Here is a 72,089-nt window from a genome sequence, read left to right on the forward strand (position 1 = left end):
TCACTTGTTGCCATTCCGCCCAACACAAAGTCGCATCTTATGACGGGTCACTGGCGCGTTTGGATTTAGACGTTCTCCCAGCAGACAAAGGGCAACAGTGTTACAGGGACGCAAACGTGGAACACATGCTCATAATCAACAGCCACAGCCCAAAACTTTGCAAACTTTTTTTTTGTGTGCTCATGATTCATCCTTGTTGGCAGTGGACGGATCGAGGAATGTAACACGGAATCAGTTTTGTGTTTGTGGCAGAATTGTTTGGGTTCACAGGTCAGCTCCTGTGGTTGTGCCAGATCCATTCAGTGGGCACAGTGACCGCTCCGTATGCTGACGTTCCTAAAATAATCCTAATTATAGGTCTGCTGACGGATTCTGATGGGAAATGGACAATTTTGGTCCAAGAGGCCCTCACAAAAGCGCAGTTATTATGGCTCGGCCAAGTTTAGCTCATTCTTTCTGCATGAAAAATGTCCAGCTTATAAATTCTGCGCAGGCCTGCAGCGGCGGGAACTCATTCTTTGGCCTTCACGTTGATAGAGAACCATCAAGATGAGGTTACAAAGAAAGTTGTGCTTGCCCTGCTGCTTTCGGATGCCAAGAAGAGCTATTTTGGTGCCGCCGGTGAGCAGGTCTGAGAAGCATCAGGTATTTGACAGGACTCAGAGCAAATGGAGAGACAAACGCTAGCTCTGGTCGTAAATTAAGCCGATCACAGAGAGTGTGGGTGTTTGCCAGGTGGCACAGTAGCCCCTTTGACAGTAATCAGTCTGGCTTGCATCGAGCTTTTTAAAGGTGGCTGGACTCCTGACTTTGGGACTGCTACTGTTGCAGCTAATTACCTGCAGAGCTATTTAAAGCCACTGTAGCAAGCCTTGCTCCACATGCTGCCTTTGATATGAGCGCAGCTGACTAACACAGTGACCCCCGCTCACTGATTGGAGATAATAACAGGGACATTCAGACTGAAATTATGGGCATGACATGCGATGTTCCTCAACTAAATTTGATAGCGTCAGATGTTCTACGTACCCAAATCTACAGTATGTACTGCAAAAGTATTTCAGTGGGATTTAAAGGGACAGTATTATGTGTTTTCCAGGCACATAGGGTCAAGAAATTGTGTTATCTTAAGTTGTTATAAAAATGTGCTATAAATCAAATATTACTTAGAAGAAATCTGACTTTGTAACTTAACACCTTCAAATTGGGCCTTTTTCTCTTTAGAAACTCCTGCTCATTTTGAAACTCCACCTTCAGGAAGTCATCACAACATGGTTCCTCTGTTAACCCGTTAATGTTTTTACCAGCTTTTCACTGAGGAGTAGCTTCTATAATGAGCTCAGCAGATGCGCGGTTCCTCTGGGTGTTTGTTAATTGCTGCTGGCTAGTCTGAAGGAGCTGAGTGGGGGGGCTGCTGGGAAGGGATGCTCTGTGAGATGGTAGTTTTCAAGGATCCAAAGAGGAGCGGCATCTTGAAGGCGGTACTGAGTCTACCCAGATGTTTTGCACACCTGAATGGTTGCCATGGAGATTAAAGTATTTCTCAAACATGCATGAAAGAATGACGGCAACACTTTAGGGCATGTTTTTGATAAGGGAATAACATTATAACATAACGCGAAGCTAAAATAAAGTAGACTGTACATACTGTTCCTTTAATATGACAAACCAACAAAAACCTGAAAAGTAGCATGTATTTGTATTCAGGCAATATTATTGCACGTGGAGGAACTGACATTTTGACCCTTCATTCATAATGTTTGATAATCAGGGTCAACTTTTCAGGTTGCAGCACTTATTGTCAATTACATTTGGGTCTGGACTGTGTGCCATTCTAAAACATGAGCATGCTTTTAAAGTGTGGTAAGAGATGATTTTTAATCAAGTTAGTTTGTTAATCAAAGCCTGTATGAACAAAATAAGCAACATTATCAATTTAGAAACCCTTTTTGCAACTAACTCACTGAATAAATAAACATATGAGCTCAAAATAAATATATTTATTGGTTTTTAATCTGTTATTTAGGTTATTCAACCATCAGATTGGTGAACTCTGCAGCTCCTCCCTATATTACCGTGGACCTCTTTTCTTCATCTTTGTGACTGACTGGACAAGGAGATCATAAGTCATAAACCATGTGTTTGTATGTTTCTGGTTTTAAAGGTAGATAAATGTTTGTCAATGTCTGACAAAAATCCATCTGGGGTCAAAATGCTGTAATAAATGGTTTGTAAATCAAGTATATCTGCGATGCAAGTTTGGGCCCTGGATTATCACCTACTGACATGTCTGTAACGTCTTTCATTCAGGTGTAAAGTTTTACCATACTTTTCTCGTTTTGACATGATGACTTAAACTAGGAGAAATTCAAAACTTGACATGTTGTTCAATAGCCCAACCCTACTTCAAACTCCTCCACAAGTTTCTCCCTGACCTGTTTGATGTTTTCCTTGGTGTTCTTGACGCTGTTTACTCAACAATGTTCTCCAACAAAACTCAGAGACCTTCCCAGAGCAGCTGGCCTTATGCTGTTCATGTTCATGTACACGTGAAGACGTTTGCAAGTTCGGTGACTTACAAATACATACCAACCTCGCCAGATTTTAATTTGTACAACTCCAGGAAAACCAACTATCCTTTTCCTTCCACTTCACAATTTGAGTTGGTCTATCGCATACAAACAGATTAAAATATATTGAAGCTTGTGGATGTAATGTGATAAACTGTACTAAAGTTCAAGGAATGTGAATATGTTTGCACTAGCATCTCCCTTGTGCAACATGGACAATAAAAAGCAGAAAGGACAAAGCGGCGCAGCGTGCCTCGCTGTGATTTGCAGCCGACTGTGAAGCAGCAGCATCAGCTCTCCAGCCGCAGCTCCGTGAAATGCTTCCTTTGATTTAGAGGTCGGTTATGCCCAAAGAGAAGAAGTCTGAAGACCTCTGATTCGTAAACAAACGACAGATGCAGTCGGCCATACAGCTATTCTTCAATAAGTTCGGCCTTTCCATCTCTGCTGTAAAAGAGATTGGTGTCGGGTGTCAAACCGCAGTGCTCCTAGGCGGACGTCCTGCAACTTCTAGAGGGTGTCCAGGGACCAACACCTCTGGATCAAATGGATTCAGCATGTAGTCAAGCTCTTCAGAGTCTAAGGATCTAATGAAATGATTCAGATTTGTTGGAGCAGAGAAAAATCTAAAGTTGTAAATCCTCGAGGACTTGAGATGATACCTGGGAAAGGACTCAATACTTATTTTTGTTAAGTTTTCTTACTGCAACAGTAGCTGCTTCTCCTTTGACTGTATAACTGCACAATTTGACATCTCAAAAATAAATGTGCTTAATGAAAACATGTCAATTAAAAAAAAAAGAAAATCTAATTATTTTAATAAAAAGCTTTGGCGCTAGAATGAGGTGGTTCTTCGGTCTTATTGAAATGGGTACATTTTGCAAAACTGCAATGGAAACAGTCGGATGTTACTACTGGCGAAAACGACAAAGAAGATGACGACAGGAAGTAGTAGGAGGATGATGGTTTGTTTTTGCTTTTTATGGGCAATGTGTAGCTGGTTCCACCAGAGCTCTCACATCATAACATAGTTCATAAAAAGTTGCGTGTTATTTGAACGTGTTGGATGCATAACCCTTCTGTAAAATCACCAACTGCAATTTCCACAATACGCTGCATACATATGCCCCCCACAACCCACTGCCAACTAGGCGGGGCTTGTTGCTCCAACGCTTGAATAATATTTGGTCAATAACACGGCAACATTTTCTTACATGGCTGATAGATGAATAGCGCTAGCGCATTGCATGAATTATGAATATATCTCTATTCACATCCATCACCACCATGATTTTTAATGACTTATAGTGTGAACAAGCTTGTTGACGTGTGATTTTCATTTTATTTCTTATTCAATGGAAATACCACAATTATGAAATTGTGTCTTTTCAACATCAGCAGTACATTTACAAAGATTTGCGCACATTAGGAATGTAAACGCAGCTACTGTTTAGCTTCATAAATTCATTTAAAGCGCTGCTGGATGACCGGAGGAGTAGGGTGATATCTATTTAAGCCCCTCCTCCCACATAACATGGAGTCAAGATGTTAGACCGGGAGTTCCAGGGACCTGGGGAGAGGCAACAGCCTGCTGTGGGCAAAGTTGCTCCCAGAGCCCAGAAATGCTCAACCTCAAAAGCCACAGCTGGCTAAAAGAGCGATGACATCAGCGTCTCTCTGCGCTGCACATGAGCTGCATATGTGTGGCACAATAGAAAACAGACATGGCTTGTGGTGTTGGGGCGTCGGGTGCCGGGCGGGAAAGGCCTCTACTGTACGAACGAGTGCAGAGAGCCACACCCCTGCGACTGACTCCAATAAAACCCCCTTTCCAAAACAGAGCTAATAAAGCAATTAGAGCTTCTATTTTAAGAAATTACCAATGTGCTGCTCTTTATTTCTATGAGGTAATTATGGATGTTTTTCTTCCTCTATTACAAGACATGTAAAAGCCAGCAACGGCAACAATGGATCGCTTTAGAGGAAGCGATATAATCAAGTAGCAGGCGATTCAAAGCGAACCACCGCTTATGTAAACACGACTCTTATTGTTAAGAACAAGCCCAGTAACAGCTGCGATCAGTCCAAACGGGAGGTCAAAGCAAACCCCGGCGGTCAGCCGGGGACGACTGAAGCCCACCCTCCTACATTTGGAGGAATTCAGTGATATGGAGCACCTGTGTCAATATTATAGGGGGGTGAGGGGTGGTTACAGGTCCTCTGGGTCTCCAGCTCTGAAGAGCTCGGGGCCAGATGGGCGTGAAGTAGGTTTTGGCAAAGTTGTGCGGAGAACCAAACTTTTTCCTTTCTCCTTGATTAACCTTGCAGTTAATCAAGATTTGATTAACTGCAAATAACTTTTTGTAATAACAGTGGAGCACAAGAACACTTCTTGCTTAATATGAAAAGGACACAAGGTAATGTTAGAACTCGTGATTTTTTTTAAAATCAATAAAACAGATGATAATCAGTAGTAATGAGATTTGAAAAATGAAAAACCCCACTGAAAAATGAAAACCCCCAGATTGTTGCTGTTTTTCTCATAAATTAAGCTAATGCTATGTAAGCTAATTAGCTTATTAGCTAAGCTATGCTCAAACAGTGCTTAAACTATGCTAGTTTTAACTATGGAGTGCTTTAGCTCTTTATCTACATTGCTAAAGTGCTTAAACAATTTAGCAATTAGCTAATTAGCATTAACTAATTGTTTAAGCATTCCTGTGCTAGCTTAAGTAAGCTAGCATAGGAGTGAAAATCAGTCATTGCATTATTACATTAAACAGCAGCTGTCATGTCTATCTTTTTTTTGTTTTCTGTTTATTCTGCTATTCTGTTCTAAATGAAGAGTTAAAGTGATCACATTTACTTTTATAACAAATCAGTTTTATGCATGTTAGCTTGATACGTCATATTAGCCATTGCATGGTTAATTATGGCCAAAGCACTGAAACCACAACTGTTTGTAGTTTCACGTTGAGGGCCCCACTGAAATTGGCTAACTTTAAGTTCAAGTACCAAATATTTCCCTTCCAGGCAGCTGTAGAAAAACTGCATTATCCATGAATGATCAGCAGATAGACTGACGGCTCGCTCAGTGGTACCAGCTTCCTCTGCAATCATTATCCAAGGTGAGTTTTAATCTACAGCGTGAACATTTCTGTTGTGGATAATGGTTTTTATTGCGGTTTGCTGGAATCCCAAAACTTTCCAACTATCTTTGCAACTGTTTCCAGACTGATAGATGTTAATGACTTTGTTTCTAAATTGGTTTTTGAATGTCTTTCACTCTGAGATATACTAGACTGCTTCAAGTTGTCAGATACGTCCAATTTAAGTGATCTATTCTACACTTAAATTGGACGTATTTAAGTGTACGTTTTCCTCCAAAGAAGAGGAAAACGATTAGTTTAAATAAGATTTAGATAAGATTTTCCCTAACAAAATAATTATTTGGAGAGGGGTGTTTTTGCAATCACACCGACTATAATTTGTTTAATAATGAAATTTGTTTGATTATGTGAAACATTTAAGTGTGACAAAAAAAAACTATAGAAGAAATCTGTAAGGAGAGAAATATGTAGCTATTGTCAAAAGAAGCATAAAAAATACATCAAATAATCAACCAGAAACATAAATTAAGGTTTCAAGACTCAACATAATTTGATTAAATGAACGTTCCACACGATGTAATGTTTCCTATGACAGCAATAAGTCATGTAACTTTGGTCTGTGCATATTCCGTACCACAAAGGCACATAGTTCGCCAAGTAGGATGTTTCTTTAGAACTCTGGCCCAATCAATGCCAAGTCTCCAACAGACAACTAAACATTTATTTAAATAGTTAAAGATATGACAAATGATTTGCTTGTAATCATACACTGACTTGAGGTTTTTTAGTTAGATAATCATTGCAAGAGTGGGCCAGGTGGGGTCCCACTAATACTCTTGTGGTGCCACAACACAACCAAAACTGACAACAGAATATCAGGTTTTTATTTATTTGGTTTGTTGCCATGACAGAAGTTGAAATTTAGGACCCTTCTTAGGATTTTTAAAAACATATTAAAACATTTTCAAAGTATCTAAATTCATGCTTTCAAGTACCAACATGCCAAAAACCTTCTCATGTAACATGTTACAACCTACCTGTTTATTTTTACCTTTCTAATTCTGACTTCAGGAAATGCCACGGTGAAACAAAACGCACCTTTAACTAAAGGTGGCCTCTAGTAAAATTCTCCCAGGTCCCACACAATCTTAGATCGCCCCTGCTGATAAACATTCAGTGAAGGTGACTTTTTTTATTTTTATTTTTTTATATCAAGCAATTCCGACCTCAGTATGGGCCAACATCAATCAATGTCATGTCAGATATGCAAATTGTGCAAGATTTGATTTTCCACGCTGTGCGTGCGTTGAAATACACTTAAGGTTTTGTCCTGAAGTGCGGGAAGTAAAGTGACCTTATTGCTGGGCAGAATCCAGCTGCCTACCGGTTTAGAGAAGAGGGATGTTTCCACAGAGCTGTGCTGTAGTAAAGAGGGGCTGTTCCCTCAGCAGATCCCAGCTCAGCTCAGTCCGTCCAGACCAGCGGCTGGGTTGAAAGCTGGGGACTAGGCGGCGACGCAGCGACGCATTTCACAGGTAAAAGTAGCTCCAAGTCGAGCTACGCTCTATATTCTGACATTTATTTCTGGTGGGGGGTTGCGCGCGCGCGTGTATGTGTGTTATGGTTTTTTTTTTTCTCCTCGTGTCACGACACATGCAGCGACTGAAGAGGGAAGCTGCTGCTGCTGCTGCTGCTGCTGTGTGGAAGCAGATACTCGCTCTGCTTTCAACAATCTTCCAGAGGTTTCCCCACAAGTTAAAGCCAGCTCCTCGGACTGAGCGCGTGCCCCGACTCGCTGTCCTTTCCTAGTCCTCCGGAGAATGAAACCGTGTCTCTTCCCCGGACACACGCGGCGTCAGGAGGCGACGCCAGCTGGAGAGGATGGCGGTCTCTTCCCCCGCGTCTCTCTCTCTCGCTCTGTTTCTCTCTCAGCTGAAACTTGCAGCTGCTGTTTGCGGACGCGCTCCCATCAGCTGAAGGTTAAAGATTGCCGATGGAGCTAACCGGGCTAGCCTTAGCCCGAATATGTCGAAGAAACACTTAATTTCTTCAAAAATTACGCGGTTTTATTTCCCCTTGCTCACGCTTAAAGACTTAAATCAAACTGAACACTGATTGGAGAGTGGAATTAAAACACCACTTCATTGGGTTTAATGTTTAATTACTCCGAACAACAGTTAGTGATATCCAGGTTTAACTTGTGGAACAGCTCTGCCGTGTATCCTGCTCTCTCATCAGTGTTTCTGTGATGGAGGCAGAGTTCTAAAAAAAACACCGCTGTCATCAAAACACAGCATGTGTGCTGGAGGACCAACACGCCGAATTCAACCAGGGACCCTCTCCGATACGCTGATGCACTCATGACTTTGGTCGATCTGATCGGGATGTCGTTTACTCGGTGAAACCTTATTCAGACGGATATTCAGAGGGACTTTCGCCATCTCTCCACATCTGCTCACAGCGCTCTTCTTCGGGGGGGGGCGCAGTCAGATACCGACCTGCCACGGAACCAGAGAGCGAGGTTAGCATCTCTCCCTCTCTCGAACCCATCAATCATTCCCGTAATGACGCGGCGACAACCCCCTTCGGCCCCGGCTGCGCGTGCGGTTCTGGCCGGATGCGGGGGAGCGACCAAATGGCGATGGAAATGAGCTGCTGAATAGCCGCCTCTGGCAAACGGTGTGCCAAGTTTAGGCTGCTTTGATGTTTGCATGTTGTCACTTTGTCACACCTGCAGCATGTTTGCGTGATAATGATGCTTGACCTCTCCTCTCCTTCCTCCACATGCACTCGCTTGCATGCGGGCTGAGTTAAAGCAGCCATCCTGCTGTCAAGTGTGGAGAAACGGCTAAAAGATGTGATTGGTTCTCCGGAATTCGGCCCTGAATTTAGCTGCTGATTTAAATATCACTCAAGGGTGGATGACCTAAAACACTTGGCTCTGATCTTCCTTCAGTGGCTATCTGTGTTTACAATGGCTCAGTAACTCAGGAGCCAGGCGTTAAAGAAGTCAATTAAAAGTTGAGAGTGTTATTCAGATATTTTTAGGTGGGGATAAGGGTAGAATAAGAAAAATGGAGTGAGGAAAAGTATCTATTTTTAGACTTTGATCCTTGTATTGTCATCATTGAGTATAATGTTAGCTTCTATCTATATCTACAACAGTAGGACTTGAGGAAAGCATCTTGAGTTTCTAAGGTTGTTACTGAAAACTCACCTTTATGCACTCAAACACCTGAAGGTTAGAAGAACAGTTGATAACAGGCGTTCATTTTTAGAGAAAACGCATGGATTCTTGGAAGTGTCATATCTCTCCATATGTGCATCTGTCAATGTGACCTTTGTTTCTCCTTCTATACACCCATCCACTCATCCATCTGCATCTCTCCATCTGTTCATATATCCATCAGTTCAGCCATCTGTATGTTTCCTTATATCTGTTCATCGATTTATCTATCGATGCGTCTGTCCATCCATTCAAGTGTCAGCTCATTTCTACATCCGTTCATCCGTCCTTCTCTCTGTCCATCCATCAAACTGTTTATATCCATCTGTACATCCAACCATCCATTCATCCATCAGTCCTTCCATTCTTCCAACATCCAGTCGTCTGTTTATCCATCCATCCATCCATCTGTCCATCTATCAACAAACTGATTATTTCATCCATCCGTCTTTCCATCCTTTCATTCGTCTGTCCATTTAACTGTTTATAGCTGTCTGTCTATCTATCCGTCCATCCATCCTTAGTCTGTGGTTTCACAATCAAAGCCTGATCAACTAAAAGTGTTAACAAACCTTTTTTTTGTTTTATTTTTAGCGTACACTCTTTAAGTGGACATAAAGGTGATTGCGGCGTCTTGTCAATTTAAATCTGAAAAAGTGTGACATTTTTAAATGGAAGGTGTGTAGGAACCTTGGGGACCTCTAGAGGCCATATTTTCATAATTTTAGTCTGTTCCATGACTTGGTTATTCCAGTACTGCTCCTGTAACTGGGAACCTTCTTCACATCCTCTCACTTGATCCCTCGTACATGTGCTTTCATAAAAGAGCCGATACTTACAGGAGGCTTTTTCGTTCTGTATTTACAGTATGACTCTTAACATCGGCCAGAAGTGATCCGTTCCTGCTCACTGGGACTTTTCACAGCTCAGTGAGCCAACATCAAAAGCTGTTAAGAAATGTCGGCACAGACATTATTTTCTGATCTCCAGAGTGCGCTGTAGAAGGTGGGGAGTAAAACAGCCAAACCGGTACAGAAATGTAGCCCACGTCAGCACTCCTGGGTTGGCATCTTGAATATTAAATTGTGATTGAAATATGGGCTTGTTCAGAGGTGCTGTTGGAGGGATGTTTTGCACATCTTTTAAACCTGGGATCTGGTGGGAACAAGAGACCCTGCGAGTTGCCCTGAGGAAGGAGGGTGTGTAGCCTGCTGGGATGGGGAGCGTATTAGGAGGGGAAGAAGCTCATTAATTCCTTCCAGCAGTGAGAGGAAAAGGCCTGGTCAGCAAAAACTGGAGGGGCCCTCCATGACTATGAAATGAATGGCATGGGTTCAGTTTTCACTAATGCTCCTAGTAGCCAGATAAGTTCTTTAATGATAAGTGTGCATGGTTTCTACAGCGACAAACAGCGTTGTCCTTTCTTTTCCAATCGCTAGTGTCACAACGGTAGAACAAGTGTGTCTGCCACCGGGTTGCCGTAGCCTTTGAAAGTCATGCAATGTTTTGCCCGGCTACAGGAATCCCCCCTCCGAGGTCTTGCCTGATGTCACATGGTGATGTCAGAGCAGAGGTGACGCAGCCGGGAAGGAGGACGCTGGCGGATGAAGCCAGCCAGAAACGTGTGAAAGCTCCTGACGTTCGGCTGTGGGAGGAGGTGGAATCAGTGGCATGAAATTACCGCTCGGCGTAAATTCTGTTGGATCCTGGCTGCTGGTTGAAGGGGGGGAACCCAAGGCGGTGTTTGTTTTTGATTCCTGCTCGTCCGTGCCGTTCCAACGTTGGAACAGTGTTCCACGACATGGTCCAACCTGTTTGTGGCCTTTTTTTCTCGTTTCCTCCTCAGGTGTAACATGCTTGTTTTTGCAGCATGTCGGCTCCCGATTTGTGAAAGTTGCTGCTGATGAGGCATGAGTGCGGTTCTGTGTTTGATGAGGACATATTTTGCCGGATTGTTTGCTGCCTTCCCCTTCGTGGTGCTGAGCAGGAGGCATGCCGAGTCCACATCTGATTAGCAGAAAGGCAGAGCATGCTGCCCCTTTGATCACACTGTTTCTGGCTGATAAACCATGCCACTGTCATCTCTAGCAAAGCCCCAGACCTTGACAGACACTAATTACCATGAAGCCCATTTGGCAGGCTCTGGAACAGGCGCAGGGCTCGGAGTGGTTCAGGGCAGGTGGAGCCTATGGGCCATGTGTGGTGGTGGAGATTAGCATGCTTAATAATCAGTACTTAAGAGTACTTAAAGCAGCTCTCAAAAAGTTTATGCTGAAAAAAAACAACATGTTTTTCTTATTTAACCCTAAATCATTTTAGAACTTTGACCGGTTTTCCTGATCATCCAACACATCAAAACTGAATGAGCCAAGCGCTGGTTGTGTTCTACAGGTGACGGCAATCTTTTGCTCTTTGCCATTTTGAAATTTCTGGACCAAAATACCACTGGACTTCATTAAAGACATTCAATGCCCACTGTAAATCATGGGTGTGTACAGAATCAAACACATAATCAGAGTACCACTTTCACTGATTTATGTTTGAGGAATTCTTGAATCTTCCGTGGCAGCCATTATGGGATGCCTTAGCCGATTTCCGAAAAGCAGCCAAACTCCTGCCCCACAATGCACCCCTTTGTCAGGCCTCTCTCATATAGCTCCTCTAAACTAGCAGCAGCCATCGGCAAACACCTGGAGGAACTGAGCTTATGCAAACTACCACGCTCCTAAAAGCAGTTGAAAACATCATTGGATGGCATGGAGAAGCGTTATTGTGATTGTGTTCTAAATGCAGGAGTGTTGGAAGGTTCTTAAAGAGACAGAAGTCAATTTTAAGGCATCAGATGCAAAGTGAAATTTCTTTTGAGTTTCTTTTGATAGTATTTTCATAACTGAAGGTAATATTCACACTACTTGATTATAGTATAAAATGGCACTGTGTGACTGGAAAATATGTAATTCCCCAACCTTTAATATTTTTATAGCTCAATCGAATTATGAGCAGTTATAATAATATAATTAATATCAGTCACTTTAGATACAAAACCTTCAGGTGTCTACCAGAAAGCCAAAGATGAAGGATTCTTTAGCAACAGTTTGAGTTGAATCATACAACCAAATAAAAAAAAAAAATACAATGTAAGAAAAAGTTTAAAGTTTTGGAATGTTTTAGTTGAGTCCAGAGCTAAATCTTTCAGAAAGTCTGTGGGGTTAGCTGTGGACAAGAGATGTCCTCAAAATCTATTTGACTTGGAGAACCTTTATTAGCAACTATGTATGCTGATAATTTTGTGCTTAAGAAGATCACCTGAAGAGGTGCATGAACAAAGAGTTAGTTTAAGGGTGTACATACTAATTGAGCTAGGTTATGGCAGCTTTTTTGTTCTGTTACTTTTCCCTTAGATTTGTTTTTTTTTCTGTTATTTTTATGCAAACTAGATTTCACAGTAAGAATAAGAAAAAAGTGAATTTCATACCACAGACTGCACATTTTTAAGATGCAGTATGCCTTTCACACCCCTTTAGGATGCGCACAGATGGAGAAAATCTCTTGACGTCAAATCGCTGCGTAAGAGCTGGACCGAGCTAAGCCTCGTTGCACAATGGAAGAGAATTCCACTGACACAATTCCCGTCACATCATCAGTATCCTTCTGTTTTTTACTCTGCCTTGAGCCTGGAAGACAAATCCAAGACTGGGCTGCTTCTCCAAAGCCTAAAATGAATCTTGCAGACTTGTGATCTTTTGGAATACGGTGGGATAAATCTACCCCACCCACCGCCTCGCTAAAACACACTCCGACTCCAACCCCCTTTTTTTTCTTCTCTAACCCATCTTGCCTTTGATTTCTGTGCCAGTAGAGTCTGACTGTAATAAGTTTTGGACCGAAGCGATGCAGAGGGAATATCTCAGCGGCCCACACACTATTGTCTGCCGTTCATGAAAGCAAAACAACTGGTGCCACGGAGTATGTTTAGCAAAATTATGCCGGTGGGTGTGTTTTTTTTTTTTTTGGCTAAACCTTTGTTCATTAGCTCATGGTGCCTTTAGTGCTGCTCTGTCTAGGAGGGCGTGCCTTATTGAGAAAGCACATGGGGTTGCAACGTGGTGGTGAGCTCTGCTTTATATTTAACTTCTCTTGGATTGATGTGATGGTAAATTTTCATTGCTTCAGTAGGTCATGCTGTATCTGTGCCAAACTGTAATGTCTGCCGAGATCAATAGGACTCTCTTGATGGATGGCAAGTGTCCAGAGGGCGCATGAATCTTTGGGTAAACCACACATTTTGCTGCTGAGTCACTGCCATACCTGTAGAGGGGGAACAAAAATGCAGGGTCACTCTGAGTAAAATGTGACTCGAACCACTTCAGGCGCTTTATTCCTCAGAAAACAGATAAGAAAACATGCCTCCGACCTCTTACCCTTGGGACAAACAAGTCCCTGATTGGAAACACTTGCGACAACCCTCCAGTTGAAAACAGACGCACTTCCTCAGGAAGCGAGGCGGCCCATCCGCTGGACACGGTGATGTCACGTAGATAAACAGTCTTCCAAGCTGCACTGCTCGCAGAGTGCGATGGGCTTGTCATGCCTCAGAAACGCCTGCACACTCTGAGCAGATGCAGCGCGAGAGTCCTGCCAAGTGCACACCCATTCGGGTCGCTTAGAGATCCAAGGAGACCTGGAACAATGTGCTGAAGAGGCGCGGCTCTCTGAGGTTATTTTAGAACGAGGGCTTGTTGTCTCTGTTTTTGGTTCCAGGCGACAGTGTTTAAGCACATAGTTGTTTTGTTTGTTTTTTTTTAAAAAAACGGGGCATAGATTTACAGTTTCTTGCAAAAGTTAGTTTTTCACATTTTATCACATTACAACGGTGTAAGACTCTCTGGGTTTTGATGTTACCAGTTTTACACAGGTAGATATTGAGATGTTTCTGTCTATTATAGTTCAGCCTTTTCTCGATTCATTGAATTTCCTGATTTTGAAGATTTAATTTTTGGTAAAGCAGTATTTTCTTATCACAATGCTTTGTGGCACTATTGTGAAAATGATAAAAGTGATAAGAACTATTTACTACTTGGTTTTTAGGCAACTGTATGGCTGTGACTGCATGACACAACAATAGTAGCCACACAAACACAAATGCTGCTCTTGAAAAACATTTGTAATTAGGTCACCAGTCATATAAACTGCTCACAATAACTGTAATTAATATTTTCGCATTTGTTGAACAAACAGTGGGGGAAATAGCAAAACTAACAATATAGACAGTTTTGGGAGGTTTGAAGCATTATTTGAAAATTAGCGTGTCAATGATAAAACACTTATGACAAAAAAATTATCTGTTATTGTTGACTATTCTCACTTTGAATATCACTAGACCAAGCCTTTTGTGACATTCCACAGTACAAAATAAGTGACAAAAGTATGTATGATTTGCATTGATATTGCATATGGGCCATTGCTCAAAATTGCAATATCGGTATCATATCAGAAGTGAAAAAGTTGTACTGCGACACCCTCAGTTTCAATCAATGACTTTTTAAATAATAATAATTACTATTATTATTATTTTACTGATTATTCTATCAAGAAATTGCAGATGTTTCATTTAACCACTTAAGCTTATTTTACGCAATATTAGAAATGTGTTAAAGTATGTCCTTTTAAGAAAAGAAAGTGAGAAAACAGTTCATTAAAATAAAATTTCCTAATATGCAATAACATTGAATTCTTCTGCCAATAAAAATACCTCTAACATCAACATGTGAAAAGCTCGGCCCTATCTGCTTTACTGAACGTCAGTACAGCGCAGGGCTGATCTGTTATTACTAAATGAGTAATAACTGGACAGCAAAAAGGTGCTTAATAGATTGTTTTTTTTTTTTTTTTCAGAATTTGAACCAAAAATTTTGAAACTAAATCTGTGCCACTTGAGTTCTGGGTAGACCTTATTTACAAAAAGAAAAATAAAAGAATTTTTTTCTATAAAAAATATATTTTGGAGAGTTTTGACTTAATTACAACATTAATTACAATGTTATTCTTTTAGAAATTATTTTTTAGTCTGTATACTCTAGTTATTATTATTAAATTAGTTGATGATTATTTCAACTATTGATTCATCATGATTCATCATGATCAATCCAATTAATTGTTTCAGAGATACTTTCTTCAAACATTGCTTCTGTTCTTGCCATTTTCCTATAAAGGACAGATATGTACAATCAAAAGTTATCCTGTTGACTGTCGAGAGTTTTGCCTTCTCACTTAACTGTGTGTTGGTCTATCACATGAGATTCCTTTGAGATCCATTGTTCGGCCTCGTTCAGCTTCAGTCAGGATTTCTTGACTCTTTTCATGTAGTTTATGCAATATGACAACATAAGCGTCACTGAGTTAAATCATTCAGCCATCCTTCGCCACATTATACGCGTTTTCAGTCTATTCTCGGATGTTCGCTCACACACTCCAACTCTGCTGTGTAGTTGGCTCCTCCCCCGAGGGCCTGATTTAGGCATCTGCGCTGCATTGTCCTACCCAAGCTGCCCCCCGCACCCCTCGGGCTCCTCACCATGCCCCTCGTCTCTGCCGGGGCCAGGAATAAGGAGCTGACACCAAACTGTCAACCTGCAACCTGTCATACCCCTGCAGCCTGGGCAAAACATTTCAAACGTTCAGCCAAAACCTCGCCGCTTCCCTGGTTTTTTATCAACCTAACAACCCCTGACAACCCTTCGTTTGACCCATTCCTACTGAATCCTGTAAGGACGCTGCTGCCCCACATATGGTTAGATGTATTTTTAGTTTACGTAGCTGCATGTGTTATCCATATGCTTATATCAGTCTGTCTTTGACTGAGCCGTATCATTAAAAACACAGCCGATCCGTCTCTCCCCCCTTTTTTTTTTGTCTCCCCGATGCCAAATCCGGATGGCTGTGGTGTTTTTTCACACAAGCGGGCATTGTAGAGGAACACAATGTTGTTGTGTTTTGGGGAATGAAAGCTGGCCATTGTTGCAGACTGTTTCATGAATCATGGTTTTTATTTGATATAAAACGGGTAATTCCATTGTGTAACGGCATTATCGGTATTCTGGCAGAGAGGGGAGAAGGGAAGGTGGACGGGACGTACGACAACAGCTCAACTTTTAGAGGAAGACATACTCAACCTTTCACCAATATTGGAGATAATCCTCATTTAGTGATGACTCCTGGGGTAAGTGACTCAGATTTGGGTTTCGGCTAGAGGGAAACCCAGCGGCGATGAGCTAGAACCAGGGTTATAATAGTTTTCATTGTAGATTAGATTTATTTTGTTGTGACCTTTTGTTTGCCCCTGGTTATAGCAGGTTGATATCTGGTAACATTAAGGACAGGTGACCTACAGCTCTCTTTATTTAAGCCTTTCCCTGTTTGGAACGATAGTCCTCATCTACTGCTAGCAAACCTGCGGATCATTCTGAAATTAAATTTCAACTGAAGAAAGTTTTCAACAGACAGGGATAGGAAAATACATATTGAATACGTCAACTTTTTTCAGGAAATATGATCCTAATGCAGGGGAGTCAAACTCAATTTCACCAAGGGCCACTTCAGCATATTGACCGCCCTCAGCGGGCCACATTGACGGTACAAATCAGGAGTGCCCAGGTCCAGTCCTTCAGACTGCAACTTTTAGATGCATCCTTTCTAAAACACACCCAGACAAAAGGTTGACTTCCTTCATTAGCAGCAACTCAGTTCTGTAGAGGCTTATAATGAGTCAATGATCCAGGTGTGTTAGAGAAGGAACACATCTAAAGTTGCAGATGGTAGCTCTGGAAAACTAGACTTGGGCAGCCTTAGCGTAAATGTATGAAAATACAATGTTAAAAATAAATTAAACAAAACCTCATATTGTTAAATAACGCTTTGGAGCGTCTGGTTAGGAAGCGTATTCAAGTCTCCATTACAGACCAGATAAAACTGAAGAGAATGCAACGTTGTGTTAATCCATTTGAAGAGCCGGCAGTTTATCTTTAGGAAATAAATGACGACGCAGAAGTTAATTAGACTAACATGTGCAGTCCGCTACTCAACCACTGCGGCGCAGTCCGCTACTCAACCACTGCGGCGCAGTCCGCTACTCAACCACTGCGGACGCGGCTACGCCGCTGCGAAGAATTAAAAACCGCTGGAAGTAACTCATCCAGAAGATTTAACAAATGGAGCCTTCTTGGTGCACGTTACCCAGGAGAGCGGCGTTCTGGAGGAGCGCTGCAGAAGCGTGGTTTGCAAAAAAAATTAAAAATAAAAGAATTCTGGTAAAAGCGCACGCAGGGTAAAACACTCAAAGAGTTCAATTGATCTGTTTGGATCAGACAGATCCAACTGACTGATGCATTAGCGCAGATTTATGATGTTAATATGATTGTAATTTCACGGATAAAAATAGTACATGAACGATTTTTTTTTATGTTGTCGGTCAAGATGACGGATAACAAAAAAAGTCTAGCGCGACCTGCCGCCCTGACACCAGCTCACACATCTTCATTCACAGTCTTACTTGTAAATCGATTTTTCTTGGACATTTTGATGCTAGTTTGTCGGTGTCTCAGTTTTATTCGCTGGGAAAATCAATAAGCACCTTGAGGTGACTCTGCTGCTCTCTAGTGGCGAGAAGCCATAATGTTGGCTGGTAGCAATCGGAATGCATTATGGGAGATGTAGTTTGTAGTCAATTCAAGCTCAAAATCTATTTTAAGTCAATCATGGGCCTATAAAACGCTGGGGGGGACGGACACATAAAATGATATGGCGGGCCACATGTGGCCCGCGGGCCTTGAGTTGACACATATGTCCTAATGGGACTGTTGACGTGAAAGTAGCGTCAGATTTAAGTAACAACCCAAACTGTGTTTTTAATGATGAATAATTTAAGAAATCAACTGAATTTAATCCAATATGCAATAGCAATGGAATGGTGCAAGTATTGAACAGACTTACTGAAATGTATTCAGTACTTAGGTGAAGGCTTCTTTGGCCATGAGAACCTCATGACCAGTGTTGTAGTACTCGAGATCGGTCTTGGTCTCGAGACTGGTCTCGAGACCATTTTTGATGGTCTCGGTCTTCAGAGGCGGAGCCAGAGGGGGGGCTAGTGCCCCCCTGTCATCTGATTGGCCCCCCCAGTGGCCCCCTACTGATGATTGACATGTAACAGCACCAGGTCAATCCAGTACATTATTTATAATCATTCTAAGCCAACCTAATATCTAAAGAAGAAAAACAATAATAAATATATGAAAAAAAATGTATAAAACTTTATATAAGTCCATGTGATGACATAAATAAATAGATTTATATCAGGCACGTTACCAGCCTCCTTTATACTTGTACTCATAACAACAAGCTGAAATTGATCTCCTGGATGTTTCAGTTGTGCTGCGCTGTGGTGCAACTCAAAGGCTAAAGCACTTCATACCTGGTGGTGATGGTAAAACACCAATAAGTTATTTACTGATCCTCCGCAAAAAAAAAAAAAAACGAAGAGGGGCTGACAATGTTCGTAGTTTGGAGCAGAGGTTGCGCTAGAGTTTTTTCGTTGTCCGTCAAAAAAAAAATCATTTTATTTCCAATTTGTAGTCATCAAACAAAACATTTAGTATTTCTCTGCGAGAACGTTTTTGAAATCAGGTAACATTTCACAAAATGACGTGATTAGAAGACGGCAGAACTCTGATCGTTTCCTGATCCCGCACTCACTTCTCTCGGCGGAAGAAAAACCCCGCAGAAGCGGATCAGCTGCGCTGGTCTCTCCAAAGCCTCTGGTCCGTTAAAGCGTCCAGATCAGAGATGATTCTCTGACAGATATTGTTCTTAGTATGATTAATAATGAGCTCCGCGATGTTCTCTGTGCGTAAAGTTGAAACTGCCTGCGCACCAAGTGTCACAGTCTGGACAGAAACCAGCGAACTGCTCTCTGTTCTTATCAAGATGAGGGTGAGGAGGGAATCTGACATATTAACTCAGTTAAGTTTTTACTGGTTTTGTTTTTAAAACACCATTAACGTAAGCAGTGTAACTATAAATTGTATATTTGGCATTTGTCTCTTGTGTGATTACTTGGAGCGTAACGGTGGAGCATTTATGCCCATTTATTGCCCAGCGTACTGCGCTTGTTTCTGTCTAACGGATCTGCACTTAAATTTTTTTCCTCCCTCAACAGTCAGCTGCTATTCCTCTACATAAACTACAATAAGTAGATCACATTCTCTTTAGGTTTTCTCTGTGTGCTGCAAACTCATTAAATGTAAACTAATTAGAAGCCCGAGCCACCATCAGGCAAATAATTCTGGTCCGACCAGAACAAATTTTACCTGTCAAAACATATTAACATAGACTATTTAGCTGCATTTTTATGCAGTTTAGTTAATATTCACCTAATTGAATCTAGATCCCATCACACATAAAGCAGATAAATGCATCCAACTTTTTCTCCGTAGTGACACAAACCACTGACTGAGGCTCCAATAACTTATAACAAATGAAATTAAGCGACTCCACTTAAATTACCAGCACTTCACCCGCTGCGGTCTGAACGCACAGATTCACAAATTCTTCCTGATCGCATCTGCAGAGAAATCTGCGCTGGTTCATCGACAGTTGGATCTGTCTGATCCAATCCGAACAATTGAACTCTGTGAGATTTTTTTTTTTCTTTTTTTTTTTTAACCCTGTGCGTGGTTCGGGCGTGCGTTTTTGCCAGTATATTTTTATTTTTATTTTTTTTGCATGGTCACGACATTTCCTGTTCGGAGAGATTCATTGGATGAAATGCTACTGTGTCATTTTGACCCTTTCTTCCACACAAACAGTCATTTAAATCTAAATGGTTCTGGTGCTCCTGTATATGCACTCTGATGCTGACCTTCAGGTGTTTTGAACATTTTCAGTTGTGATTTAGTCGGGAAATTGACTGGGCCATTAGCTTTATTTCCTTTCACCAAACCAGATTCGGTTTCTTCTACTTTCCATGTTGGACAAACAGTCCACACCGTGATATTTTTCTCCACTTCCAACCTTAACTGTTGCTATGGTGTTTTTGGGGGTGATGCTTCATCCTCCAAACATGTCCAAAAGAGTTCAAATTTGTCTCATTGGGACATAACTAGTTTTAGTATCTCATTTGCTTATTCACACGTTCTAAAGCAATCTTGAAACCAAGTTCTACTCAGTTTTCCTTCAGCAGTGGAGTTTTGTGCAGGGATTGAGTTGAGAAACTGTCCCTGCTAGTTTCAGATGTTTTTAAAGCTCACTGGAAGTTGTCCTTGGCTTTTCTGATCATTCTTTTGGCTCCTCTGTCAAAATTCTTGCGAGAAGAACCTGGTCATGACCTGTTAAGGTGTGATCATGATCCTTCCAGTCTCTGGAGCATTCAGAAGTTTAGAAATATTTTTAGAACCAATTAAAACGCCTTTACAATAACAAGGTTGCAAAGGTCTAGAGAGGTTTTTGCTTTTACTTGTCGTGAGGTGCTTCTTTTGGAATATCTTTGATTATAGGCCATCAGTTAGTATTGAATTTCATTTCTATAGACAAGGAGAAAGTGTCAAGTTCAGTGTTTATTTTTTCCACTATTATTATCTTTCATGATCTTTTACTGCCATTTGTAGTGTTTCCATGAGATAATGTCAGATCAAAGGCATCATGACCGTGTTTTATTTTTTATTTTTTAATTTCTTTTACCCAACACAAGTTCAGCTGAAGTTTAGGAAATAATGATGAGTAAAACGCTGCGCATCCTATGTCTGCGCACTCATCCATAAGCAAATTAATTGCAGCTCCTCCCCTTTTTTTTTCTTTAGCATTGACATTGCTTCAACAGGAAGGTCCTTGGAAACTCTGAACTGGGCTCTTCTTGAGGGGATTACTCAAATCACAAACGGGAAGAGTTAAACTCAACAAAAGTATTAACTGGCTAAGCGCCAAGAGTCAATCCTCCAAAACTAACAGGTTTAAGGTTTTAAATGAAAAAAAAAAGAAGGGATAATCGTATTAGAGAGCCAGACGCACAAAGGGAGCGGCGTTTTCACGGTGCCGGATCCCGTTAATCACCTAATCACCTAGCGGGCTGTCCCGGGGTTCAGGTACGAGGGAGCCATGCTGCCCTCTCAGATGGCTTTTTATAGCTCCGTTTCATTCTGCCTGTATCGGACTATGATGGCTAAACAAACACAGATGAGCAAAACAAATGCTAATCAGTTTGCAGCTGAATACATTTTGTCGAGGCTGCGTCAGCCGTCTGTTTTTTCAAAAGATGGGGGATGGAGGGGTGGGGGGAACAAGCGATTTGGCTCTGCCTTTTAACAATCCCAGTGTGATTGGCTTTAAAACCGTCTGCGCGGCGTTTGATTCTGGCAGCGAGTCACACGCCGCTTTTCTTTTATGCCGTTTCTTATTGAGGACAGCCAGGTTGTTTGCATGAATGAGTGGGCTGCAGCAGCATCTCTGCCTCTGACAAGGCATCAAGCATGACTTCATCAAGGGCATTACATCATGAGAGGATGCATACTGGGTATCCCTAATGCAATCATTCATTAGTCCTTCAAGATGATAGTCATTGTCATTTTTTGGGAGGGTACATAGGGGAGTATGTATAATTTATGACTTTGTAAAACATTTACTGTTTGGCTTTATTTAATGGGTAGGAAGAGATTTTTTTTGTTGAATCCTTTTCAACTTTCTCCTGTTTAATAAGGCGATTGTTTTAGTATTTGCTGTTAGCAGATGAATTAGAATTGAAAAAGAAAATGTTCCAGTAGATGTTCTTCTAACACACCCTTCAGTTTTACATATGTGGATGTATTTAATAATAATAATAATAATAATAAAAAAAGGATCTGGTCATAGCCTGACACACCAGATTCCGCACAGTTATTATTCCCTGACCAAAAATGGAACCCCAAAATGGAAAAAGATATTTGTGGAAATACGAAATAGTCCTCAGCTCTTTCTGTAGAATTTGAAAGGGAAACTAGTAGTTAATTGCTGCTAATTTATTCACTTAAGTGATCATCACCAAGCATGTGAAGAAATTTCTACCAGAGCAGCAACCTTCACATGGATGATCCCAAGCACAGCAGCAAAGCTACAATGGAAAGACTGATAAACAATCACTGGGTGCAACGTCCCTGTCAAAGTCTGGACCCGATCTAAGAGATGTCTCCAGTGATGTGAGACTGAAAGTCATTCAATTCATTTCAGTTCAATTTAATTCAATTCACTGAATCAATCCCAAAGAGAAATTCAACGTAGTCGTAACTTGTATCATCCAGGTGGATACACTATCCACTGGATAGTGATGCAGTAGCCAGCCTCTCTTACTGTATGATGGTCTCATGACATGCTGACATGCTAACATCTCAGTTTCCATCTAATCTCAGTGTGTGTATGGTCAGAAAGTCAGGCACCAAAACTTTGGAGTTGGCGATATGATTGTTGTATTTGTGTTGTCTTTTAGCAGTTCTTGGTGCTGCGTCACCTGCGAGGAGGTTCAAAGGGTTTGATTGGTTCGACGTAGTGCAGTGTGAAAGCGAACCACACCAGCTGAAAATGTAACAAATGTTGCAATTTGGGTTCCCAATCGAACCGAGTCTACCAGACTATCAAATGTGTGAACCCCTTATTGTAATAGTTCTCAATTTTTGTCCAGACAAACACTTATCCTGCTGGGAAACCCATTGGTTGAGTGCATGTCTGGAAAATCCTCCATCTATTTATTTTCTTCTACTTATCTGAGATTTGGTTCATGGGTGTTAAAAGTTCCAGTTGGGGAAACACTGACATCCCTCTCCCCCAATGACTTCCACATCGTAAGGCATTCACTAACCAGAGGAGAGAGGCAACCAGGAAGCATCCTGATGAGACATCAAAACCTGCCTTTGAATTTTTTTTGCTCCATTCTAGACAACAACATAACATGAAATCTTCCAGTGGAGGAAAAGGTTGACCTGGATGGAGCAGTTAACCTTTCTTTTTTCTGGTTGAAAACCATGATTTTACTCTACCTCAACCCTTCACATTCAGCTTCAGTGGAAGGGTGCTGAGGGTCATAGCTGGAAGGCACCAAGAGAACCATATCATCTGCAAAGGACAAAAATGAAACCCCTTAAGTCTCAAACCAGACCCCCGTCCTCTCTGTGACTACACCTTAATTTTCCACCCGTGAACCTCACAAACAGGATCAGGGACAAGGGGGCAGCCCTGACGGAGTCCAACCAGCACTTTGAACAAGCTCCACTTTGTCCCGGGAGTTGGGCACAGGCTCTTGCTTGCGGACACACTTTAGTGATGCTGAGGTGAACACAAGAGGCACACTGTCCTCCAGCAGTTTTGGTGATGCAAAACATGAGCTTGGGAATGCTGCTACCAGCTGGAAGTCTGTGGCAATCCAAACGCAAACAGTGGCCCTGCTTTTTAACGCAGCAGCACAGGCTCTGAAACTCCTCTTGCAGCCGTTGATGATGTCGCGCAGGAGAGGAGACGGGGGGACAGTTGGGGGACTGGCGGGGGTTCACTTATGTTGTGGTGCCTTCTTTTTTCCCCCCAATTGTCTCAAATTTCCATAAAGGTCTTGACAACATTCGGACACGGATAGCGAGGATAATAGTTTTACCCTCACCTTTTTTTCCCCTTCTGTCTCTCTTCAAGTGTGTTCACACTAACCTCTTTTCTGTCTGTCTCTCTCCCAGTGATGGCCTCCGCTGTGCAGCTGTGCCGGTAATCCTGCCGGTGTGTGTAAGGGAAGAAGCGGAGACGCCTTAAAAAGCGACCTTCCTAAAGGCAGAGAGGGGGTGGGGGGAAACACCAGCACCAGCAGAAACAAATGCCACCATGTACAGCGTGGAGGACCTCCTCATCTCTCATGGATACAAACTGCCCAGACATGCCGCCTCCTCCACCCCAGTCCCCGCATCGTCATCCGCCCGTCAACCACCCTCGTCCTCGCCGCCGTCCTACAGCAAACACCACGAAATCCTGGAGAACAGGTCCGGCCCCAGGACAGTGAATGGCTACGAGCGGGGGCCCGCGTCGGCCATGGGGAACAGCGGTGGAACAAGGCAGCCCCAGGTGTACGTCGGCGGCTGCCCCAACAACAACAATGAACCCAGGGAGGGGAGCCAGCCGAAACGAGACGGTGAGAACCGGGGCCAAACCGACACCCACTCCTTGGGGGAGTCACTGACGTCGGACAGCGGGTAAGATCTGATGCTGCGATGGGTTCCTGTACTGTAAAAACGTATTTCTGCATGTGATTTTCATAAACAATGAGGATTTTTTATTTACATATTTGTTAAAACTGTCCACCGTATCCTGACAGTATAACAAGATGCAGATATCTGTGAAAAATTAGAGCTCCTCTGCCTCCTCCCTGTGATCCTATTGCCATCTGCAGGAATGCACCACTCGGTTAGAAACAGCCAATCATAGCCAAGAGGAAGGTCTTGCTCAGTATGCTTATGGTGGAAAAACAACGTACTGTTTCAAGAAAACTGTTTTTACCATCGTCATCATCAGCCAAGCTAACTAGCTTTAGCATTCCTTTGTTATGGGGAACTGTAGCGTAGCAGAGAGCAAGGCGGAGATTATGATCTGAGTTTCGTAATAAGCAATTATTCAATTAATCACATAATAAATTTAAATGAGCTTGATAACTTCTATACTGATGATTAATATTTTATGAAAGGTAATTATGTTTACGGAGACACAATTAATCTATTTTATTCATGGTTTTGGTTGTGTGTGTGTGTGTTTTATTTTGGATGTTTAAAAAACGTTCCAGGTCCAGTGTGGAGTTTTTGTTACAGAATTTATTATTGATCTTGAAGAAATGTCGTCATTAGCTATAAGGTCTGTCGACATGTTACTTGAAAATGATCTCCAAATAACATTTATTGCAATAGTTATTGGGACAATAACAATACATTGTAGAATCTATTGTTGTGACAGGCTCAAGTGTAAGGATGATGACCGACTCCGATTGGTTGTTTCAGAGCCAACCAGCTCTGATTGGCTGTGTATTTCTGCAGATGGCTGTAGGACCACAGGAAGGAGGCGGAGCTTGATGTTTTTCAGATTATTTGTCTTGACATAGTGACAGTTTTTATAAATATGTAGAAAAAAATATGTTTATAAAAAATACATGTATAGTTCAGTCTCATTCTGCAATGAGACTGAACACTAATTTTGTAGGACAGACCAACACAAAGTAGTGCATAACTTTTATTTAACTTTTGCAAAAGTATTTAACTTTTTTTTATTAAAAGTTAACAATTGTGGCTTTCATTTATTGACCCACTCTGTTTTCTAGAACCACTTTCGCTGCAGTCTGTATTTGCTTCACACGTCTGAAGACTTTTTACCCATCCATCCTCCTAAATAGGTCAAGCTTGGTCCAACAGGATGCAGAGCGCCAGAATATCAATTTAAAAGCTTTGTACTGATTCTTAAGTGGATTTAGATTTACTCATGCATACATTTTGATCTAAACATTTCCACTGTAGCTCTGTATGTTCTGGGTTGCTCTCCTGGTGGAAGGTAAACCTCCACCACAGGATTAACTTTAGCCCCATGTTTAAGGATCAGAGTTCTTTATAACTTTGATCTGTTATAAAAAAAACACATCTCCACCCCATGGTGATGATTTCACATTAGGGATGCTGTGTTTCAGGTGATGTGCTTTGTCAGCTTCCCTCCATACGTAGCCAGAAAGTTTAATTTCGGTCTCATTTAACCATAACGCTTTCTTCCATTGCTTGTGGCAAAAAAATGTAATGGCTTTCTTTCCACAAATGCTTTCATCTCACCAATTTTTACATAAAAACCAAATTAGCAGAGTGCACATCTAATAATTACAGATTGCCCCAGCAGAGCTGTGGATAGCTGCTGCTCCTCCAGAATAACCTGGACCCCTTGGCTACTTCTCTAATTAGTTCTGTTTTTGCCTGGCCAGCCAGTGGAAGGCCAAGTGCAGATGTACTGTGGTTTTCCCATTTTTGAGTGATGGACTGAGCAGGGCTCTGTTGGATGTTAAAACCTTGGAAAATAGTTTTATAACCTAATCATGCTTTTAAACTTCACCACAACTGTATCTGACCTGATTGATGAGTTCCTCAGACTTCTAAGAGAGCATAAAGTGATTGGCAGCAATAGCTCAGCCTTTGGCCTTGTCTTTAACTGTGCCTCAGCTACACTTCTAAAAGAGAAACAAATCTGAGACAGAACATGAAGTAATAATGGCAGCACTCACCATCCTCTGTTGCTCTGCCGTGACAAAGATTTGACTGACAGACCCATCCACCACTTCTTCACAGCCACCCCACTGCAACTAATCAGACCAGTTCTGCAGCGATTCATTGAATGATTCGAGAGCCTCGATTATTAACATTCCTCCAGGCAAATCGTCAGCCTCGAAGCTTTGTTAAAGTATGTGCGCTATGACCGGACGATTATTTGTGTTGCGCAACGCACGTGGAAGACATTTACTAATTAGGTGGCTTCTTATGGCAATTCATTGGATGGAATTGCATTTAGGAGTATCGGAGTAAAGAGGACATGTTTTTAAAAACTTTGATTATTTATAATATTCCTTCTGTTTGGTCTGGTGGTTGTAATGTTAGGTCTCAGGAAATAGAGGTGTGTGGTAACTTCACATCATGACGCGAAACTTCTTAATACACTTGAGCCGTCGCTCCCTTCTAAAATTCGCCCTTGTGTGTAAGCTCCTCTCACTACTTCTCTCTTCTCATCCCTCCTTTTTTTTTAAGTAGGAGAGGGATAATGTATGCCCGTGTGTTAATCTCCCTCATGGGACCTTTTGGAATTGTAATCAACACAGCTTTTGGGCAAACCCATGCAGCTCCTCTCAGCCCCCCATTTCAGCACGCCCCACGTTTACACAGGTTGCCAGGTTTGTTGGGATACCTCCCCGCTTCCGTGTTTTCCACTCACATAAACCAATATGCCTAACTGGCTCCCAGTGTTTCACACGTAATACATCTGCCTCCATAATGGATACATCATGAATTAAACAGCAGTTATATAGGGAATATTTAAACATGCAGATGGAGGATTGGCTATATTTAGCCTCTCAGATAGGGAGACGCTGGAGTGTGGGATATTTTCCAGGGATGTTGCCCCACTTTAGCCAGTCTGGGACTTTTATAGCAGAGCTGTTGATTTTGTGTATTTGCATCAGTTCACTGTAAATAAGACTAAAGTCAATACAGCTGTTTTCTTGTCTACATAATTAGTCCGGGCCGCTGGATTTATCCCCCCCCAAAAAAATATTTTGTTAGGGCAAATTTGAGTTTTTCCTCTCCAAACTGTTTTAGCTACTGAGGCAGACTCCTGAAATGTGTCACGTAACCCATAATTAGCCTCGGTGGTTGTGCGTTTTCTCAGCTGTTTTGTTGTATCATGTAGCTGGGATGCCGTTGCTGTTGGGAATGTGGGAATTACAGACATATGTTCCGCAATTTCAATCTATTGTTTGTTCATCCATCTTCGGCCCCAACGCGTTTAGCCTGGCAGCTTTGGTTTAGATAAGGACCAGACCTATCTTTACACTCCCTCCAGACCAGTCCTGTTTAACCCAATTAGACTGATGATGATGGCAACTCATCGTTAAATGTCCTCAGATTTACCAGACTGTTGTGGCCCCACTCCCCACTCCCCTCACCCCAACCCCCTCCATCCTCCTCTTCCCTCCCCAATCTCTTCCAGTAAACATTCATTGGCCGGTAATGATCGTGGATGGAAATGTCAAGGACGCTCGGCAGCCGAGGCCTCTGGAGGATGTGCACATGTGCGCTTGCGTCTTGTTTACATTTCCAGTCAGTCTGCATCACCAGGAACGGTCTGAAACGACTGTGTCTCATTGTTGCCCATGCGGCCCGCGGTCGAGCGTCACCGGAGTGAAATCTGGCTCGCTGTCTGAAAAAATGAAATCGCGACAGAAAGGCCGTCAGTGAAACGGCGTCTGAAGCCCTGATGTGTTCAGGACGGCGGTGTAGGAATAACAGACACAGTGTGTCATTGTGTAATGTGTTCACTGTGCCCCGTAGGAAAGCTCAATTACCTAACATTACACGCCTATTTATAGGCATCTGTCTCCATCTAGTGGGACAGGATTTCTCTTTTTTTATTATTATTATTATTATTATTATTATTATTATTATTATTATTATTATTTTCCCATCTGTTTATGTTTCTGAGTATTTTGTCATTATGATGGTACCTGGATTGCTGTGAACATTTGTTGTTCTCTTATGGACTTTCCTTTTTTTTGTCACATTTAAATGTTTCAGATCATCAAAACAAATCTAATATCAGTCAACTTGAGTAAATACAAAAATCATATTTGGTATATACAGCATTTGTTTAACAATTGAATGCAATTGTGTTATAAAATGGCACTATGTGCCTAGAAAATACATAATACTGCTCCTTTAAAGGAAATTAGCTGTCCAAATAGGAGTGGGCGATTTGGATTTAAAGTTCTATCAAGATATTTTGTGATTCTATTGTTAAAATGACAAAAGTGATGATAAGAACTATTACTTCTTTTTTAGGTCACTGTATGACTGTGACTGCATGATAGTTATCATTATTATTTTATATTATATACTATTATTCAGTATAATTTAGGGCTGGAAGATATGGCTGAAAAAGCTTACCACGATACTAGCATTTCATATCAGTCAATATCAGTAATTATTTATACTTTTTTTTTTTAAATATCTGAATTGCCAAACTGATTTTACCTTTCCTATTTTAGCCGCAGTTCTCTCTCCACACTGTTGTTTTTTACTTTTAAGCAGTTATGAGGCACGGTGGTGAAACCCGGATCTGCTGCTGTGCAAGTAACTCAACAGGTTGTTGCTAAGTAACCAAAGAGTGAATGAATTAGCTTGCTTAGTTGGCTGTGAGAGGATCAAATTAAGTTTAAATGAAAAATACTTTATTTTTGAATTGAATTGAAGGTTGAGCGGTTTAAGCCTTTCCTAAGCCTACATCTACCAGAATTCTGTGTGGTTCTGGTTCAGAGTTCAGTGAAATCAATTCATATTCTATCAGACTATTGATGCTGATCTATTGCAATATATATTGTTATTGATTTATTGTCCAACCTAAGTATAGCTTTAATATTTCTTTTTTTCTTTTGCATTATTGTTGTTTTTTAGGTCTTAATTTCATAATGACTACCATCAGCACTGACTTAAGATTCTCACCAAAAAATCTTATAGAGTGTCTATAACTGGCATATAAAACCTCTCACATCTTGTCCACTTTTTGTTCAGTTCACAGAAGGCACTCTGACCTTTTCATTTATTTGGCTTTCCTTCAAGGTTTTGTGATGGCAACAGAGGCCAACAGCCACAATCCAAGGATGTTTCATACTGGAGGAGGAGAGGCCAGGATTTCAGCGTGCTGCTGGACTACGCTGACATCAGGGAACCCCATGGAAAGGGACAGGGAGGGTTCAGCAGGCCAGAAGGGCCTCAGCAGGCCAGAGGTCAAGAGCTCTCTGTGGAGGACCGTCAGAGAGCAGCTCAGGAAAGGCAGCGCTGGGCAGCCCACGCCCAAGCTCAAGCCCTGGCCCAGGCACAGGGTCGCTCTAGAGAAAGGGAGGCCGCCCTCCAGCAATGGAGGATGGCAACCGAGAGGAAATGCCAGAGCCTGGGGACGGAGGAGTGGCACCCAGCTGTGAGCTTCAGCCGCCAGATGTCTCAGAGCGAGGCGGAGCGTTGGGGACAGGAGCAGCAGCGACTCCATGCCAGAACGCCGGAGGGCATGGTAGTCCACCCCAGGACCAAAGCTAAGTCCCAGTCTCTGCCCAGGGTGTTGCAACCCGAGAGCCTGCAATACGTGGACATAGCATTGTCTGGTAAGGAAATGTTCAGGCGGGTCAACGGCCACCCGCTGACCCACCAAGACTTTTACCGAGCACCTCGCTGGCCAGAAAACGGGAGGCCGGCCAGTGCCAACCAACTCTCAATCACACCAAAGGCCCGCTTCACCCGACCCCCCAGACCCCCTTCTTACGAGATGCACCAGCAGATCAGGGGAAGCTGCGAGGTTCTGTCCGGCAGAGAGTCAGTGACCCCCATGGCAAGGGACAGGACTCCCATCCCCACATCGAGAAGTAAAGACCCTCAGTTGGACTATTTTGCACAGGATTCTGGGCCTCCGGGGTATATCCCTCCTCCATCTTATAAAAGAGCTCCAATAATGGGAGGGGCGTTCCGAGGATATGGAGATGTTCCTTTTGAGTACAGGTTATTATCGCCTTTTTCATAAATTAATTCAAGACATTTGCATTCTCTTATTAAACTTAAACATATAGAGCCAAGTTTAAAAGAGCAACTGTTGGATTTAGATGTCTGAAAATTATCACAAAAATAACATCAGACACTGTTTAAAATGATATTTTTTGTCAGGTTTTTGGTTAAAACTTTAGGAGCTGACTTAATTGTCTGTCATCTGTTTTATTTAAATTTGGTCTCATTCTCATGAAAATGTATTTATTAAGCAGAAACAAGGATCATAGTTTAGTATTATCATATAACATCTCAGCATAATCCTTTCTCATTCAAGATATTTGAATTAACCAAGAAATAATTTCAAACATCTGTTTTTGCCCCTTTAGTCTCAGGAAAACATGAACATCATTCATGTGTGTTAACTCCTGCCTTTCACTTACAGACAGGATGTTTTCTCTACAGTTTCACCAGTGCAGTGGTTTCTACATTGCCTTCTCAGAGAAGAACAAAAAGAAAAGATCTCAATATAAAACTTGAAGTAAACCTAAGATGAGATGTCCAGTTCAGGGTATTTTTAATAGATTGAGAGTCCCCATGAAATGCAAATCCTGATGACTGTTGTTAGTCTGCTATAAGTAATTTTGTAATCTGCTGCACCCATGGTGTTGGTTAGCAAAAGATGCTGCTAGCTAACACTGTGGTATTAGCCGCAGCAGCATCGAATGGATTTCGAAAATCCACATCTGATTTTTGAAACATTTTGGACCAGTTCCTGCCGCATTCCTCATAATACATGCATGTATCAAAGTGATGTAAGTGAATCATCAGACAATTGAAACATAAGCCAATAAAATGTCAAACTGCTAAGATTAAAAAGTAGGCAAGAAACTTGTTCTATTTGTCCAACTGAAGAAAACTGCATTAAAATATCTTATGAGCCAAATTATCAGTCATTTCAATCGACTAATTCAGATGGAAACATTGTCAGCAGTAACAAAATGTGGGTTTATTGCATAAAGATAAAAAAAAATACTGCGGTCCTATCAGGTATTTGAGCTAGAAATATTTTTTTTTATTAATAATCTTTAATTATTGATGCTTTATATGTCTAAATATGCAGCAGAATAGTGCTACATACTTATTTAAGTGCATCTATTCATAAAACCGTTGTTTTGATTTTCATGTTTTCTTTGTTCCTTTAACTTTTAGGTACAGAGGGGATATGTATCCACAGATACAAGTGGCTCCCGATGGATCTCATTGGTTCATCAGGCATCCAGCTTGTTCCTGGCCTGGTCCCCACAGAGACAGAAGTGCATCCGCCCAGAAGCAGCTTTACCCTGTGTATTCAACCCAGGAGCATTCAGGAGGAGGAGTTCAGTATATCTCCTTTGATGATCCTCGCATTCGTCACATTTCCTCAGCTCTGGGTGGTAACTCCCTGACGGACGCTGACAAAATCCGCCACATCCGTAATGAGCTTCCCAGTGTCACCGTATCGGAGCCTGCACCCGACGACAGTGCCTTTTTGCCCCCGCCACTGGGGCCTTTCATCTCTGCCAAACTGGCAGGTGAAAATAACCAGACGTCTTCTAGCAACGTGGACAATGAAAATAAAAGGTGGCGAAGTGATTTGCACAAAGACACTATAAGTAACTTCCGAGCACCTGACCAAAACTGCAACAACAGACATCTCAACACTCTACCATCTCCGTTGTCCCCCTCTTCAGCTTTTCAGCCCCCATTATCAAGGACCTTTTCTCGTCAGGGGTCCAGTTCGGACCAGGTCTTTGCAGAAACCATCACACAAGTAAAGACAATTGTTCCAGAGTCAGGACAAGAAATCCAAAGGAACACCAAGAGAAGAGTGAGTGAAACCATTTTCTGCCTCGTGTCCGTCCCCGTTCACACGCCGACAAACATTAACAAAGGTTTAGCAGCTGATCAGAACAATAATGAGGCAATGCCAAACCTGACCATTACGAACACTGACACTTTTGCTGTAGGTCTCAAAGAAAGCCCCAACATTCGTAGCAAGTCTGTGAATGAGATACCTATCAAGTCACGCTACTCTCACTACCACACTACCAGCACGTCCTCAATGAGGAATTACAAAAGAGCTCCTTTAAGAAAGGAGGTCATAGACGCCTGGGTACTCCAAGCAAATGAGGACAAAGAGTTAGGCTATGGTGGATCTTGGCCTGGAAACCAATACCGTAACCAGGAAACTCAAACAGGCTCACCCGTGACAGGTTTTAAAAGTCCAGAAAACCAAAGCCCTACCAAGAAACGGGAGGCTCTTCATTCAGCCTCAGATACAACTGTGGATCTTGATATTGGGACTGATCGTGCCTCCTCTTATGGGTACCCAATGACGGGTCAAAAAAACCTTCATCTTTCCAGTAACAGCGCCTTCTCCCGTCTTAGCCTAAGCCAAACACAAACAGAATCACTTCAGCACACACAACAGGACCCATCCTCTCCTACCAAGACACAAAATCAGGGAGAATATCAGTTATCTTCTCCTAAGAAGAGCAGTCCACCTGAAAGTGAAGAACAACTGGTCTTTGGGCAATTTCTCTTGAAGCCAGTGAACCGACGACCCTGTGACGCAATTGGTGAATTGGAGACTATTAACAAAGAGATGGAAGATACAATTAGCAAAAGACCAAATGTGAGTCATTTTAAAAATGATTGTGTGGATGAAAGACTGGCTTGTTTTAAGTCAGGAGCACATTTTGCTGGTGGTCCAGAACCAGGTCGGGAAGCAATTAGTCTCCCACCAATGCACATCGAAAGGCCCAATAATTTAAAAAAGCGATCAAAGTCTTTTGCCTCTAGTGCTGATCTAGAATCAATGGAAATGAGTGGAACTTTCTCCAAGCCACAGGCCAATAACATCCCACTAACAAGTAAGCAATCCCCGCATCCCAAACCAACCCGTAGCAACAATTTTCTCTTGTCCTTCGTCCCCCCTTGCAGTGATTCAAACCATCTCTACAGGCAGGACATCCCAGTTCCTCAAGAGTCCTTGTTGAGGGATGTGGGACTTACTGTCTACACAGAAACTCCTGGTGGTCCTGGAGAGCCAACGCAGCGCTCTCTTTCAGTCCCATCTCCACTCAGTCATAAAAATCATAGTCAATCCGTGACAGCTCTTGTGAAAACTAGTGGCAGCTTTGAGCACAATTCAAGAGAAGAACTTGACCGTAACTCGAAAGGACACTCTAAATCAGACCTCTCACCATTCGGTAGTGAGTCAAAGGTCTGTGGAATACAGAGGGAAAGTTGCATATCGCCTGAAAAAGGCAACTCGCTACATACTACAAGACGGACAATGGAGGTGTCTTATGCGTTTAGAGATGATGATAGTGATGAAAGATATGCACTCTCTGAACCTCTAACATATAAGAATGACTCAACAATAGCAGATAAGCACTTAGAGAGCCTACTTATTCAGGAAAAAGCTAACGCTTTGCCTGTGGAAGACCTCAGCAACCTGTATGAGGTGAAATTTGCAAAAGGAATTCCTGAAAATGAGTCTATAGAGGAGAGGGCTGCAAGGATCTTGGGTATTGCTGTTCCAGTTGAGGCTTTATGTGTTGAAGATAAACTGTCTGATGACGACGAGACTGAAATGGACACTGCTTTGGTTGACAAACAGCTAAGTTCAAATGAAGAAACACAGCAAGTAACAAGAGCGATTGTGCAAGTCCAAGAGGAATCCCTGATCGTCCAGGGAGCAGATATGGAGGTGATCAAGGAGACAGGGTCTAATGTGGTGCAAGAGGACGAAGATAGACTAAAGCACACAAATGACCACAATGATGGCCAGCAGAACCAGGATACAGAAACTCCATCAGTTCTAGACCTCCCCGAGTTCCCACCAAGTAAGCTTCCTCTGTCCCTACCTGTCACACCAGACGAGATCTTATCACTGAGCATATGTAGTGGGGAGAAGAAAGGGAGAGGTGGAACATGCAAATTTATTGAATCTCTGCAAGATAAGCTGAACTGTTCTGCAGCTTCATCTGCTGCTGCTTCGACTGGGTCGACTACAGAAAGAATGGCCCGTCTTAAAGAACTGGACTCTGTGTCTAGAATAAGACGCCTTAGCCTGAAAAGTCCAGAGCCTGTACAGGAACCAGGATCTAAAGAAGTAGAAGATCTAACAATGAAAGTTTGTAACGAGACAAGGGAGAATGTTGCACAGCAAGGTGTTGAGAAGGAGGAGCAGGAAGAGAATAGAAAAATAAGTCAAGAGGATGAATGTGTCAATTTAGTTAAGTGTGATGAACCAAAAGAAGCTGCTGATGAACTCTGTAGGGAAGAGCAAAGACATTTAGAGGAGGTATATGACATGACCAGTGAAACTGGACAAAAGGGAAGCAGTGAGATAAGTGAAGAGCATTTTAAACCAGAAGCTGAGGAAAGAATGATGGAATTGAGAATTGTAGAAGATGTTGAAAACACCTCGGAGAACGTACCAGAAGCATTGGTCTGTAGAGCTGAGGCTACCAAACATGCAGAGGATGGAAAGTTACCAATACCAAAGCAGCGTACCAAGCTCCAGAAGCCTCCTCTGCTTCCTAAACCTCGCAGTGTTCCCAAGAGGGAAATCACTCTACCACTGAGCTTCAGTACCGGAACCTGTGGCACCTCCGATGTGGAGGAGGAGGAAATGCTCTCTGTCTCAGGTGGGTGTGAAAATCATTAAAGGATTATCGCTTTTCATACATACATGTCCCCATCATAGTGAGTCATCCATTATATAAAACGTAAACATGTCATATTTGTTACTTTACATGTATAAGATAATACCCATTCTCTTTAAGTTATATGTCAAGAAAAATGTCAGTGCTCTTTGCCTAGCAGCTTGGGTGGATGCACTGTCATCCTGAAAAATAGCTTCATCATCACCAGACCTACTTTAGATTAATTGAGTTAGTAAAGTGTCCAAAGGTTCAATGCCCTTCCTGCAGAAGTAGTGACTGCCATCTGTCCTACTCCTTTGCCTGACATTCAGTCTCGTATTATTAGTGGCTGTGGAAATGTGCTTGTTTTTTCATGCAGTCACTGTTATACAGTGCTGCAAAAATGTTAAGAGGAAAGTTCTACCCCAACCCAACCTGGCCCTTTTATATCACTGTGGAGGATTGTTGGCCCACTCCTCTTTGCAGAATTGTTTTTATTCAATAAAATGTAAAGCGTGAACTTATTTGATTGAAGTTATCCCATAGCTTCTTAGTCATATTCAAGTCCAACCTTTGACCCAGTCCGAAAGCCTTCCCATTGTGGTAAGCTATTTAGAGGTGGTTTTGCTTGTGTACTTCAGAATATTGTCCTGCTGCCTGGCGGCTTGACAATTAGGGGTATACTAGACAGTTTAATACTGCACTAGTTAAGTGTTGATCCGTTGCTGATTTGTTATGACACACTGAGCAGCTAATGTGGTAGTGTGTAAAGTCAATCCCAGGGATTGTTTTTGAAAAGCAAATTCAGAATTTATTCTGTTCAGATGAAACCATTTGTGCACAAATCCAGTAACTCTGAGATACACGACAACAGCATTACCAATGACTGCCACAGCGGTCAAAAACTTGCATTCCCTTCCGGGTTCAACACCTGTCTACTAGACTGTAAAATAGGCAGTTCAGAGTGTTTCTAGAGGTAATCTCAAGTATTTTGTGAGTTCATGGGTGGGTGTAGTCCTTAGTCATTGCGAATACCAGAGGTCCACCATGTTTTAAAATTCAAACAAAGATGCTGAGCCTAGCTAAACCACTTCTTGGCTAATGTAGGGAAATGTGGAAAGGTAAACAGAAAAACCGGTGGGCATGTTCTATGTTGGCCCCTTTGACATTCCATCATTGAGGTCATCATAGCAAACCTTTACTTTGGAAAGCCTCTGGATCTGTATACCTAAACCCAGAAGCAAGTGGAGTAATAATATTCAGGTTAGTGTGGACAGGCCCTGAATCCTGCTAATATTTGCTACCATGAAAAGTGAATCATAGTTGGCAGTGCCTGTTTCATTTTTTCTCCAACGTTTTACCGAGTTAGCCTTGGCATGAAACGGAAACACACACATTTCTGTAGATGAAATGAAATAATAACAAATCTGATCTTTTTAGATGACTCTTGGAGCCAATCTGACCAGGTGGTGACTCCAGTTCTGTCTCTCTCTCTCTCTCTCTCTCTCTCTCTCTCTCTCTGTCTCTCTCTTTCTCTCTGTGTGACAAAGCAAATACTGTTGAACCATTTGCTGAAAGTCAGCCCTCGTTTTCAGGGACGCCGTCTCATCTCTTCTTTCTCTCCTTTTCTCATCAGACTCATACGACCCCAGTCGAGTAGAAAGGGTGTGACCTCCAACCACTGCCTTCACCACTGTGGAAATCTGTCTTTCTCCTGTTAACAGCTTTTTTACCACCGACAAAGACTTCCATCTCGCCTCGTAGCTCAGTCGGCTCTCCCTCCCGCCTCCTTCCAACATCTCCAAGAACCGACCGTCCTGGTGCTGCCAGAGCATTTTTACAGCCAATAAAAGCTACAGCTGGGTGCTGGTTCCTTAGGTCGTATCAGACTTGTCACCCCATCGTCTTTGCCTCTAAAACTAGTTCACGTTCTCAAGCAAGCGGACTTCCTCCTCTCAGAAGTCATCTTTCCGTTTCGGAAGAATGTGTCGTTGATTCCCGTCTGCACTTCCTGGGAGCTTCCGTGTCGAAACCTGAATGTAAGAGTGCTTCTGTTTATCGAGCGAGCAAAAGAAATGTAACAGAAAAAAAAAATAACCCACACACACAAGGTGACAGTATTGCATTACAATCAGTATTAACCTACACCAAATGTAAATAAAAGAGTTATAAGATTTTATTAAGATTATAAAGAAAAAAATCAATCTAAGACAATAAATTGAAATGTATATTTTCTTATCTATGTTGAGAGATTAGATTTGTTTTTCAAAGTGTAATCCTTACGTGTATGAGCAGTAATGAAACTCCTAATCGTTTTTCACCCCCTCCTAGACGTGTGTGATCGAGAATGTACTAAAAGAGTTTGGGTTGCAAAGAGAAACACTGTGGTCCTTGAATAGTTTCACTCAAGAGCAATATAGTCGTCATATACAGGGCATAATACCAGTAGTAAAGTCTATTTCAAGGAGCTAATCTCATTTGCTTTGAAGCTCTACCTTTAGGTACAAGTGTTAGATTTGCACTGCGGAGATTATTGGCTCCGTGTTATTCCCAAACACCTGGTAATCTCCTCACGTACTCGGAGATTACGCTCAGAGCGATCCCCCTTTGTTCGCTCTCAGCATCAGCAGCCTCACTGTGTTAGAAATGTCTTTAGTTAAACCGCATACTGTTCCAAAAAATAAAATAAAATAATCATTCCATGCGTAATGTGTGGCATTAAGAGATCTGTACATGCAGTTCCACTGAGAAGTTTACATCCAGGTCATGTTAACTTTGGGCTTTTAATGATTTATTTCAACCAGGTTTTCCACCAGCAGGGAATAACTATAGAAAGGGATTTAGATGCCTGGGTTTGAGTAAAAGGGTCAAATTATATGTTTTCAGGCTCGTATACAACCATTTAACTTTTGGTTAAATTTACCTCAAGCAGAAACTTGCCACGTTTCTGGCATAACTTTGGCCTCTTCTCAGCAATGGTTGTTTTCCAATTGAGGTTAGGACATTCCAGACGTTTATTGGTAGCCATCGTTTTCCCATTCCAGAATCAGTGTTGGTGCGTCAAGCTACTGTCAGCAAGTTTCAATCGTCTAGTTGTTTGAGGTACATTTGTAGAATTTCAAAGTTCCTCTCTTTCTCCACACACCAGAACCACTGGCAGCAGAGCAGCCGCATCGTGTTGCTGCCCCTTCTATGTTTAGTAGCTGTTTCAATGTATTCAGGTTTAAAAGCCTCACCTTGTCAGTAGCTTGTCACTAGCTGTGTTTCCATTGACCGTATAATTGCGCAATTTGACATTTTCACTTAATGGAAACACGGCAATTTAAAAAAAACAAAAACATTTTTGATAAAAGGTTTTGGTGCTAGGATGAGGTGTTTTTATTTGGCAGTAGCAAAACTGCAATAGAAATACTTTTCTCCCATCATGAATCACATGATCATCAACCAGATGTTGCCCATGGCACAAACCACGAAGAAGAAAACAGGAAGTGGTAGGAGGATGATGGGGTAACATGTTTTATGAATATTGTGTGAATAAACATTAACGTGTGATTTTGTGTTTCTTAGTCAATGAAAACATTTCAGTTTCAAAAATTGTGTCTTTTCAACACAATTTCACAATATTTGTCAACATTTAGCGATATTGACAAAGTTTTGCCCACATTTGCAATAGAAACGTCTTTCGTCTGACCCTAAAATTCTCCAGAATTTATTTGATTTGTTTATGTGAGGAACTAGTGGGACAACAAACAGCCATGTTTTGAAGGTGTTGAATATGCAGACTGATTTAATTACTGCTTGGTAACCTCTTAATCAGTGGTAATGTAAAACTCTTTCAACTATCAACAGTTGCACCGGTAGTACAGCAATATCCAGCTAATGGCAGGTTTGAGTTTTGTTGGTGTCTGGGTTGTTCCTGACCAGTTTTCCTTGGTCTGAGGGGTTCAGTGACACGGCAAACTGATTTGGAGTCATATCCGAATAACTTACACACAAATTAAATATATATGTTTGAACAAATGGTCTTACAATGTCCAGTTGTGTAGTTGGGAATTTCTTTTTTTAAAGGTGTTTGCTCTAGTGGCCTTTACTTGATAGTTAATTGACAGGAAAGTGGGTAACAAGAGAAGAGGGAAGACTATGCGGCAAAGGTCACCAGGCCGGGAATTGAACCTGCGACGGCCACATCAAGGACTGAGGCCTCCATATGTGGGTTATGCTTGACCCCTGCACCACAGCACCCCTAGTTGTGTAGAAATTACTCCGAAAACTTTCCAATACTTGGTTGTACCCTTGGACGTTTCCATTGTTCTTAGTATTGGTTTTCCGTTCAGTGTTGCCAAACAAAGACGGCATAGAACTTATGCACCTTATTTTCTTATTTTTAAAAATGTTTGAATCTGTATGTTGCATAAATATTCCATAGATTGGCTACAATAAATCATTAAATGCCCAAAAAGTGCTATGATATTCAAAGCCCGCGATGGGTTTATGCAAACTTCCGACTGGAACTGTTGAGATTTTCCTCGTCAGTTTGTTGCGTTTGTGTTGTCTTTTTGTGGGAAGACATAGATGTAGCGCTACAGATCGCAGTGTGCCTTGTACACACTGTCTCAGTGAAGATGTTCGTCTGTGTGTAACCTGTCCAGTTTGGGCAGCAGCAACTCCTTCTCATCTCAACAGATAAGACATGTGAAGCTGTTTAGGCAATAATATTATTAAGCTAACGCTTAGTAACGATGCTGTATAGAATCTTGCTGTTGGAATATAGTCACGGTATCTGAGCTTGTTTCATAAGTTGATGCTGACATATCAGTATTGTAAAAGTTGCGGGTAGAACTGGCAGTTGGTTAGCAATAGAAAAAAATTTTTGACAAACATGCCAAACCAAACTTTATGCTATGCATTGGATTTTTTTTTTTTTTTTTTTAAACCAGCAAAGTTCAAGTCTAAAATGCTATTATCCACTTTGCTTGTGCAACCATATCACTCTGTGATCCAGCTGTATTAAACTGTGTGGTAAAACCTGTTTGGACCGGCGTGAGGCTTTGCGTGGAAGCAACTCTGTCGATGGTTCATGACCATGTTCCGTGCCGGTCCGGTCTCTAGCTCAGTATTCCTGCACCTCCGTGCTCCAGGTGAGGCGTTATCCGGTTCATCCCCGTAGGTCTTTTTGTACCGCGACGTCTTTGTAACATAATCTAGACAACTGGTGCACATCCCGCTTTGATATTTTCTATTTTCATACAGAAGTATGTACAGCTTTTTTTTTTGTAAGTGGCGCATCTCTCCCTTCCCCCCTCTTTTTATTTCGGTGCATGTAATATCGCAACAAGTCACAGAGGAGGTGTATTTGAATATAATAATTGCATTTGGTACAATATAGTCTATCCAATAAACAACTGTTATATTTCATACAATGTATATTTTATTTTACAAAATGTTAAGCTACATATTTAAAACAGAACAAGGTATTTTTAGATTATTGTGAAGACGGAGGTGTTTTTGGAGGCACAGTATTTGTCCGTACTTGGTATGATTATTGAGGCTGATCAGAAATCGAGACAAATCTGTGCTGTTGTACCTGTGCTACAGACTGTTCATAAATAAAAGTCTTTGCATGAAATGTTTTGTCAGTGTGTTAATGTTTTGTGTCTTTTACAAAGAGTTTGAGTTCTCAAAAACACTTTTTAACAATGACACACTTTTAAGAACTTAATTTAGTGTAATAACTTTTGAAAGAATGTTGCAACCCTACCAAAATATATATCTGTAAGTAGTAAACAAGGCAAGGGTAGATAGTTTCAGTTGGTTATTTCTTTGTTGTCTCTTGGCAACAAGTCTGTCATCGTTGAAAAGCCTGTTTATGATTATTTACATTTGTAAGGGAAATGTATTTATTAGTTGAGCAGCAGAGTTGGATGCGGGTTGCCAAATCCTCGAACAACTTAGGTGGAGGCAGAACACAATGGAGATTAAAACCTCTTTTCCAAAAGTGGCATGGCCAAACGGCAGCATCAGACCAACGCACATGATCACGCAAACGAGAGACATAGTGTTAAACATTGGGGCAGTTACAGGAGCCAAATGAACTGATGTCTCTGTCTTTTAAAATTGACTTGAACTGTCCAAAGGTTATAAGAGATGATTATTGGGGCTTGCTATGCAATGCATGGCAGAAACCTATTGTTCTACACATAATAAGAGGACTCTTTATTTATTTATTTTTCTTACGTCACCGTTAATGCGGTCCGAACCGTTGCGTGCACCCCCACAAAAGTGGTATCAAAACGTTCAGCTTGATCCCAAGAAGGGAGCTATTACTTTTAGTGGGATTCTGAGTAAAAATGATGACATAAATTGAGAAAAACGAGAAAAATCGAGGCTGAGTGTCTCACAGAATCAGTAATCTTTCTCTCTGAAACACATACACAGCATAGTGGAGGTCTGACTCCAAAACTCTTTTTAACGCCCCCTCACAGGCACAAATCTCACCTTATTGATCTCAAAGTCGGTCATGACAGAAATACACATGCCTGCTCCCGTAAAATATTTTCAAAATTTTGCTAGGGCTTATGGTGTTTTGTCAGGGTCCTTGAGACCAACGGTGTCTCACAAGTATAGAAACTGTCTCCAGCATACTGTCTGACAGAGAGAGCCAGTCCAGGTGCAGATAATTAATTACCATAGCAACGGGTCCCCGAGAGAGGCAGTGAGTAGTCTCACAAACAGGCTCAGTGAGAGCTCTCACAATGCATTGTGGGAAGAATACACATTTCCTGTGACTATTCATATTTTGGTTACATAAAATTATTTTTTCTCTGAATTTTTGAGTGTGAATTAAAATCCTTAGTATGAAGGTTGGAAAATTTTGAGACATAAACAATTACCCACTGACTTTTTTATTTTTATTCGGACCGTGAGTAAGAACCACATGTGCGAAGCTTATAGTCATCAGTCTCGGTCTGCATTTTGTTGTGTATCAGGTTTAGTAGTTGTGTTGTTCTAGTGAACTGGGTCAGCCATAAAACTATGATGATGATGGACCTGGTAAAACCTTCAGTTGTTGCATTTTTGTGATGAACCATATCAGCACTTAAGTATTGCACATGTGCTCCTGGACAAGTCCAACTGTGCAATCTAAAGCTAGAACGCTGGGTCTGAAATGATGGGCACACTTTTGCTCTTTTTCTGTCAACTTTAAACATTTTTAACCCAAAACACGACGGGCCACGAGCGTCGCTCCTTCACCCTCACGTTCCTTCCCTCCGGGGGGCGTCGATCTATGTTTTCGCATCCACCTGAATAATGTGTAGTTGCGCCACTGCATATATTCATGACATGCTTTGATTAAAGTAATTTATCCTCGGTGCAATTCCAGTACTGAAAAATTAACTTTACACCAGGTGAGTCTCTCACCTGAAAATGTGAACCTACTAGGCTGATTCTGTGCCTTCAAATAATTTCAATGCTCCTGTAGAAGATTCATAACTTTGCAGTTGCAGGAACCTACAAGTTAACTTATAAGGACCAGGTCTGAAAAAACAGTCTGTGTGCTACACTCACTGATGATGTCATTGTTACCATAGGAACTAAACATTCTAATGGTGCATTCACACCAAACACGTTTTGAGCATCAGTCGAGTCTGCTTTATATTAAAAGTCTATGTGAAGTATTTAATGCGCTGGACATGTCAAACGGTTCAAATGGCGCCACGCTAGACGCTCGAAGAGCGCCGCAACGGCCCTCGACGCGCCTCCACATGGAGTTTGAATGTAAACCAGATGCACCTGACGGTCAAAATGTGTTTGGTGTGAACGCACCATTATATGTCCAGTGTCATATTAGGTCCACCATATTAGGACCAAAGACTTGTCCTAATATGATGGATTCATTGCTTTGGTCAGGGGTAATGTTTAGAGGTAAGATGTGAATTAAGGTTTAGTTAATGTTAGGAATAGACTAGTATTGGTTTGGGTTATGGAAAATGTCTGGGCTCTAATATGTGTCGAAATAGTTTTGACAAGCCTGTATAGAATTTTGTTTTCTTAATCATTCTATGAATAATGATGATATAATTTTGTTTTTTCTGCCAATTGCATAGCTTCAGTACACTAGTAGTCTAATGTGTTGAATGTGCTGAGACACATTCAACACATTAGAAACCAATCAGAATCAAAAGTTTGCTTTTTGGTTCTGATTGGTTGTTTCAGTAGTGGTTGAACAGTAGCACAGCCAAATGAATTTTCACAAATTCTCTGGTTTGTATTCTATTGTCAGCTTTTTAACAAATATTCATCCATCATCTAACATACACAGGTATGTTAGATGATGAATATTATATAATATAAAGTGTTTTGAGGCTTTGCCAAATATTGCAAAGCCTCAAATTTTCATAATGCAAGGTGTTAGCAAAACCTGGTCTTGGATAGTGACCTAGGTTAGTGCCACCTGGGTGTGGGTTGGTGTAAAGGCCGAGCCGGGCTTAGCTTGGCCTTCGTGCCAACGCCAACATGAAGACTCTCCATGCAACCAGTGGAGGTTGATTGCATGGATGTCTGTATTTCCTTGGACCTCCATGTTTGTGTGGAGGTTTGGCTTTGCGTGGACTCCTCTGTTTGCAACCTGAGTGTGGGTCAGCGCAAAGGTTGAGCCAGGCTATGCATGGAGACCCCTCGTTGATTGAAGGTATGTCTTTCCTCAGACCTCCCTGGTTGATTGGAGGTCCATCTTTCCTCGGACCTCCCTGGTTGATTGGAGGTCCATCTTTCCTCAGACCTCTCTGGTTGATTCAAGGTCTGTCTTTCCTTGGTCTCCTCTGTTTGTAGGGACCCTTCTCTTTGAGACTCAGAGTGATTCAAAGTGGTGTTTGTTTATGAGAAGTAAAGCTTAAAATAATGGTTGCAAGAAGTATTGAGAACAATGTCGCCATGTTAGAAACCTGACCTCTCCGACTACATTTCTAACATAACATGTTTTGATGTCCAATAAATGCACTTCCGTCCGTGCAGAGAAGCGAAAACTGCTGCAATGTGAGATGTCTTCTTAATAAATTCAGTCTAAATGCCTGTTAGATAAGACAAACCTGGACTGACAGCACCACTGTCTAAATATGAGCATTACAAAGAGAGCGAGCTTTGAATGCTGCACGTCACAGAAGCCTGGAGTGTGTTTGGTTTCAATCAAAAACGAGATAAAAGAAGCATAAACATGATAAAATTCCAATTAAGAATACGGCTGACAGCGCCGCTCCTCCCCCACTGGCTGCAGCTCCGTATTTAAAAGAGCATCAAAAAGCTGAATCATTGCTTTGAACACTTTCAGAAAACATGTAGGTGGAGCTTTGATTGCTCTCCGTTTACATCAAAGCGTTGCAGCCTATATGCAACATGACTTATTATTTCTGATGAAGCTGTTAATGTGGAAGGAGAAGCCTTTAAATGCTACATCTTTTATGCACTTTTATACATGAGGCAAGTAAACTGAATACAGCAACTTTTAAAAATGACATTTGACTTTTCAGCTTTTTGTGATGTTTTTTCCAGCATATCTAAATATTACAGTCTAGTCTAGTTTTATTCTTTTATTTGGAGGTTAAAACTTTGTTGTCTTTTATTTCACATGATTGAAGCAACAGAGAAATGTTTCAACATGACTCCACTGCCAATCATACGTCCTATAAGCAGCATTCTGCATCATACATGAGGGATTAAATCTTACATGGTAATATAAAGCAGAGTAGATCAAGCAGGAGTGTGATCCAATGGACCTTACCACAGGGTCTGCGTTTCATTGGCTAATGCCCATTTTACGTCACAGCTCAGCTATCACGTGCCTTACCGTCTCACAAACTCATGCTAATGTACATTGTGGACTACCAGACCGACAGAAAGTTTTTGCGTCAGGACTCGGAAAAAAATGGTTCTCCGTCAGTGGGGTATCTGTACAGGCGATGTCAGGTATCCTGATCGTGTTTGTGGAACTAAAATTCACAGATTTCCAAAATCTGAAATGGAAAGCCTTGCTTGGATTAAAGCTTGTGCATGACCGCATTTGCAGCTCAACCGCAGCTCAACCGTCGTGTGATCAATAAGAACAAAGGATTGAATGCTGGCGTAAGTATTATTGCTTTGCTTTCTTTGCTTTTAGTGAATGAAAAAAATAAAGTCAATAATAAACACATCCATTATGAAAACCTTTTAGCCAAGTACAGCATAATGGCAGTACCGATACAACTTCTACATCCTGAAGCTTGTCTGTTACAGCCTTACGTTAGCTGAACAGATCAATATGCAATGTGTACCGTATCTGACATACATTAAATATTTTATTTCACCTGAAAAGGCTTTTTACTAAACTGTAATCGTGTTAGCCACGCTAGCACCGAGTACCGAGTATCAGGCGTAGGCACACTGAAACATTTGCAAATAACAGAAATCAGTCATTTCAAAAAACCATGAATGCCTGACTTACCTTACAAGAACAGTAGGCATCAGTGATCTTGTCCACAGCTATATTTATGCTGAGGGTGTGAGGATCTGCGGTTTTCCTCATCGATCGGTAGCATTTAGCTGTGACTCTCACAATGGCTCAAACACCTTGATGTCGTCCAAAATAGATGATATGAACTTGTTGGTTCCTCTGTCCATTGTCATGGCTGATATTTTTTGAAAATCCGGCAGAAATCCAACACTAATCGATTCAGAAATACTCTGTAGAGAGTCAGTTGAAACGAAATATGCCATGTTTAGACATAGAAACAAAGTCCCGCGAGGCTTTGTTTGTGAGCAATGCAGTCACGTGGGACTGTCGAGGGGCGTTTCTGGGCGGAGCTTGGTAAGGTCCATATTCACTATTCAATATTATAGGAGTCGTTCCAAATGTATTTATTTTTTAAAAGTCTCCTTCCTCTCCCTTTCAGTCTTGGCCGCATTAGCTCCATTTCCAAAACAATTGTGCGCAAAACTTTGTCTATGTTCCACTAATATTGAAAATACCCAATTTCACAATTGCCATGTTTTTATTAAATACGAGTTAAAATCACACGTGAATAAGTTTGTTCACGCGACAAGTCGTTAAGAAAACATGCCGCGTCGTCATCCTTCTACCACTTCCTGTCGTCTTCTCCTTTCCGCCAGAAGTAAATGCCGGTTGTGGATCAGAAGAGGCAATTTAAAAAAAAAGTGTTTTCCCTTACAGAATAAGTGAGATATGTGCACTCACTTAGCTGTATCTATCATTTCTGTCTTAAATTAGTGCTGCCATTTGATTTTCTTTTGTAATTATCAGGTTAATCACATTCTGGAGCTCACTATGCTGATCTTTGTAAGTTTTAAATAGGTATGTTTTCAAAAAATATTTTTAAAAATGTGCTGTTGTCTGAAACCAAACGTGTGTTTTATTGCTCATACACTAGCTTGCATCAGGCTAGAATAACGCCAAGTACTATGTTAAGTCATTGCAGTTTATTTGACGATAACTGCTGATATTTTCTGTTGGGTTGCGCCATCTCCTGGAGACAGCGAGTATTTCAACTTTGCTTAGAAGAGCTCATCGCTTGAAAAATAACGTTTTCTAATGCCACGACAAAAGCCATGTCAAAGTCTGGCTAATGGGGAGGGTAATGGTGATGAGGAGCGCCTCAGCGTGTCCCTCAAGCGCCATGTAGTCGTGTGACGCCATTGGTCTAAGTCGCAGGTAAAAACGGCTATGACGCATCAGTAATTATATTAAAGAAGAAGCCGGGGAGAAATGGACAAAATGATACAAAAAGCAAATTGCGATGGCCGGGAATCGAACCCGGGTCAACTGCTTGGAAGGCAGCTATGCTCACCACTATACCACCATCGCATGAAAAGCTACACTCTCCGACAGTAAGATGGAACAGGCCTTTTTTTCGGCAGAGGGAAAAAAAGGGAGGGTGCAGGATGAGATGGAATGTGCAGCTGTCTGAAGGAAGTCATGAACTCCGATAGTTTACTTGTGACAACAAAGTTTCAATTTGTAGCAAAATTAGACTCGTAAACATTTCAAGTAAAATGTTTCTTTATCCAAATTACTGAGCAGTTCTGTTTAGCTGTTCAGACGTACTGTATCTTTTTGCTTTTTTGCTTACGTGTTTTTTTAAGGAAGACAATAAAGAATTTTATATTACCTGGGCCAAAATCAACAAAAAATTTTTTAAACATTAAAACTTTTATTGGTAATTTCGTTTCCTACTCAAAAATAACAACAAGCATGCAATATCTGAATTAAACAAAGAAAATAGTCAAGATTTTTGTGTGTGTGTGTGAATTATTGTAGATCCTAAATGTCAAAAGGGTTTCGCATTATTTATTTATTGAAAGAAAGGCAACTCATTTACTCATTTATTTTTGAAGAAAACTGGGGAAAAATTGGCCGATTCTCAGCAATACAAACGTGACTGAGGTCTCTCCTTATTTGAAAAGGTTTTGTCCTAATTAAGTAATAAAAAAGTCTTCATCTGCATCAGACAAATTTGTATCATTCATAGCCCTCAAATGGCCCCACGTGCCGCACTCTTGGACACCCAAGACACTGTGTTTGTTGTTGTTAGAGACTTATATATTGCAAAAATATATGCTAAAGAGGAGAACCTACAGAAGAGGCAAATGTTGTCTAGATTTTTCTCCTGCGGTGTCTGTCAGCTGTTCTCCTGTAGCCAACAACATCCCTGCTGTGGTTCCAACTTCTCACGCCGCGTAAAGCCCGCAGCAGCGCTTGATCTCATCATGATGCGTTCGCGGCTCCAGAAAACATCAGATTTCCTGACAATGTCACTCCCGCTGTGCAGACCGGCTCCTGTCAGCACAGCGGTGTTTTCATGAAAGCTGAATCTTGTTTAAGGGGACTGGCGGGTTTGACACGGAGACTCGACATTTTTAACGATGGGAAGCCATTTGCAGCGGATTTCTTTCAAACTGCAGGTTATGCTGCTGCCGGAACGAGAAACCTACAAATCAAAACGTAGAAAGATTGAAGAAATTAAAATGTACAAAGTTCCTGATCATTATGAAGTGAGCACAGGCTTGTACCTTTTTCAAGTTGCTTTTATGACATATATTTTGGTGTTGAGAATTTTTAGAAGTAATACGTCCATTCTAAAAATAAACATTTTTAATTTTGCACAAAAGGTTTGAGTTCTTAAAAAAAACATGAGGGAGAAACACTTTTTAACATGTAAAACTTATGTTCTTTTCAACCACAGCAGTTTGTTTCATTTGTGTATGTAGGCTATTTATATTTACATTTAGTAGTTTATTTCAGACTTTAAAAAAAATTGGGCCACAATTGGTTAATATTTATGTTTATTTATTCTATAGTTTCTTTAATTTCTTTATAATTTCGAGAGGAGACAGTTGAGGTGGCTCCGCATCTGGTCAGGGTGCCTCCTGGACGCCTCCCTGGTGAGGTGCTCCGGGCACGTCCGACCGGGAGGAGGCCTCGGGGAAGACCCAGGACACGCTGGAGGGACTATGCCTCTCGGCTGGTTCCCCCGGAGGAGCTGGAAGAAGTGGCTGGGGAGAGGGAAGTCTGGGCCTCCCCTCTGAAGCTGCTGCCCCCGCGACCCGAACCCGGATAAGCGGCAGAAAATGGATGGATGGATGGATGGATAACTTCTTTAACGTATTGTGCCATTTTGTCAATATCTATATATAACCAGGTGAAAAATTGGTAGCTGTAAAATTTATTTTGTAAACCTTATTTTGCTTTTATGTCACCTACTCTTTGTAGTCCTTGTTTTTGCCAACAGAGAGACGTCTGAAAATACGGAAAGTTGAAAAAAACTGTCTTGTTTAGCACACTCTGACCTGGGAAAACGGAAGAGAAGGACCGTTTTGAACCGAGACTGGTTGGGAAAGACGACGTTTACGGCCGCTAAAGGTAAGGTTAAGGATTTTCGGTAATTAATGTAAGTAATGACGTTGATGTAATGTCGCTCTGTCTGTCGAGGTGCCACAGCCGTTTTCACACGGACTTCTTTCAGGTTTCCGCGAAGCTGTATTGTAGCAACGCTGTTAATGCGCCATTTTGTTGAAGCTGTTGTTGGTTAGGAGCTTTAAACTAGTATCTTACGGACTGTTAACGTAACAAAAGACTGTATTTTTGCTCATGAAATTTATTTTTTAAATTATTTGTGCAAAAGAAAACATTTCTTTTGGATAATAAAGAACCCCGTTTTTATTTTAAGTTGCTTCTGCGCGCTGTATTGGTCCCTTCTGCTTCATATAAATATATTTTTTTTTATTCTGGGGACTGTTTGCAAAGGAACGGGAAAAAAACAAAGCAAACAAAACAACAAACAAAAAACGGCTACGATGTTACACTTTTTTTGACTAAATCTGTTGTTGTTTTTTTAAGTCAGAAAATACGGAGTATCTTCTGTGATATCGTTATCGTGGTATCTAAAAATATACATAGTGATATAATTTTTGGCAGTATGACCCACACCTATAAATATTTATATCAATTTAAGCGCAATCAAATCTCTATGATAGAGTAATATTTAGGCATATGGCAAAGTGACATTTTACATTATATAACAGGGAATGAAGGTTATCTGTAATGGCAGATTAAACCCGGAGCTAAACCCTGAGTAATGGCTGTATAATATCTGCAGCTTTTATTTGCATATACAAAGTATCCTGCTGTTAAGAAGTTGAGAAAGAAAAATGGACAACACATCAGGTGAAGGGTTAAAAAATTAAATATGCTGAATGTGTAATCTCATATACTTCTACTAATTCCTAATCCATCAGATTGTGGATTTTAGGATAATCCTACATGGTGGCTTTCCGGAAAGTCAATGTTTGTGTTTCTCACAAATGGAAGCCGTGGTATTAATATTGTGTTTTGTAAACTAAAGTAGAAAGATAGAGATTTTTAGAGATGACAAGAGGCATTAATGGTGTGATAGTTCCAAAACCACATGCAGCACATTTTTATGAAACACTTGAACCGGATTCATAATCCGGTTCATAATTCTTTTGCCTTGTATTCATAATCCAGAACACGAAGCACACTAAGAAGTAGTACAACCGCTTCTGAATCGTTTTATTTTGGATAAATTGGAAGGTTTTCAAGCACAAACTGCTAGTTTAAGGTCACGGCACGGCATCATTAACAGCAGCCCAGTTTGTGACACTACAAAAAAAAAACATAATTTTATCATTTCTTTTTGGAATTCTTTTGCATTTTCTATCCAAGATTTATTTTTCATTGCTATTTAGGTGATATCGAAAGTATTTTTCATTAAAAATATGGTATTTTTGTTGAATATTTCATTGCAGCTGTTATGGATTAAGATGGAACTTGTAACTTAGCTTAAAAGAATTTTAGTCAAGTTGACTGAGAAACGACAGATTCATTTTTGGGCTTTTGCTATTGAAGTTGGCATAAAACACTAATCATGGCCACCTGATAACAGGAGTGTGAAAACATGAACACCAGTTTCCTAAACACACCTGCTAAGAATTGGTCTTTGGATTTGTAGGATTTTATTGAATGCTCACAAACCAGTGTATGGGCTGGCTCCTGTTTACTTAAAGACATGATTAGACCACTACAATATCTTTGGTGTCTCATTTAAAAAAACAAAGAAAAAAAAAGACAAAGCTAAAAATTTATATAAAGTTTTAAATTTTTAATATAAAGCAGTATGTGGTTTAATTTATGTGTTTTTGGTTTGCTTCACTTTGCCATATGACACATTGGTCCTAAAGTACTTGCAAAAGTTGGCAGTAATTACTACTGCTACAGCTCCATCTAGTGGAGCCTGGCTGTAAACATCTCTTAATGATGCCTGGTTGGTATGATGTATAAAAGTAATCACATTCTAATATCTGATTCTTTTTTTTCTTAAGGAAAGCCGGAAAAACACAGCTTCTTTGTTTTGTCGAAAGTGAAAAGTGCTGCCATGCAACAAGTCTCTACCAAAGTAGAGACAAAACTATTCATTTGGAAATTTAATAAATATGCTAGTTAGCTCTAAGAAACCCATAACCTTAGGTATTAGGAGTTATTTTATTCATACTCGTTTTCGGGTGGCCATATTTTCCCTCATGTTGACTGAAGAGAGGGTGGTGTATTTAAGTTAGACATAAATGTTTTTTAGTTTTTGAAATATTAAGATTGTTTGTCAATTTTATCATGAAAAATAAATTTGTTGATTGATTAAAATCAGAAAACAGATGAAATGGTGTCATACAAATGTGTAAGTTTAACACGATTGGTATTAAAAAAAAAAAAAAAAGTAAAATGAATTCCGTTGTCGGCAGGATTCGAACCTGCGCGGGGAGACCCCAATGGATTTCTAGTCCATCGCCTTAACCACTCGGCCACGACAACACAAGGTGTCAATGATGTCATCGGTCTCGTCTTATATACCAGGTAGTGTGTCACTTTCAGTAAAAGTGCAATATTTCTTGCCAGTCATCTCAAAACGTGAAGCTCATATAATATATATATATTAATCATGTAAAGTGATAGAATATAAGTCTTTGCTTCTTTTATTTGATGATTATTATGAAAACCCAAAATGGAGTGTCAGAAAATTTGAATACTGTGAAAAAGGTCATTATTGGAAATTCATTGTGCCACGCCCTAATCAGCTAATTAATCCAAAACCCCCAAAGGCCAGATGCTGCAGTAGCACGGAGGATTGATGCTGTAATCCATGTAAAAGGAGCCCAACTAAATATTGAGTGCGCAGACATTTCAGAAGCCTGACATTTGTGCTTAGATTGGTCTAATGTGATATTTTATTTTTTTAGACACTGAATTTGTTTTCTTTTTACCAGTAACCCACAATCATTAAAACTGCAAAAAGTAAAAGCTTGAAATATTTTACTCTGAGTGTAATGGCGTTCAATAAAACGAACCATTCGCTTTCTGAGATGACTGACAAGAAAACAAGAGATGCACTGGTTTGCTGCCATGAAGCGTTCAGTTTTTCTTTTTCCAAAACATTATTTTGAACAAATAACATCATAAAGAAATATCTTCAACATAATAAGAAATATCAGGTTACATTAAGCAAAAAGTAATAAACAGGATTAATGGTACCTAAGTAATGTGAAATAACCACAAACAGCGATATTATTGCAGTTACTCAAAGATCCTAAAATATATGGTGTAAAATAAAGTAAAAGCAAGTGAAATAAAATTACACATAAATGGGTACAATACATTCATGTTTACCTTTTATTTTATACAGAAAATATTATTTCTTAACAAATGTGCAAAAGTACATTCAAGTATATATTTAATTATCTGGCTGCACAGTGGCGCAGTTGGTAGAGCTGTTGCCTTGCAGCAAGAAGGTTCTGGGTTCGATTCCCGGCCCCGGTCTTTCTGCATGGAGTTTGCATGTTCTCCTTGTGCATGCGTGGGTTCTCTCCGGGTTCTCCGGTTTCCTCCCACAGTTCAAAAACATGACTGTCAGGTTAATTGGCCTCTCCAAATTGCCCCTATGTGTGAGTGTGTGTGTGCATGGTTGTTTGTCCTGTGTGTCTCTGTGTTGCCCTGCGACAGACTGGCAACCTGTCCAGGGTGACCCTGCCTCTCGCCCGGAACTGGAGATAGGCACCAACAGCCCTCCTGACCCCTCTAAGGGACAAGAGTGTAAAGAAAATGGATGGATGTTAAAACAACTGAAAAAAGTAAATAATATAGCACAGGTGTCTGCTTATGAGATAAAGTTAAACTTGTTAAGAATAGTTTTTTACAAGTTTCTGACTATTTAAATTACATTTTTCAGCAGAGAGACAACACATGTTTTAAGTCAGTTTCTTTAAATTTACTACATGAGGTTTTTTAAAATTATATTTCATATTGTGGATATAATATTTTACGAAGCGTTCAAATGACCAAACAACTCTCAACACAATAGCGCCTCTAAGTATTGCTGATGTTACCTTTCTCCAGCAGACGGCGGCATTTGCCCATAATTTGTAGACAGTCGAATTTTCAAATGTGCCTTCTTTAATTTACATTTTAATAAGGTGGCTATTATTTTAATTTTTACTTCTGTACTTTTATTACTACAGATATTCACAGTCTTTCAGCCATTTAATTAACTAATAACCAAAAAATGAATAACTTGGAACAACAACAACATGGCATCAGGTTAAGCAGCTTAAACTGACACTATTGGGGTGACAGCCTGTTAGCAGGCTAAGTCGAAGCGGAGTGGTTGTGTATATCTGTGACATTGTGCCTGTGTGAGTATTAATCTCAGCCGGTGGAATCCAGCTGGCCACAATGAGGGCTTTGTGTGGAGCCACAGCCGGCAGGTGAAAGCTCAGCCTCTGACCTCAGAGAAAGCATGTGATGTAAAGGTGGGACAGTGTGCAAACCATTGGCTTATCTGCACAGATTTATGTCCAAACTCGACACGGAGCGCTACACGCTCCAGTGGCTGTGTATCTGACGGCGCATTGAGCTTATTTGCACAGGAGAGCGCACACAAAGCAAAGCTTAGCGATGTTTGGATCTTACAGGATTAATAGATCTTTAAACTCGTCTTGGATCGCTGCGCCTGAAATGAACCGCAGCTGCTTCGGCTTGAGAGAAATAACACGTTTTCTTCTTGTCAGATCGATTCACTCGTTGATAGATTTTATAAACTCAATCAGTTAGATGGGACAGTGCGTATTAATGAATGTATGTTGGCGTAAATATACCGGATTTAGCAAAATGCTATTTTCCATCCGTAGTTCTGTGAAACCAACACAAGATACAAACATTCATTCAATTTCATTCATATAAATAAGAAATACAAAAACAACAAATAAGAACTATATATAAAAGGTTAGAAAAAACCCATTTTTAATTATTTTTTCACATTTTTACAAAACCGAGTCTCAAAACTAATAACTAACACATGAAATACCTCAAGATTCAATTATCACTCTGCTTATTACTAACCAACCTTTCTTTAAGTAGACAGGAAATAATAGCGTTTTAGCACTCACATCCTTAAAAGGGATTTTACAGCACAGTCAAGTAACTATGTTAGCTTCAGCTATAAAAATGCTGCATATATATATCATATATGATGTAAAATAAAATGTATTTTCTGATTCAGCACCTTCAAATTTTGCCTTTGTCTCTCTAAGTAATTCCTGCCTTTTCTGAAACTCTGACTACAGGAAGTCATAACAGCATTGCCCCTCTTTTAACCCTTTAACTATGTTTTTACCAGCGTTTCACTGAGAAGTCGCTTGTTTAAAGTTTTTTTTTGGCTCTAGTGACCTTTATTTGAAAGTACTAAGACAGGAAAGTAGGCAGAGAGAGAGGGAAGACGTGTGGCAAAGGTCTCCAGGCCAGGAATTGAACCTGAGATGTCAGCATCCTTATGTGAGTTGAGCTTAACCCCTGCGCCACCACAGATGTGCAGTTCTACCAGGTGTGTGCTACTTGCTACTGACTAGTCTGAAGGAGCTGAGTGGGGGTGCTGTGGGGAAGGGCTGCTCTGTGAGGTGGAAGCTTAGAACCTGAGGCTCTGAGGAGGAGCTGCGCCCCGTAGGTGGAGCTGGGTCCACAGCTGAATGATTGCCATGGGAGATTAAAGGATTTCTCAAACATGCATGAAAGAATGAAAGCAACGCTCCAGTTATATTTTTGACGTGAAGCTCAAAAAGTTGATACTACATAATACTGCCCCTTTAAATAATTGGAAATGGATCAGAGCGAAATGGTGATAATTAAAATCTTGAAATAAACTGAAATAAACCTAACCCACAGAAAAATGTCCCGTTGTTTCGGGGCACTTCTCGGACCCTCCGTCATCACGTCCAAATCCAGATGGAGGAGCAGGGCCAGGTCTCCTCTGCTGCCGTACAAAGCTGCGCCTGTGAAACACGACAGCCTTGGCATGAGAGCGCTGCATTCAGCCACCGACATTTCAACAGCCGCCATAAAGACACTTTTCCATCAATGAAGCGAACAGCTGCCTGTGCTTACAGCGGCCCCGATGGCCGCAGGGGATCTGGCGCTCTTTTAAGTGGCTCATTTTCCTGCCTGTGGCCTCCTTTAAAAAGACCATCAAGAAATCAGTTGGGTTTTATCAGCGGTTCCACTGGCAAACCTGCCTGCATGTGCTTGTTTATTTGCTCCCACCTAAAATGGTTTGCACTGTTTGCTTTGACTATGAAACGTGTTTGACGGATAATTGCTTGTGTACACTGAAAGCTGTGTGCTTTGGACCGAGGTGTGCGCAGGCAGCGCCGGCCTTTCGCATTCGTATGCGTACGCAGGACCAGCATGCACGAATGCTGCGAGTTTTGTTTGACTTGGCTGCAGCTCGCCTGTTTGTGTTACCCTCTGTCTCCGACGCTGCGGCGCAGCAAGAGTGACTCAGGGGGACGTGACACATATTCTCTGAGGTGACTTTCCCTGACGCGTCGGGAGCAGGATTGGAAGCCTGGCAGGAAGTTCAGGCAGCTGGTTGGAGATCCAGGTTCACTCCTCCCCGTCAAATGCCTTGCAAACGTATTTGTACCTATTGAACTCTTTCAAATGTTGTGTCAGAGCAACAAACTATGTTACAATTTTTATGTGGTTGACTGACATAAAGGAGCATATATTTGTGAAGTAGAAGGAAAATGAGAATAAAAATTTTAGACAATTCTTAAAACCATAAAGTCTTTTGGGGTCCTACCAACTACTGTACCAGAGATATTCTTTTCACGTCATTTTTTCCATGTCTAAGTCAAGTCTGAAGTCTTTCACAAAAATTCACACAACGCATAAACATTTTAAATTATTTTTCAGGCTTTTCTTAGCAGCTATCTTTTAATCATTTAAGATTTAAAGGAGTGATCCAGTCACATAGTGCAACTTTATAGCACAATTGATAGAGATGTGCCGATCAGGTTTTTTTCTGCCGATTCCAATTCCAATCACCCATCAAGGGCTGATCACCGATACCGATCACTTAATTATTATTTTTTTAATCATAAGCACTACCGGTTACATTATGTGGAAAAAGGAACCATGAATTCACCTTAATTTAGACAAAAACTTGTTTTTAATAACTTTTTCCAAGAAGAAAACAAAACAAAACAGGCATTCATTAAATTGTACTAATATCGGTAATACTATCTTTAACAGACTGATAACATATGAAGGCTCTGAAGAGGCTAAATAATGCAAAGAGCCAAAATAAAACCTCTCAACATCGCCAAAAAAATTCAAGTATAAAACTTAACAAAGGCAAAAACAGGTTCCATTACAATAAACAATCCTGAGTTACTGAATGAAAACTTCCTGTTAGCATGGCGGCTAGCTGATTACTGCTAGTTCTGAGTGGCTGTTTCTGACTGAGCGGAGTAATTATGCAGAGCAGGGAGGACATTATTTTTTTAGAGATTATCTGTCTCATGTTAGGACAGCGAAAGTTTTAATACGTATGTAAAATGTATTTTTTTAAGTTAGATGCTACAGCTTCAAGTAGAGGTTCGGTGTGAGAGTCACTACCAGGTGGAGCAGAAGCGGCGCTTCGTCAAATACAGGCTAGCTGCTACGCGCTAGCCTGTAGCGCATAGCAGCGGTTCAATAGCGAGATCAGAACCAGCGTCTTACATCGCAGCTCAAAGACTTAAATAATTTTGCGGGTTATTTGTTTAGCTTTCTGACCGTCATGCTAATCCGGGTGAGTGTTTGTAGCTGTGCGTTACTTTACCTGCTGTCTGATCCTCCGTATGTCTTTTTAACTTCAGTGAGCCTCTTTGTAGCCAAACTCCGTCAAGTATGGCATTGTTTTTATGCCATATTAGATTTGTCGTGTTGATGCATTTTGACCTGCTTCACCCCACGAGCTTCAATTTTCCGCCGCAACACGGAAACTTCCCCATTCACTCAGTGCGTTATAGTTCCTCATCGCTTAGGATTTGTTGCTTCGCGCTTGCGCAGAGTGAAGGAAAGAGGAGACCAGCTGCACAGGCAGGCTGCGAAATGAGATGCAGGTGATCGGTTTGTGTGATCGGCAACAAGAGGCCGTGATCGGCGATCACCAATCATACACTTTTTCATGGAAACCGGCCAATTATGATCGGTGGCCGATCGATCGGCACACCTCTACAATCAGGTAACTCTTACCATAATTTTTTATAAAAATGGGATTGAAATGAAATATGACATAAAAGAAAATTGACTTTGTAATCTAAAGCTTTGAAATTGGGTTTCTGTCTCTTTACAAATTTCTTCTCTTGATAAACTCCGCCTCAGGAAGTCATCACAACATTGTTCCTTTATTAACTCTTTTACAAAGTTTTTACAAGTGTTACGCTGAGAAGTATCTGATATAATGAGCTCAGCAGATGTGCAGCTCCACCAGGTGTTTGCTAATTGCTATTGGCTAGTCTGAAGGAGCTGAGTGTGGGAGTCACAGGGGAGGGCTGCTCTGTGAAGGCAGAACCTCTGAAGCTTAGAAACTGCAGCTCAGAGGAAGAGCTGGGCCTCGAAGGCGGGGCTAGTTCTCTCCAGGCGTTTTGCTCGGCTTAATGGTGGCCACGGGAGAGTAAAGGATTTCTCATCCATGCATGAAAGAATTGAGGCAACACTCCAGGTATGTTGTTGATGAGGGAATAATATTATAACATGATGTAAAGCTCAAAAATGCAGATTTCATGTAATATTGGCCCTTTAAGAAGGCGATGGAAAACATGCAGAAAAGGTGAAACAACCCCTTACCGCAGAAATGCTGCTTGTTTTCATGTGAAGCAATGCTGGTGCGACTGCTCACCCAGGGAAACTTCAAACTGTCATGAGGCGGTGGTTTGTGGTGAGTAGGAACGCAGGCAGGAACCAGGATGTAGCGAAAATGATGAATTTAATGACAAAAACTAACAAGGAACAGCGGGGAAAACAGCACGAGGAGACTGGCAACACGGAGACAGGTGACATCAATTGACATTCAGTTGACAAGGACCCGACGAAGAATACAGACAACAGGGGAGACTAAATACACACGGGGCAATCACGGGAACGAGACACACCTGGGAGACAATCAACGGGGAAAGACGCAGAGACAGGACTAACAGGGAACAGAATCACACAGAAACTAGAAAATAAACACATAGAAACACGGATCATGACAGTACCCCCTCCTCAAGGGGCGACTACCAGGCGCCCAACAAAAAGTCCAAAAAACAAAAAACAACCCACCAGGGTGGGCGGAGGGGCGATGGCAGGAGGGCCAGAGTCCAGAAAACAAAAACCAGATCCCAACAGGGTGGGCGGAGGGGCGACGGTAGGAGGGCCAGAGTCCAGAAAACAAAAAACAAATCCAAAACGAAATTAACACCGCAAAACCGTCCGGGGGCCGACCACGGCACAGGAGGTAGACCTCTCGTGGGAGGTCCGGCGGGCGGCGACGCAGGAGGCGGAGCTTGAGCCGCGGCGGGCGGCGACGCTGGAGGCGGAGCCTGAGCCGCGGCGGGCGGCGACGCAGGAGGCGGAGCCTGAGCCGCGGCGGGCGGCGACGCTGGAGGCGGAGCCTGAGCCGCGGCGGGCGGCGACGCTGGAGGCGGAGCTTGTGCCGCGGTGGGCGGCGACGCTGGAGGCGGAGCTTGTGCCGCGGTGGGCGGCGACGCTGGAGGCGGAGCTTGTGCCGCGGTGGGCGGCGACGCTGGAGGCGGAGCTTGTGCCGCGGTGTGCCGGTCGGAGCGCCGGCTGCTGCAGGCGCTGGAGACTGGGGTTCGGGCGGAGCAGAGGCCGTGGGCTCGGGCGGAGCAGAGGCCGTGGGCTCGGGCGGAGCAGAGGCCGTGGGCTCGGGCGGAGCAGAGGCCGTGGGCTCGGGCGGAGCAGAGGCCGTGGGCTCGGGCGGAGCAGAGGCCGGGGAACCGGCAGGGCGGCCGGCTGGAGTCTCGGGAGGAGCACCGGGGAGCTGCGCACCGGCAGCGGACTCGGGGAGCTCTGGCGGAGCGCCGGCTGCTGCGGGCGCTGGGAGCTCTGGCGGAGCGCCGGCGGCTGCGGGCGCTGGGAGCTCTGGCGGAGCGCCGGCGGCTGCGGGCGCTGGGAGCTCTGGCGGAGAGCCGGCTGCTGCGGGCGCTGGGAGCTCTGGCGGAGAGCCGGCTGCTGCGGGCGCTGGAGACTGGGGCTCGGGCGGAGCAGAGGCCGGGGGACCGGCAGGACGGCCGGCTGCTGCGGGAGCTGGGAGCTCTGGCGGAGCGCCGGCTGCTGCGTGCGCTGGGAGCTCGGGCGGAGCGCCGGCTGCTGCAGGAGCTGGGGACTCTGGAAGGACACTAGGGGACTCTGGAAGGACACTAGGGGACTCTGGAAGGACACTAGGGGACTCTGGAGGGACACTAGGGGACTCTGGAGGGACACTAGGGGACTCTGGAGGGACACTAGGGGACTCTGGAGGGACACTAGGGGACTCTGGAGGGACACTAGGGGACTCTGGAGGGACACTAGGGGACTCTGGAGGGACACTAGGAGACTCTGGAGGGACACTAGGGGACTCTGGAGGGACACTAGGGGACTCTGGAGGGACACTAGGGGACTCTGGAGGGACACTAGGGGACTCTGGAGGGACACTAGGGGACTCTGGAGGGACACTAGGGGACTCTGGAGGGACACTAGGGGACTCTGGAGGGACACTAGGGGACTCGGGGAGCTGCACGCCGGCAGCGGGCGCAGGAGACTCGGGGAGCTGCACGCCGGCAGCGGGCGCAGGAGACTCGGGGAGCTGCACGCCGGCAGCGGGCGCAGGAGACTCGGGGAGCTGCACGCCGGCAGCGGGCGCAGGAGACTCGGGGAGCTGCACGCCGGCAGCGGGCGCAGGAGACTCGGGGAGCTGCACGCCGGCAGCGGGCGCAGGAAGCTCGGGGAGCTGCACGCCGGCAGCGGGCGCATGAAGCTCGGGGAGCTGCACACCGGCAGCGGGCGACCAGGCTGTGGCGGCTGGAGACTGGCAGGCTGTGGCAATGGATGGAGCTGGCTTAGGTCTCGCAGCCAGCACAGCCTTTACAGTTTTCAGCTCCTGTTCTACCTCCTTGTAAAAATCCTCCAAGCCCAACCGAGGAAGGAGCGGGATCCACCTGTCCAGCTGGATCGCCATACGTGTGGCGGCGTTGAGGCGGCTGAACGGTGAATATCGTTTTGTTATTTCCTCGTCGTATCTCCTGATCTCCCTCCACAGGGAACGACGGTCTGCTGGGTCCATGATGTTGGCGCGTCTCTCACCGGTACTGGTCGGGTCCTTCTGTCATGAGGCGGTGGTTTGTGGTGAGTAGGAACGCAGGCAGGAACCAGGATGTAGCGAAAATGATGAATTTAATGACAAAAACTAACAAGGAACAGCGGGGAAAACAGCACGAGGAGACTGGCAACACGGAGACAGGTGACATCAATTGACATTCAGTTGACATACAGTTGACAAGGACCCGACGAAGAATACAGACAACAGGGGAGACTAAATACACACGGGGCAATCACGGGAACGAGACACACCTGGGAGACAATCAACGGGGAAAGACGCAGAGACAGGACTAACAGGGAACAGAATCACACAGAAACTAGAAAATAAACACATAGAAACACGGATCATGACACAAACTATCCCCTCATCCCCCCCGCACTCTCCGTCTGCCCTTTCACATTGAGAAACTCATTAGAGGCACAGGACCAACTTTTAAATCAAAGAAAAACTAACTTGACCACCATTTTTTTGTCACGCAAACAGCTCTGATGCTAAACATTTCTGAGGACTTTCCCAGCTCTGAAGGCCACAGTGTTGAAGCTTGTATATTATCACTGGCAGTATGATCCAGTCACGCCAGGGTAACTATTACATTTACAAACCAATAAACTGGATTCTTTACATTGTCAATAAACATCAGAAAATGAGTTCTTTCTGGGTTTCAAGTTGTATTTATTGCTCAGTATTACCCAGATTACACTCCTCAGGTGGTTTTTGCTGCCTTGCACTTCTCCAGATACCGACATGGTCCAGTCACTGGTATCAGGATGTTCAAGAGTGTCTGCTTTTATGAGCTTTATTTCGTGTTGTTATGTTACTTCCTCATCAAAAATATACCTAGGGTTCATTGCAACCTGGATGAGCTGATAGGCCTGATGTAGCACACAGTACCTACCCATCCCTTCCCAATTTGTGGCTGGCTACTGCTGGTCAGCTGGCTGATGAACGGCTACTAATACGATTTCCTGGTGTGCAAAAGAAAGTTAAGTTTGGCTTTTTGGAAGTAGATACATTTTTGTGTAAACACCCTTATATCTTGAAACTGTGACATTTTAATTCATACCTACTGCACCCACTCACTCAAAAACACCCTTTTTCAAACACTTCAACCAGACTGTTTTCAGAGGGTCAAAAAGCAGCATCAGCAGGAGCTAAAGGGACAATCAATGGTGAGAAACAAAAGTAAGTAATTTACCAAAAATGTACCTTGTAACAAAGGAAACATTCACATTTATCTAATGGTGTGGTAGTGTTAGCAAAAAAGAACAAATGCATGGATGTAAACTGCAACATAATGCTACCATAAACAAACCTGGGATAGTGAGTGAAGCAAAGATGAAACAAATCAGAAATACATTTAAGAGACAAGTGGTAAATAAACAAACTTAATCACTTTGTCACACAGACCACCTTGAAACCTTTCCTAAAAACAACACAATTCCGTTGACAAAGATCTTAAAATTATCATATATTTTCTTGCAGTCTAGATTTTAGCAACATTAGCATCATTCACACAGTTTGCCCCTCACAGCTCTGTAATCTGGGCACCTTCATGTTCCTGTAGATGCAAGAGCTGTAAGCATGGAAATCCCCAGCCCTTCTGCTGATCCTAGAGGAAGCCCCTTTAAGATGGATAACACCTGACATTAGCTGCAGACACAAAGCAGAAGAACTGCCACAGCTGGCTACTGTAGGGCCCCAGTAGCTGAAATCCTGACACGAGGCTGACAGAGGTTCCTCTGTGAGTTTGAAAAGAGCTAAATGATTGAGGTTCCTGACACCAAGCGAGTCCGGTAAACGTTTACATACCATACATACTGTATACCACATACATGTTTGATATTGGCAAATACCCAACTTCTCCAGATGATGCTGTAGGATATACGTTATTGAATTTGATTCGCTATGACTATTTGCTGTGTCCAGAGAAAAATTAGTGTAACTTCTTGTGTTTACAGACTTTATTCTCAGTTTAATCTTGAAGTTCCATCAATTTGCTGCTAAACATTTATCCATCCATGAGCCGTTCATTGTAAACTGTTCCAGAGCCTTGTGACACTATGTTCCTTGAAGACCACAGGGTTTGATCTTGATAAAGTAGTTTGTACCCTTTTCTTTTAAAGGATAGCCTGAGAAAAAACAGTTCCTTGTTATACACTTTGCTTCTCCCAAAGGGTCTGGACCCTCGACTATCGAGAAACGATTGCTAGCTGGAGGCATGAATTCTTGAAGTTTAAAACCATTGAATATGATTTCACCCAATCGCTAAAGTTTCGCCGTAATGCGTCTGCTCGATTATTTGCTTGCTTCTCTAACATTTAGCTTCTAATGTTTAGCCTCTAGCATTTAGCCTCTAGCATTTAGCATCTAGCGTTTAGCCTCTAGCATTTAGGGTCTGGCGATTAGATTGATGGATTAGCCTTTAACATTTAGTAGGGTTGCCACCTTCAGAAATTTAAATAAGGGACCAGTCAACATATATGTAAAGTGGGGGGGCTGCGGCGGCAGGGTGTCAGTTAGTGTGTGTTACCCAGAAAGCAGTTGGGCACAATATCACAACACTACTATATAAAGTACGCGGGGACCACTTCTTTATTATTACACATACACATTTGTAGAATACGGAACAAATCACGTCCCTTGTCGGTTCAATACAGGACGCTGAATTTAACAGCCAATTACGGGAGGGGTGGCAACCCTAACATTTAGCCTTTAGTGCTTAGGTTCTAGCTGCTAGCTTCTAGCGTTTAGACTCTGGTATTTAGGCTCTGGCGGCGATGAGCCCTTAACATTTATTCTCTGATGCTTAGCTTCTAGTGATTAGCTTCTAGCACTTAGCTTCTAATGTTGAGCCTCTAGTGCAGGGGTCACCAACTCCAGTCCTTGAGGGCTACCGTCCTGCAACTTTTAGATGTGTCTCTGCTCAAACACACCTGGATCAAATAAACTGCTAATTTCCAGCCTATTGCAGAGAGGAATGAATGCTGGTGAGGAAATTCAGACATTTTGGAGCAGAGGTGAATCTAAAAGTTGCAGGATGGTAGCCCTTGAGGACTGGAGTTGGTGACCCCTGCTCTAGTGTTTAATATCTAATATTTAGCCCCTAGCCTTTCATGTTTACCTTCTAGTGTTTAGCTTCTAGCATTTAGCTCACCCACATCCTTTGCTATTAACAGAGCCAACTGGAAAATGGGACTTATGCTGGTAAGTATGGTCATGACATCTTTGCCAGTAGTAAAGATGTCATGGCCATCTTAACAATCCTCTTGCTCTGTCTTTTATTGCTCAATATTTGGAAGCGTGGCCAACAGGAAGCGAATGACTTTGTTCACTTCCTCCGCTTTGTTCACTTCCTCCGCTTTGTTCACTTCCTCTGCTGCCATTACCACCCATAAGCAAACTGCAATTCTAAAACAACGCAAATAAAATGATCAAATTATCACCGTTGCTAACTTCTGTTTCTGTTCGCTGATTGGCCCTGTTGAAATTCATCCAGAGAAATCGAGCTCTGTGGGAGAAACCCCAGGCGGGAGATGAGAATCGAGCAGAATTGCAAAGGAAGGCGACAGCCTGGTTAATGAAAGCCGTCTGAGGTCTCCCTTTCAAAATGAGATCAATGGAGTATATTGAAGAAAAAAATCTTCAGAGCTTGACAGAAGATGATGCTTTGTGACCTCTTTAAATTCAGCTGTTATGGCTCAAGTGAAACTAAAAGACGACTCTGTGCTTCACTTAGATGGCTTAAAGAAATGTTAATGCGTGCGTAAACAGACAGCTGTTTCACTTTTACCAAAAATCCAACTGCGCTTCTCCTGTAACTTTGGAAAACACGGTTTATTTAGCTTTAATCCTCCACCATCTCACATTGAAGCAAGTTAAGTTTATGACTTCCTCTGTGTCCTTCTCTGAAATAAAAACCTCCACACCCTCCTCCTACTTTTCCTCTCCCATGAAAATCTACTCAATAAGCCAGCTCACTATTTATTCTCTACTATTTGAAACGGTGTGTGAAGCTTGTCTGTGTAAATACAAGAGAAACAAGAGATATGGCCCAGGGACTGAGGGGTGTAATTTGGACTCAACAGGTCATACTGTAGCTATTTTACCATCTCATTCACTCTAATCCTGACTCAAGATGACTTGGCACACATCTGCTGTCGAACGTTTCACAAATGATGTTAATTTAAGCACTAAATCTTAATTAGAGTCATGGAAGGACAGGAAGATTTTCCTTGTGGTAATCAGGAGAGACTGATTATGGAAGATTTCTACTTTAACACACTTAAGCATGGAATGCACACATACAAAAATCCTATGATTTATCTTACCTCTTCGTGTTCACAAACACATTTCGGCTGCACCTCATGAAAGCAATTTTCACTCCGGCCTCATGGGGGTATTAATGTGCTGCTCTAACAACTCCTTTTACAAAAGAGAAGAAGAAGAAGAAGAAAGGACATTTAAAACAAATGAACTGATTCTTCTAGAAGTGCACAAAAAAATTGGGTAGCCATTTAAGCATAAATTTCTGGATAGGCAGGAGGAAACATCACTCCCTATACTCATTTAAGTTTGTAGTTTAATTGATTTGGTAGGGACAACACACATTAATTAACATTTCTGTAAATGTGCCTAAAGACTAGCCTAAAGACTTTTTTTTTCTGTTGTCTCCAGACAAATTTGTCTTGCTAAAAATAAACAAAGGCTCTACAAACAAGGTTAAAATGACTTAACTGCATAAATATTGTCAATAAATACAATATTTGTATTTATTACAAAACTTGCGTAGAACGTGTGTTCTTGTGTTCTACACAATTAAGCTTGGTACTTACGACAACAAAGTTGAAAAATATTCAAATGTGTTGCTTCCGTTGCTATGAAGTCCAAGATAGCAAGTGTTGAATTTTAACCTAGGTGGTAGAAACCTGCCTGTTGTTGTCATTCATCACAACGTGTGATGTGCAAAATGATGCTATCAAATGGAAGTGAGAAGAAGCTCCAAAATGGAAAACGTTATTTACAAGGAAACTGTATTTTCTACATATTGAGTGTTTCCTGCTGTTTAACCAAACTGTGAAAAAGTAAGAGAGAGAGAGAGAGAGAGAGAGAGAGAGAGAGAGAGAGAGAGAGAGAGAGAGAGAGAGAGAGGCTATAGGAAGGCTGGTGGACAGTGTACTACAAAGTTCCTCTGTTTTATCCTCTTGAACTTTAAATTTGCAAAGAGCTAGCTTACAGTTAGCAAAGCTAACTGCACTGTTGTCTCATGTAGCATGTTAAAGACAAGTCATTCTGGAAGGTCAAAGCTATAAAAAGTAGTTTGGAAATCTGCTGTAGACTTCTCACCATAAAATCAAATCATTTGGTGTCTAATGTTGTCCCTAACATTTAACATATCCGGAAGACAACAGTTAACCACTCCACAACGCATTTAAGAGAACCACAACATTGTTGTTATTTTTTCTTCTTCTTCTACTTGTGGTTTGACTTTATCTGATGTAGGAACGCTGCCGCCATGTGAGTAACAGTTTTTGCATCCCTGTCGGCAAGTATTGTGAGTTTACTGTCACAAATCTGTGGTGCATGTGGAGAGACTTAGGAGTCCCTAGTGGGCTCGTACAGGCGACAAAATTACAAAAAGACCTCTTGGTGTGGGTTTATTTAATACCACTGCACTTTAGGTGCTGTTTTTCTAAAATATCTATATAAATAATAGTGGTTTTTAATAAATTGTTTGCTGATGCCTCAATCAAAAGTCATGGTAAATTTCCTGTTTGGTGAATCAAATAACATGCCAGTCTGAAATCACTTTTCCAACTTTTCTTGCTTACCTAATATAGCTGGTGCAAGGAATAAATAAAATTAATCGTACACATGGTCCAAAAAATTAGAAATGTTACTGAAATTTTTGAGTACATAAATTAGATAAATATTTTGTGATCAACTTGCATTGCTACGTTGGGAGTTAAGTTACTCACACATCCAGTTACTTTTGTTCTCATTTTAATCTGGTGTACCACCTGTCAACTTTTGGGTTACATTTCTATGACAGAAGGGTTTTTCACCTTTGCCACTTCCTTATTTGAGATATAGGAGCGCTCAGGCCAACACTGACCTCTGACCTCCCCGCAAGAACGTTTCTTTCCATTCTCCACTGACTCAAGAGAATTGAAGCCTTACGGAGCCCTCATTGTTCTACGGGCACCCCGCTGCTGCCAGCCCCATCCAAACCTCCTCCTCAGACTTGGTTCAAACTGTGGCTCTCTGTCTTGCTGTGTGCCTTCCTGCCATCCTCTGTTCCCTGTGTGAGGGCTGCATGAGCCAGAGGCTTTCTCCTCCAGGGGCCACCACCCGGACAGTATGCGCCGGCCAAGCATGACTTCAAAAGTTGCTAGCTTGGGATCATTTCCCTGGGTGTGTTTTTTTGGGTCAACAAAAATCTGGTTTTCATTTATTTCTGCCTCAAAAACCCAGTAGTAAAAGACGTTCAGGCTGAGGTGATGGTGACGGTGGTGAACTTAAAAAAATTCAATATAAAATGACATTCTTCTGTCAAGTAAATGAAGTGACAAACTGTAGTGTGTTAGTAATGCAATGTGCGGCACAGACAGTAATAGCCTGGTCTCACGGAAGACATTTTTTTGGGGGGGATATTTGTCTTTGATTCTAATACTGTGACTAATCAAAACAACTATGAATGAAAGACTAAAGGAAATAAAAAAGTTGTGGCTTAAACCTTTCCACTGTCTTAAGAGACGGAGTCAGTTGAACCTGAAAGCTCTTTACCCTGTTGGGTCGCATTGAGCCTACGTGCTTTCTTACAAGGTTTTTTTGTGTGTGTGTGTGGTATCGGGAACTGACGGTCTGATGGGATACTATCCCTGCTTTCCTACTGTCTGACCTTGACATCTGCCGTGCTTCTCCTGAGCATCGTGCCAAGAATCAATAAATCATTCAAACAGTGCTGAGTTTGGTAACTGAGATTATTTTTTTTTGATTGCCAACAAATTTACATTTTAGGAATATAATTACTTTAAATCCTAGAATCATTGCTTTGATATCAGGGATAGCTTTCACAATGCCACATTTTAATCCAAAGCTTTTGATGCACTACATACGACAATCGTCTACTGTACATTCTGAAGGTAACCAATTACAGCAAACATTGTTTTGTGAATTCTTACAAAATATTATAGAAAACAACCTTTCTCTGCTAAAATATCTATCCTCAACAACAAAATTGCTTAATCCTTATCTGATCTATGTTATTGTATCATAGTTAGAATTGTTTTTGCCAGAAGCACTGCTTACATAAAAAAACACTGACACACTACCTGCCTAATAGCACTTAGATGTCTTATTTACTGCCAAAAAGGCCCCTGACCCTTTGAGGCTTGGACTCCACTAGACCCTGAATTTGGGTCTCTATGGTCCTAAGTTTGTTTCAACTAATCATTAAAATCTTGTAAATTACATAGTGGTGCCTCCAATACTTGGACTTGTTTGTCCAGGACATTTCACAAACCATCTGATTGAGATCTAGAGAGTTTTGATGCAAATTCCCCACCTCAAACCATTCTTGAGCCTTTTTTTGGTACGATCCTCCTGAAAGAGGCCACAGAAGCCAGGGAATGCTATTCTTGTGAAAGTGTTAACATGGCTCCCAACAATTCTTAGGTAGGTGGGACATGCCGATGAACACATGGTTGGCAAGACTCACATGGTTAGCAGGCCTCTGCTACTTTGAGTACTTTCCTTGGAAATTCTTAAAGAGCTCCAAAAGCAACACACCATGCCCTAAGCTAAAGAAAATGAAGAACAGGTAAGAAACAAATGAACTGACATCCACCTGTCTGCAAGTGGATACAACACCTTTTTTAGGGCTTTGGGACTCCATCAGACCATAGTGAATGCCACTGACACTGGGCAAAAAGTGCATTCATTAGACACTTCAGATGCAAAACCCCTCAGCTGACCACAGACAGCACAGAATATAGAGAGCTGTTCAACATTTTCCAAAGACATTTTCTTGAGAGTTTGGGGAAAATATTCTGTGAACTGTCGAGACAAAAGTAAATTGTGTGTTCTGTTACATCTCGTATCCAACTTAACAACATTACATACAACTAGCGGTGCATCTAAAACAGTGTTTCTCAACTTTTTTGGGGCCAACGCCCCCCTAGCCTTTATCCAGGTCCCTCACCGCCCCCCACTTTTGTTTTTCAGTGGAAAAACAAAAATTCCAGGTCCTTTTAATGCCATACAAAAACACTGACAGAATTATGAATTCTACACTCCATTAAAAAAATCCTTTAAATGACTGTTCAACCAGTTTGTGGTCTTAATCTGAGACTGGAAAATGATCTGAAGAACACCATCCAGTTTTCCTCTGAATGGTTCCAAAAAAGACAAAGCAATAACAGTTTTGGACTTGACCAGTCAAGATTTAAACCACCACTGTGTGTGTTCACAGTAATGTAAAAGACTCATTATCAGTTATTGCAAATGACTGATGAGAGCTGCTGCTGCTAAAAGCTCCAAGAACAACAGATCTTTAACATATGACTAAGTTGGTTTAGGCAAGTTAAGGCAATTTTATTTGAATAACAAATTTTCAGTGACCAGGCAATTCAAAGTGCTTTACATGATTAGAAGGAAAATAAAACAACAAACAGGCAAAAACATGACAAGGCTGCCAGTAAAGTAAAGAGAAGCGACGGTGGTTTGAAAAACAGACACGGTTTACGATGCTGCTGTTGTAATTAATCAAAGACAGCTTTGGGTTTTTCATCTTAATTTCTGGAAATTTCCAGATTAGAAGAGCATAATAAATAACAGTATTTTAAAGTCTAATTCTCTAGATCTTTCTGGGACATTCATGCTTCAATCCTGGAATTGTTCTTCAGGTGACAGAAGGTCGACTTGGTAACTGTCTTTAAGTGTTGTAAGGTTCAGGTCTGATTTCTCGTGGAGTTTGAAACTGTAACTGTAGTTTCAAACTCCAGTTGAAGATGTGCGTTGTCTCTTGAACATTTCTCTTTAAAAATAGTTTCTCCAGTTTTGTTTCTGTTCAGATGAAGAAAGTCATAGCACACCCACATATTGATTTGCTCTATGAATCTGCTCAACACTCTGATGGATCAAATATTCCAAGTCTTAGAAATGTTCGGAAAACGGTTCCCTGTAAAACATGTTATAATGTGATACTTTCTCATCTGTTTATCTTTTTTTAAGCCTGACTCAGAGTCAATATTGAAATGAAGCTGCTGGGAAATTCTTGTTTTTTTTTCTTTGTTTTTGTTTTTTTCCAGTGAGTTTGCTCATAACAATGCATTTGCATGCGAGTGATTGTAATCGCCTCCCCTGCTCTCGTCTGTCCGGTGTGTTTGCTTTGCCCGTGACACATGGTGCCACCGCCGTTTATCTGCACTCTCCCCAGACACACGGGCTGCTGGGAACGTGTGAGAGCGGACAGCGCTGGGCCAACTGGCTCTTCTTCCAGCGTCACCTCTGTTTACCTGCCATTGTTCTTCAGCTTCGGCGTGGAGATGAAGAGAAAGGAGTGATTTATGTGTGCAGTGACAACGACAAGTGTTTTTTGCTGCGGTGGCGCCGATGCTCTTCTTTGTCCCGTGGAATCGTCTGAAGCCCAGAGGGTTCTGTTTCTGTGTGGAAACTCTTACCAGAAATGGCTGAGTGAAAATCTAAGACACACTTTATGCAAGACTTGTTGTAGGATCATTTAATTACATGCACAAACAAAGGCCCCTTTAAGGGGAAGTGTTATGTAAAATCGACTTTTTTAAGCTTTACATAATGTTATAATGTCATTCCCTCATTGACAACATATCTGGAATGTTGCCTTGATTCTTTCATGCATGTTTCCGAAATCCTTTATTCTTCCATTGCAACCATTCAGCTGTGAAAAACGCCTGGGAGGACCTAGCCCCGCCTTCAAGGATGAAGCTCCTCCTTGAATCTGCAGTTTCAAAGTTTCTGCCTTACAGAGCACCACTCTCCCCATTGACTCCACCGCTCAGCTCCTTCAGACTAGCCAGCAGCAATTAGCAAACAACCGTGCATACACGGAGCTCATTACAGCAGCTACTTCTCATTACAACAATGGTGAAGACATTATTAAAGGTTTAATAGAGAAGTGATGTTCCTGATTGTGGAGTTTCAGAAAGAACAGAGACAAAGACCCAATTTCAAAGCATTAAATTAGGAAATCAAATGTCTTTTAAGTCATATTTGAAATGTACAATATTTTTGTAACAACTGACGGTAACGTAGTTACTTCATTGTGCTATACAATGGCACTATTTGCCGGAAAAACACATAATACTGCCCATTTTAAGCAAATTAGTAATTTTTTGCAGTTTTTAGCTAACTATTAGAAAAGGACAGGCACTGTCCTGTAATGAAGTTAAGTTGCTCCACTGCCTGCTCTCCTTTTGGTGCCCCCTTCTTCTCCATCTTCCATGCTGCATCTGATATTGTTGATGTTTTTCTTTCTTTCTTTCTTCCTGCAAAATGAATAGCGGGTCTGTCACGTTGGGGAGTTAGGGGTTTCTGGGTAGTCTCCATCCTGTTGCCTGTCTTATCTCGCCCACAGATCCCATCTTGACCTGCTTTGGTGTCAGGCCTCAGCCTGCACCCCACTGTGGAGATAGTTCTAAGCGGATAGGTGGGGAGGAGTGTTTGGCGTTGCCCCCCCCCTTCTCTTTTTTCTTTTTCAGCTCCCTGAGAGTTTAGAGCAAGGCAGGAAGTTCCTACCAGCTCCTTCCTGTCTCGGGACCCCACTGGGGACGTATGAAGGATTTTACTGGGAAAAGGGGGATAGAAGACAGAGAGAAGCTCGCCGTGTGGGGGCTTCTCGTTGAAGGCCCCCGCCATGAGGTCCTCATTTGTTCCAGAGGCCATTACTGTGACAGACTGTTTACAATCACTGACAGATTGGGTTTACTTAAGGATTTATGTTATTCCTTTAGCTGAAACGTATAAACACGGCTGATGCTTTTCCACAACCCTGCTGTTAGAAATTAATACATCTTTTTGAAGGATTGGGCCTTACTTTAAGTACACAAGAAATGTGTAATTTACTCAGTTGTGCTGAGGAAAGTATGTTCTAAATCACAGATGCAGAGTTTTCACTGGGTGACCAATGATGTTACCACTGATGAAGCGTCACCCTCTCTTATTTTTTCACCAAAATTTAGCACGTTATTTACAAAACTTCCTCAGACTTGATGGTGTAATGGAAAAGTTCTGAATGATTAAAAGATGGATTTATTTATAAAGTGCTTTCCACACAGTCAAAAGGGATGAACATGATATAAATATCACAAGACCTAAGTAAAATAAAAATGTGCATCTAAGGTTCTCTTCACACTAGCTCTGTTTAGTCTGTGTTAATCTAACTAGTTTGTTTCTCTAAAACAAAACTTTTTGCCCAAACTTTTTGAGAGCAAGATCTGCTTTTTCTCTCACCAGCCGCCGGAGATCTACCTCATGACACAAAGACATAAAAATAGCTAATTAAACTCTATTGACTTATTTTATATGCGAATATACATCAGTTATAGCAGACATAATAAAGTGACAGAAAACCTAATCCAGTTTCTTCCTCAGTGAGATTCTGACACTGGGAGCTGGTTACTGGTTTCTCAGTCAGAAGCTGGTTGCAAACCCGACGCCAGCAGGTGTCAGTCAGTCATGGTAGATCTGAAATTTGATTTGATGACCTCAGTATGAGAAAATACAGACTGATAGGAGGAACCAAAGAGCCCAATAAAGGTAAAGGCAAATCTTATGAAGTCAGGATATAATTAATTTAATTTTACATAATTATCGCAGTAGAATTTGTTAAAACTTAATGAAATATATTTGTCCTATTTGATGTTTGTTGTGACGTATAGTCACGAATGAACGAGGTAATTAGTCCAAGTTAGTCGT

The 72,089-nt window shown here is 41.9% G+C and overlaps 1 protein-coding gene and 2 non-coding genes across 5 annotated transcripts; 1 reads left to right on the top strand and 2 right to left on the bottom strand.

The window, feature by feature from the left end:
• Positions 1–6,954: 6,954 nt before the first annotated feature.
• On the top strand, positions 6,955–40,534 carry jcada (junctional cadherin 5 associated a). 3 transcript variants are annotated; one of them, XM_008438516.3, is made up of 5 exons: positions 6,955–7,215; positions 23,642–24,148; positions 29,300–30,229; positions 31,424–34,911; positions 36,545–40,534. In XM_008438516.3, exons 2-5 carry the CDS (start codon positions 23,784–23,786, stop codon positions 36,577–36,579), a joined length of 4,818 nt encoding a protein of 1,605 aa, XP_008436738.1. In that variant the 5' UTR covers positions 6,955–7,215; positions 23,642–23,783; the 3' UTR covers positions 36,580–40,534. The 3 variants fall into 3 exon arrangements, with proteins under 3 accessions (XP_008436738.1, XP_017157448.1, XP_008436739.1); XM_017301959.2 differs by lacking the exon at positions 6,955–7,215 and adding an exon at positions 7,331–8,201; XM_008438517.3 differs by lacking the exon at positions 6,955–7,215 and adding an exon at positions 15,877–16,125.
• A 6,153-nt stretch (positions 40,535–46,687) lies between these two features.
• trnag-ucc (transfer RNA glycine (anticodon UCC)) lies at positions 46,688–46,759 on the bottom strand. Its single transcript has one exon. It is a non-coding gene; the product is annotated as a tRNA-Gly (tRNA).
• Positions 46,760–51,195: 4,436 nt separating this feature from the next.
• trnas-aga (transfer RNA serine (anticodon AGA)) lies at positions 51,196–51,277 on the bottom strand. Its single transcript has one exon. It is a non-coding gene; the product is annotated as a tRNA-Ser (tRNA).
• Positions 51,278–72,089: the final 20,812 nt, after the last annotated feature.

The sequence above is a fragment of the Poecilia reticulata genome, chromosome 20, assembly GCF_904066995.2.
Source record: "Poecilia reticulata chromosome 20, P_reticulata-male-v2, whole genome shotgun sequence".
Lineage (NCBI taxonomy): Eukaryota > Metazoa > Chordata > Actinopteri > Cyprinodontiformes > Poeciliidae > Poecilia > Poecilia reticulata.

What these genes read in the sequence shown, in the direction of transcription:
- jcada (XM_008438516.3), top strand. Translation starts at nt 23,784, where the DNA reads ATGTACAGCGTGGAGGACCTCCTCATCTCTCATGGATACAAACTGCCC. An exon ending in TCACTGACGTCGGACAGCGG is followed by an intron (nt 24,149 to 29,299) that starts GTAAGATCTGAT and finishes CTTTCCTTCAAG; the next exon opens with GTTTTGTGATGGCAACAGAG. An exon ending in GGAAATGCTCTCTGTCTCAG is followed by an intron (nt 34,912 to 36,544) that starts GTGGGTGTGAAA and finishes TTTTCTCATCAG; the next exon opens with ACTCATACGACCCCAGTCGA.